The 69,270-nt window shown below is 48.2% G+C and overlaps 6 protein-coding genes and 2 long non-coding RNA genes across 9 annotated transcripts; 2 read left to right on the top strand and 6 right to left on the bottom strand.

Annotated features, from left to right (window-relative positions):
• Positions 1-25,234: 25,234 nt before the first annotated feature.
• LOC100833807 (protein ECERIFERUM 1) lies at positions 25,235-30,468 on the top strand. The gene is made up of 9 exons (XM_003573991.4): positions 25,235-25,395; positions 25,503-25,959; positions 27,787-28,006; positions 28,280-28,655; positions 28,759-28,866; positions 29,281-29,481; positions 29,567-29,665; positions 29,749-29,925; positions 30,002-30,468. The coding sequence occupies exons 1-9, from the start codon at positions 25,252-25,254 to the stop codon at positions 30,161-30,163; spliced, it is 1,944 nt and encodes a 647-aa protein (XP_003574039.2). The 5' UTR covers positions 25,235-25,251; the 3' UTR covers positions 30,164-30,468.
• Positions 26,477-27,788, bottom strand: LOC112271798. Its single transcript, XR_002965249.1, has 2 exons — positions 27,107-27,788; positions 26,477-26,842 (listed from the first exon to the last, which is right to left on the bottom strand). It is a non-coding gene; the product is annotated as an uncharacterized LOC112271798 (long non-coding RNA).
• LOC104583666 lies at positions 30,320-31,214 on the bottom strand. Its single transcript, XR_002965248.1, has 2 exons — positions 31,006-31,214; positions 30,320-30,859 (listed from the first exon to the last, which is right to left on the bottom strand). It is a non-coding gene; the product is annotated as an uncharacterized LOC104583666 (long non-coding RNA).
• A 1,600-nt stretch (positions 31,215-32,814) lies between these two features.
• LOC100833295 (protein ECERIFERUM 1) lies at positions 32,815-38,129 on the top strand. Its single transcript, XM_003573989.4, has 10 exons — positions 32,815-33,025; positions 33,211-33,434; positions 35,004-35,236; positions 35,770-35,989; positions 36,171-36,552; positions 36,631-36,738; positions 37,012-37,212; positions 37,289-37,387; positions 37,472-37,648; positions 37,736-38,129. Exons 1-10 carry the CDS (start codon positions 32,966-32,968, stop codon positions 37,895-37,897), a joined length of 1,866 nt encoding a protein of 621 aa, XP_003574037.1. The 5' UTR covers positions 32,815-32,965; the 3' UTR covers positions 37,898-38,129.
• LOC100832980 lies at positions 38,042-42,640 on the bottom strand. Its single transcript, XM_003573988.4, has 5 exons — positions 41,876-42,640; positions 40,929-41,801; positions 40,349-40,810; positions 40,068-40,254; positions 38,042-39,974 (listed from the first exon to the last, which is right to left on the bottom strand). The coding sequence occupies exons 1-5, from the start codon at positions 42,380-42,382 to the stop codon at positions 39,031-39,033; spliced, it is 2,973 nt and encodes a 990-aa protein (XP_003574036.1). The 5' UTR covers positions 42,383-42,640; the 3' UTR covers positions 38,042-39,030.
• Positions 42,641-42,767: 127 nt separating this feature from the next.
• LOC100832671 (heterogeneous nuclear ribonucleoprotein 1) lies at positions 42,768-48,041 on the bottom strand. 2 transcript variants are annotated; one of them, XR_731555.3, is made up of 4 exons: positions 47,685-48,041; positions 46,250-47,496; positions 45,250-45,436; positions 42,768-43,217 (listed from the first exon to the last, which is right to left on the bottom strand). XR_731555.3 is itself a non-coding variant. In XM_010236504.3 (2 exons), exons 1-2 carry the CDS (start codon positions 47,904-47,906, stop codon positions 46,369-46,371), a joined length of 1,350 nt encoding a protein of 449 aa, XP_010234806.1. In that variant the 5' UTR covers positions 47,907-48,041; the 3' UTR covers positions 45,949-46,368. The 2 variants fall into 2 exon arrangements, 1 of the variants encoding a protein (XP_010234806.1); XM_010236504.3 differs by lacking the exons at positions 42,768-43,217; positions 45,250-45,436 and having other exon boundaries at positions 45,949-47,496.
• Positions 48,042-50,647: 2,606 nt separating this feature from the next.
• On the bottom strand, positions 50,648-54,105 carry LOC100845303 (protein NRT1/ PTR FAMILY 5.2). Its single transcript, XM_003571815.4, has 4 exons — positions 53,937-54,105; positions 53,322-53,539; positions 51,865-52,436; positions 50,648-51,709 (listed from the first exon to the last, which is right to left on the bottom strand). Exons 1-4 carry the CDS (start codon positions 54,070-54,072, stop codon positions 50,806-50,808), a joined length of 1,830 nt encoding a protein of 609 aa, XP_003571863.2. The 5' UTR covers positions 54,073-54,105; the 3' UTR covers positions 50,648-50,805.
• Positions 54,106-56,094: 1,989 nt separating this feature from the next.
• On the bottom strand, positions 56,095-60,163 carry LOC100844994 (protein NRT1/ PTR FAMILY 5.2). The gene is made up of 4 exons (XM_003571814.3): positions 59,901-60,163; positions 58,453-58,670; positions 57,189-57,760; positions 56,095-57,086 (listed from the first exon to the last, which is right to left on the bottom strand). The coding sequence occupies exons 1-4, from the start codon at positions 60,028-60,030 to the stop codon at positions 56,186-56,188; spliced, it is 1,821 nt and encodes a 606-aa protein (XP_003571862.1). The 5' UTR covers positions 60,031-60,163; the 3' UTR covers positions 56,095-56,185.
• Between the last annotated feature and the right edge of the window lie 9,107 nt (positions 60,164-69,270).

The following is a 69,270-nucleotide window of genomic DNA, read 5'->3' as shown; positions in this document are numbered from 1 at the left end:
ATGGTCTTTTGTCATGGACCCCTAGGCTATAAATACCCCCCATGGGGGCATGTACCATTCACTCTCACTTGAATAAACTCAAGGGGAGAGGGCTAGAGTGCTCACTCTAAGGTTCGCTCTCGGCTGAAAGTCGATCGGCCTCGAGGAAGCCTTCTAGGGGACTCTAGTTTCGAGGCTCCGAGCTAACCTTGGTTGGCACGGGCTCGAAGGAGAAGGGGTTGGGTTAGAGTTCCGAGGGTATTCTAACCTCGATACTTCGAAAGACGCGTTCGTCCCAAGTACGAGGCGGCCCCGACGAACCTCTCGCCAAAAGGTGTCTTGGGTAGATCCGCTTGGCCCAAGCCCTTGGCTAACAACCCCCTCGAAACCTTTCCTAACATAGGATTAAGTCGCACCCGCAGGGTCGATCGAACCTATTAAAAAAATATCGACGTGTCAACTTGTCCAAGTGTACGGCGACTTTCGCTATAAGGCCGGCGTACACGCTCTACTTTTATACCCGCACTTGTGTCATCGAGCATTGGCACCCCTTACTCTAATTGTTGTCGAGAACAACAACAGTGGCGCCGACAATGGGGAACCCTCGCCGCAATTGAAGATCTAATGGCCCCGAAAAAGCATACTTCATCGGGTTCTCAACTTGCCGCGAAGTCTACACGGTTGCAAATGAAGAAAGCAATGTGTCTCGGGGGCTCCCGAGGAAGAAGGAACCCTCACCAATCCGGACATCGCCGCAAGCATGGTCACTCCGACGGAAGTCACGGTCGCCCCTCCACTACTGGCCGTCCCGGAAGGAATCGAGGTGCTCGAAACCGTTGTAGGCGTTCCCTCGACACTCACCAACGTAATGGCAAGGATCGGCGAGCTGCCTACGGTTGCCGCCCCCGCAGGGGATACGGAACTCGGCAAATCTCGCTCGATGGGCTTCGTGCCACCTTCCCTACAACCGGTGGTGACCCTGCCCTCGGAATCTACGAGAGGAAACAATGTGGCGTCGGGCGGATCCGCGCCAGAAAACCAAGGAGTCCCGGCCTACGACCCCTCCTACCCGGGATTACCTCCACTGGCGCTCGCCGCGATCGCCCGAGGAGCTCCTTGGTATCATCCTTATTGGGGGCTTCCGTCGCAAGGCGCTCTCCAAGTCGCACACACTCAACATCAACCTCGCTTTGCGAGTGCCCCGCAAGCGCCCCTTGCTTCCCCCATCGGGGTCGAACAAGGAGGCCACCAGGTACCACCTCAAGCTGCGCCTCGCGAGGAACGAGATCCCAGCGTGCATGGAAACGAGCAAGTGGCGGAATCCGGAGCCCGTGCCGGCGGTGAAAGGAATTCCCGTCGACGCTCCGACCCTCCAAGAAAACGCCGAGATCATTCTCCAAGCGACCCCTCTAGCGACGAAAGCGACGAGGGAGGACCTCGCCACCGAAGGAACCAAAAGAATCGGCCGACTTGCAACCCGCTCACGCGGGAGATCCAAGACGCGCCTTTTCCGCCAAGGTTCAAGCCACCCACAATACGGCCATACGACGGGGAATCGAATCCTCTTCAATTCTTGGATGTCTACTCCACCGCCATACGGGCCGCCGGGGGAGGTCCCGTCGAGATGTGCAACCTCTTTCCGCTCGCGCTCGCCGGAATGACGCAAACTTGGTTTTATAACCCGCGGAAGAACTCCGTGCACTCATGGGAGCGCCTCCAAGAGGTCTTCATCGCCAACTTTCAAGGAAACTTCAAAGCACCCGTGCAGGCTCACGAGCTATACGCCGTAAAACAAAAGCCAGGAGAATCCCTCCGAAGCTTCTTCCATCGCTTTGCAAAGGTGCGAAGCCAAATCGCCAACCCGCCGTCGACCACCATGATCGACGCATGCATGCAAGGTCTTCTCGAAGGAGAAGTGAATCGGGCCCTAAGTCGTAACCCGCCGAAGACGCCGAGGAGCTCTATCGAATCTTGCAAGAATACGCCCGGGGCGAAGACGGGGACATCGCCAAAAAAGACGCGCCACGCGCCGCTCCCGAAGGAGCTCCCTCGTCCGACAAACCCCCTGGGCCTACTTCGTCTTCCAAGAAGAAGAGGAGGTGGGGGAAAAAGGCCCCCGGCGACCAAGCCCGGAAGATCTTCGCCGTCGAAGGACAAGCACCATCCCGAAAGACGTGGCAGCCCAAGAAGCCACCTCGCCCCACCGAGGGAGGAACTAGGAGATGCCTCATCCACAACTCAGCAAGCCACAACACCAAAGAGTGCAACACTCTCATCGCGGCTCGCGAAGAGTTCCAAGTACGAATGCAAGCCCAGCGCAAGGATGAGAAGACAGCCGCGGCTCCACGCCCCGCCAACGTCCTTGTTGCTGACCCAGCACCCAAGGAGGATAACCTCCCATTTTAGAAACCCGCACATCACGTCGGAGTGATACTCGGGGGCTCCGCCACAGGACGGGGATCAAAGCGACAATGCAAGGAGTATGCTCGCGAAGTCAATGTCGTGGGAACCTTCATCCCGACACCACCACCCAAGTGGGCGAGCGTGCCAATTGCCTTCACCGAAGAAGACGCCAAGGGGATACGCTTCCCACATGATGACGCCCTCTTTGTGATGGCGATCGTCGCCAATAGTGAGCTCAAGAAGATTCTTGTGGATGTCGGAAGCTCCGCCGACATCCTATATCTGAGCACATTAAAGAAGCTGATCGAGCCACAAGGGGGATACAAGAACGGCTCACTGCAGCCATCCCTTTATCCCCTCACCGGTTTCGTGCCGAGGAAGTCCATTCAGCTGCTTGGACAAATGGAGCTCCTCACGACCTTCGGAGACGCCACAAATCATCGAACCGAGCTCGTATGGTTCGACGTGGTGGATATGGAGGCCTCCTTTAACGCCATCCTCAGGAGGACAACGCTAAACCGACTTTGCGCCGCCGTCCGCCACAACTTCTTGTGCAAGAAGATCTTAGGCCCGAAGGGCGTGATAACGGTCCGTGGCGAGCAATCTTCTGATAGAAAGACACTCTACCGCCACGAGACCAAGTGCGCCGAAAAGGGAGAATCATCCAAGAGTATTAACATGCTTTCGAACGCGGAAGCATCCGAAACCAATCCCCAGGGGCGCTACATCCCTAAGCCCCTCCTCGAAGGAGAACTCAATGAAGTACGCGTCTCCCAAGATAACGCCACGCGCACGGTGAAGATCGGAGCCGACCTCCCAAGTAAACTCGAGGAGGAACTCGTCAACCTGCTTCGGAAGAATTCCGACCTCTTCGCTTGGTCACCTTCCGACATGGGAAGAGTCCCGCGCGACGTCATAGAACATCGCCTCGTCGTGAGACCCGACAAAGCTCCCGTAAAGCAGAGGCTTCAGAAACTCTCCACCGAGTGAAGCGAAGTCATCAAGCAAGAAATCACCAAACTCTCCAACGCCGGTCTCATCCGAGAAGTTTGGCACCTCGAGTGGTTAGCCAATCCGGTCTTGGTAAAAAAAGCCACCGGGAAGTGGCGAATGTGTGTCGACTTCACCGACTTGAACAAAGCGTGCCCCAAGGACGAGAAAAGGGATCAAGTCCTTGGGGCCCCAACGGGAAGTGGCGAATGTGTGTCGACTTCACCGCCGTCCAAGACTGCCGCAACCACCGATGAAACAAGTCGGGCAACCGTACTCAGGAGGCACTTTTTCACGGTAGGCTCAATGAGCTCCACCTGGGAAGTAAGCACCCTGCTCGCCTCATCCACCGTGCGACACGGAGGAAGATCCGGCTGGGGAACACTCCTCAAGCAAGTCATCGTCTCCCGAATCTCGGTGGCCTGGGCAAGCAAAAGCGAAACCACCTTGGGACGATGATCCGGAGGAGGACGAGCATGAAGAGCAAGCATGGGGCCATCACCCGCTGCCGCCAACTCCACCTTGAGCGAAGCAGCCTCCGCGCGGGCATACTCCCTATCAAGGTTGGCCACCACCAAGTCCTCCTCAACTCGATGGGTCCTCGCAATCTCATCCCTCTAGCACTCCTCAGCAAGTCAGGCCCTAGTCTCCGCGGCCGCGAGCTCTGCCGAAATGGGAGAAAGCTCGGCCTCCACGGCCTCGGGCCGCACCCTCTCCGAAGCCAACTCGCTCAAAGTAAGGGTAGACTTGGACATCTCCACGTCCAAAGCAGTGGAAAGCGCCCCCACCTGACTCTTAAGGGCAGGAAGGGCACCCACGGCCTCGACCAAACCCATCACCAACAAAGAAGAGGGAGTTAGCACAACATCTAACCCAAAGAACCAAGGGAGGTACGTCACGGATGCTCACCAGTTCCAGTGTCACGAAAGGGTCTCTCGCTCCATCCGCGGTCGACGAAAGCACTCCATCCCTCGCTTGAGTCGGGGGCTCGCCCTCAAGAACCCCAGGCTCCGCGGCCCTCGCACCTAAAAACAAACCAAGGAGATCATGTCAAAATCATTCGGAAAAAGAATGACGTAACCAAAAGAGAAGGGCACTCACCCGAGGTAGGAACATCCACCTCGGGACGCTCGCGACCAATGGAGAACACCTGGACACCCGCACCGCTGGCTCCGGTCGACAACTCCACAACCGAGTCGCTCCGAAGCCAAAGCCCCGTCTTGCGAGTGAAAGCCTCAACCTCGTGACTTGAAGGAGTTAGAACTGGTTCAAGTCCAATCTTCCCCTTCATGTGCAGGTCCAAGGTCACCCTCAGGGGGACCTCGACTCACCCACGACAGAATCCGCCGAATCCGCCGAGGCGTAGTCAAGAGAAGGAGAAGGAGTCGGGGTAGCCTTCCTCTTGCATCCACTCGACGGACGAGGTATCTTGGGAACCGGTGCGACAGGCACCGCCGTTCCCGCCTTCGCCTTCCCGCAAGAGTCCCGCAACTTGGACCCCACCGCCAACATCGACGGTGTGACCAAGCGGGAGTAGCGATCGCCCACTCGGAGAAGGCGACCAAGCTTCGGGTCCTGTCGCACCGGCACCATCTCCGAAGCACCTCGTGATGATGTTGTGGCATCCCCCCTCGCTGATCTTGGTCTCGTAGTCGCGGTGCTCCGGTCCGCCGTACGGACCTATTAGCTGCGCGGCCCACAACGCCGCCCTCTCCTCGGAAAACGTAGCTGAAAGAAGACAAGCCAAAATTGTTAAGTACCTTCACAAGTGAAAACAAGCAAAGCACGAAGGGGAGAGGGGCGCCACTCACGTGCGGTGACAAGCTGTGGAGGACGAAAGATCGAGGGATTCCAATCTCGGACCTCGGACAGCTCCTCATCATGAAGCGTCCCGCCATCACCAACTCCTCCATGAGGTCACGAAAGCTCCTCTCGGCGGACACCTCCTTGATCTTGGCCACTTTCCAGAGGTCGGCTGATCAAGGATCGCCGGGGTGAGACACCTCCCTGAGACCTCCGGCCCCAGAGTGCCGAGGAAGATCACCCGTGTCCCGAAGACGGGTCTTCAAAGCCCGAAGAAGAAACCACCGGGACTCCCACTTGACGAACAACTTCTCCGCACTCTTCCCCGGCATGAGCAGGAAGTCGTCCCCAAAACCGGAACGAAGCCTCAGGTTCACCAACCAAAGGCGCTCAGAGCAAAGCCGTCCAGAGTGAGCAGCTCCCTCACCTCCACGCTAAAGTAGAAGAGCAGAAGCTTCATCGAAGGCTCCTCGTGAAGCGCCGTCTCACACAGCCACCTGAAAACGTTCAACCTCACGATCATCGACGGGTGAAGCTGGGCCAACTCGATGTCGTACGTCTCCAGGAACTCCAGCAAAAAGGGGTGAACAGGCACACCCAGGCCGGCATGGAACCAAGCCGAGAATGCCACGATGCATCCCGGACGCCGTCGCTGGTCGAGCCTCACCTCCTCACCATCGGGGCAGGATACCGTCCCCCTTGGAAAAGTATCCCGCCTCCTCCAGCTGGGCAAGATCTTCGGGGCTCATCGACGAAGGGAGAAGGTGGTCGTGTGCCCAACCTCCGCCGTCCACTGGCACTGTCATAACCAAGAGAGGGCCACCACGAGGGCGGAAGGAGACCTTCTTCTTCCGCGACAATCGATTCACCGTAAGCTATCCCGCCATCTCACCTGCAAAAAAAGATCCGCCAAGGATTAGCCAAATAAGGTCAGGTTCCGAAAAGAATCGGCAGAAGAAGCGAAGCTACGGGCCTGGAGACAAAGCCCCCGTCCCGCGCCGCAAAAACAAAAAAGAAGAGGCTGCAGCTCCACGGCCGCAGGCCCGCTCGCTCCTCGGCCCACTCACACTCGCGCCCGCTCTCGCACGCCCCGACCCGCTGGACCCAGGCCGCGCCCGCTCTCGCGCGCCGTCTAGCCGCACCACGTCCTCGTACCCGCGTCCCCGCACACGCTTCGCCGCGCCCTCGAGCCCACGTCCGCGTGCGTGCCGCGCTCGCGTCACGCGCTGTCTGGCCTCGCCGTCGTTGCTCCCGCAGAACCCATGCACCCGCGTCGCGCCTGGCCATGCCCGCGCTCTTGCCAAGCCATGACGCACCAAAGGTGCTCGACCGCGTGCCCGCAAGGATCGCCGGCACCTAGAAGACACAAGGAATGACGCCACAAGGCTGCCCTCACCTCCACAGGAGCAAGAAGAGCACGGCCGACGACGAGGGTCTCCCGGCTGCACTTGAAGGGACGACCGGCACCTCACCCCTAGCGGCCTCGGGCGCGCTCCACGTCCCCACGAGGACTCGATGACGAGAAGCCTCCGCGGTGGCTCCTCGGCCACCAACGCGACCTCCGTCGCGGCTAAAGAGTGGCTAGTGCCCCTGCGAGGCCCCTACAAACACCAACCTCTCAAAGAAATGTCGGGCGCCGCTGAAATCGTCTTCGACGCTGGACAAATCAAACAAGCATGGTGTGAGCCTCCTCAATGCCCTGGGGTTCCATTTTATAGGCTGCCAGAGCTCCTAGGCGTCTGGGTTGGGCCAATGGCGGGGCGACACCTCGCCGTCCTGTGCACTGTCCAAAGCAAGGAAGAGACAAGAAGCCCAACTTTGCCAAAGAAAAAGGAGGGAAGAAAAGGAGAAAGGGGGAGGGCTCCAGTGGCCGCCCTGACCGAACGGCCAGCCCCGGCGTCACCCTCGCCGGCGTCATCGCGCCCAGGACGGAGAAAAGTTGGTCGGCTCCGGCCACCTTTCCCTTTCCCGTACGGGGGAGGAAGAAGGGTACCCGACCCTTGGATCTAGGACGACCCTTCGTCCAGAGCCGTCCGATCGTGCGACTTAAGTTGCGAACCGGTATCGGGCACAACCGGGCCACGGCCCAGGAGCGGCCCAACTAACGTCCGAAATAAAAAAAATAAAAACGGTGGCGCGCCCGAAGGCAGCCCAACTCGTGCGCGAGGCCGGCCCAATCCGCGTCCGCGCCCGCGCCAGGACGGCCCGGCTAGCCCTTGTGACCAACAAGACCCGCGGGAAAGTGCAAAAAAATCCAAGATTTTGGGAGAAATTGCCAATAAGACCCCAGAAATTTCGGGGAGGCCCGCAGGGCCCCTGATTTTTACAGAAAAGTTCTTTGGGACACCGGATTTCTCGCAGAGAGGCCCCTAAGGTCCCGGTTTTTGCTAAAATACCCTCCGAAACTCGATTTCTCGCAGAAAAATTCTGCCGCGGGCATGGAATTTCCCCGCAACGCCTCCAAGGATCCTATTCTTTGCAGGAAAAACACCAAGTACCTCCGTTTCTCACAAAGGAGCCCGCCAGGGAATCCATCCAAGGTACCATCGTGAATCCAAGAACGAGAAAAGGGATCAAAGGTCTCGCATCGAAGGTTGACCCGAAGGCATTCTCAATGCTTCCAGCTCAAGAGGGCTACTGTTGTAGTAAAATAAAATCCTTATATGGGTCGGGCCGTAAATCCTACGTGGCGACGACCAAGTCAACGTTTCCCAAGCACGAGTCAAGACGTCCACGTGGCGCGGTAAATCCTACGTGGCAAAGAAAAACAAGTCAACAAGTCAAGCCTCTCATGCCATGGTCAAATGGTCAAATGAGATAGAGTAGGGGGCAAGAAAGGTATGGGATGAGGCTTTTGATCCATGGTAGACCATGGACCATCCCTCACTTCCCTCTAATGGTGCACACAAAAGCTATGGACCAAAGGAGCTAGTTTTACCATTTTGTCCCCACTTTTCTCTGTCCCTCAGGGGTAGACATGGTCTTTTGTCATGGACCCGTAGGCTATAAATACCCCCCATGAGGGCATGTATCATTCACTCTCACTTGAATAAACTCAAGTGGAGGGGGCTAAAGTGCTCCCTTTAAGGTTCGCTCTCGCGCGCCGCTTTTGACTGAAAGTTGATCGGCCTCGAGAAAGCCTTTTAGAGGACTCTAGTTTCGAGGCTCCGAGCTAACCTTGGTTGGCACGGGCTCGAAGGAGAAGGGGTTAGGTTAGAGTTCCGAGGGTATTCTAACCTCGATACTTGGAAAGACGCGTTCAGTCCAAGACCGGTGTACACGACCTACTTTTATACCCGCAATTGTGCCATCTAACATTTGGCACCCCTTATTCTAATTATTGCGGGGAACAACAGCAAATCACATTTAGCAATTCCACATTCCACAATTCACATAGGCGGCGGCAACAACAGGTGCGGGGCACGAGCGGCTAGGGATAAGGCGTTGACCCTAACTACGTGATCATGGCATCGGATGCGGGAGAATCGGAATCAGAGGTGTGGAGTACCAGGGTCAGGCAGATCCGGATCGATTGGATGAGTCGTGAGGAGGCATGCGAATCGGGGATGATTTTGGCCCGAGTACTGGACCGCCAAGGGAATGAGCCAGTCATGCACTTGTTCGGTCTATTCGGGTTTTCTAGAATTGATATCTCAGAATTAACCAAACTAATTTCAATCTATAAATTTTTCTAACCTAATTTTTTGTCGGACTTTTCGGTTTCAGTTATCGTTTTCTCGCCACCCCTGGCCAAAATTCTTCCGCATGCAGATGTGCTGCTGGTTCTAAGAATTTGATCACACATGGCTAGATCTATATGGTCATAGCATAGGCCATCCTCTCTCCGCCTTACCCGCGGGCAAACCAGATTCTGCTTTACAGCAGCAGCCATAAAAGAAGAATTTGACCTTTCCCATAGCTTTTAGATTCCAGACGTGATATGCAGTATTCACTTGAAGGTGAGTTAGCGGTTGTGTAAACCTTTTACGAGGAAGTGTGCTGTCAAAAAGAAAACTAGCTGTGAAATGAGACTCATATGCAGCACTTGAAGGTGAGTTAGCTTCGAGGAAATAACAAGTGGGAGCTGGCCATAATTGGATGTGAGTTGATCGAATTGGCTATAGATTCTGATCGAGGAGCCTAATTAAAGGTCATGCATATATATGGAGCATACTCTGGCTGCTGCACTCGTGTCAACCTCTTAATTAGCGCTGTCAAGTCGCGCTGGCCAGTTGACAAGTACACGGATCAGATCCAGTTTTTTTTTTTTTTGACCAGAACGGATCAGATCCAGTTAACTATCACACCAAACGACCGGGCAGCGGAACGGCTAATGTGTATATGATGCGCGCGCATCCGCAACAATGCCCGTGCGTGTACGTTCTTTTCGTTGCATTGTCACAAGATGAAATTGCACGTTCCATCAGTTATTAGAAGCGTTGTTGTGCGAAACATCAGTTGGACGAATCTCGGTTAAGAGGACAAACAACACATTAGGACCTAGCTGCAACTGACGGGAATGCAAGTGGGATGGGCTTGCCACTTGTCCCGTCTCCCAGCCCACCAAAAAAACCCATCTATCCCGTCTAGATATGTCCGCATATTCCATATGCAAATCCACCGGGAATCCACCTATCATGTTTTTTCCGACTACAGGCATCTAGTAAGGGCAGAACCGCTGCATCGAGGAAGGGCAGGAGTCTTCCGCCCGAGTCCCATCCGGCCTGCTCGCCGTCGCTCCCCAACTCCCCTCCTCCTTCGGTCCTCCTGCTTGAGGCGCCAACCCCCAACTCCTCCGCCTACTCGCCGGTGGCGCCCGCCAACCCCCTCCTTTCTCAACAGCACACCGCAACATTGAAGGGGGCGGAGCGGAGCTGGCAGTTGACCTGCCGGCGCGTTTGACGGCTAGTCGGCACCGGTTTCGACGGATAAATCTTCTCCCTCGATTTCTTGCCCAGCGACGGCGCCCTCGCAGCCGCCCTCGCAGCCGCCAAGACCGTCCTCACGGGATAAGCTGACAAACACCTATTGCCTTGGTTGCGGGTTCTCACGGGATAAACGGGCTAAAGCTGACGAGCCCACTTATCCCAGCGGCACGACGTTTCGCAGGATGCGGTGGGACACAGGCGAGATGAGCCCGTCACAGCTGCACTCCTAGCAACTGATTAGCCGAACAACCGATGAAAAACAAAACAAAAAATCATCAAACTGGTGTTTTGTTCCGAAAGACCCTGGAATGTGCAATTTCCTCTTATGACGAAGGAAACGAGTGCACGCCCATCCCTCTCGGCCCGGTACGGTACGGTGTCATGAATCGATCTCCCTGCTCTCAACAGTCTACAGTCAAATCATGCCAGGTTTGCCAGCGTAGCCGGCGGCTACAGCAGCTTTCTGTGCTCCGGCCAAGCTACGCAGCCAAAATAAATTTGTAGTACACACCACCCTTTTTTATAGAAAATACGGAGTACAGTAGGAGAAGAATATTAAATTGCCGGCATATGTCGATCTGCACTAGGAAGGTGGCCGCCTCTTTGCTTCTGGCACGCCGTGACTGCCTCTGGTAAGGCACTGGATCCCGGTCCGTCGATTTCTGGTAGGTTGACCAGCGACTCGATGCATGCACGCCGGCCGGTCTGGCGGCTATATATCTAGGCGCTGATCTCGGGAGACATGCATGGGCTCGCTTTATGTTTGAACAAAGGTGGTAACAGTGCATGATAACAACTTAGAGTAGTAACATGTCTCTGTTGCTATTCTAAGTTACTACCTTCATAGTGAGTAGTAACATATATGTACTGTCATGCATTATGTCATTTATTACCTTGTAGACTCATGTTGCTTTTATTTGTGTGATATTATGATAACATATCTAGTCATCACAAACATCTCTCTCATCATTAATAACATGCCAAATCACCAAATTTGCTTAGTTGGCACTTATGTTACTGTCTATATTACTCACACTATCAATATTCTAAAGGATAATAATGAGTGATGGACAACCTTAGTTCAAGGGGATATTATTTGCATCCGCACGGCCGGCCAAAGCCGCATATCTGATACCTCCACGTAAAAACGCTACTCACGTTCCGTAAGGAAAAAAAACGCTACTCACGTACATAAAAAATACCTGTTGGGAGGTCCAGGTCACAGTAGCATGTATAGATCGGATGTAAATAAATCGCTCTAGGCTCAAGCTAGCAAGGTATGGACCGCATGGAATTGGTCGGTCGATTGATCCACTACCTCCGTTACAGGATAATATCAGATGTTCTAGTTCTGTGCTCACTCCTGTTCATAAAAAGTGTTCGCTGATTTTGTAATACAGAAGAAATATTAAATTAATTAAACTTAAGTTTTTCAAGTTTAAAAAGTGCCGATAAAAAGTCATGATATATGTTCATCGTATGCTTATTTGACATCGTAGTTATTTTCTATAAATTTAGTCAAACTTTAAAATAAATCTAAATATCTTGCATTTAAAAACAGAGGCATGTGTATGTGTACTAATTAACGTCCCGATCAATCCCGGCAGCGAAGCTTGTGAAAAGTTTACCCAATTCTATTACGATGCTCAGGGTACAATCTTATAATCTGATGATATTTTCTAGGCCATCTGTGATCCGGATCGATCCGGGACCGCACGAAGTCGCGCGCGCACTTGCTCGGGGTTTTTTACGGGGGTGGAGGGATGGATCTGTACGGGCTTTATCTGACACATGCATGCTCTGAACCTCGATCTGTAAAGTGGATGGATCTGTAAGTGGCAGTAATGCGTGCTTGAAGACGCGAGGCGTGATGTGATGACATGCTTCTTGATCCACAAAGGAAGTGGTACAAGTTAACACGTCGATGGGCACACAATTTATTTATGGTCCATGGCCTGCCTCCTTCGCCCACACTCGACACAAGAGAGGCGCGCGCGTACGTCTCCCATCCCATCAAAGCTATAGCTACTCCTCCGACTATAGCTTTGTGTGATTGTGTCAATCATGCATGCTGGATTAATGCATTTGCCTGCCAATAATAATTAACCAACCTGTCCTCTCCTAACGTACTGTTGCAACGGTAAACGCTATAGTCTCAGGCAGCAGGCGACCTGACATGCAGTACAGATCGATCCGCCGATGTGCATGGCCGACACGTAAGCACGTTGCTCGGCCTGCCGTTGCTGCACCATCCGTATGCAACGAGGATGGAAGGAATTGGTCGGGCGCGCGGGGCCCCGCTGGACGGGTTGGTTGGGACGCCACAGCCCACAGGTCTGAGGTCTTTGCCGTAAATATGTGAGCGCCCTGCCTGCGAGCGAATTAAACAGCGGTCGCCCGGCTGCAGTTGTTTACGATCAAACCGGCCCTGACGAGCAGCCGCGATCTGCTAGCCGTCCTCTCCCCGGGGCAGCCATCCCTGCCCTTTGCGCTCAGCACGCCCTGACTTTCCTCGACGTTTTTAGACCGTACTTGCGATATGATTGGGGGTTTTAAAATGCCCGATCCGTCGAGGGCTCGAGGCAGACTGCACGCCGTCCTACGAGCAAAGCAGCCGCCTCCGATCAAACATACATGTACAGATACAGTGATACATTGGCTATCGTGTCTGTCTAGTTTTTATAGTAGGTTCAGATTGTATAATTATTAAATTCAAAGTATTTATACATGAACCATAATATCTCGAATTCACTGGACACATAATGAGTTAGGTATGTTAATTATACAAGTGTCCGTGCGTTCCCACGGCCTCTTAATTTTTTTCGTTTTCACGTCTAAACATAATGCGCGTGGAGATTCATGTCTACAAAAAAGACAACATAATTTGGCTCAATCAAGATGGGATTCCATCAAATCAGATTCACGTCTCGCAAAATCGCATCACCTCGCTCCACACACCCATACACGTGAATTTATCTCAGGAATAGCAAAGCCGTAAAAAAAAATACTTCCTCCGACCCATATTCCTTGTCGAAGTATTACATTTATGTAGACGTTTTTTAAATATAGATACATTTATCTGTACCTAATAATAAAAGCAATAGTGTTTCCGTCGTTGGCGAGAACCCATGATGGACATTAGCAACACAAACTCCAGCAGAGCAATGTTTTTACTTATGTGGTCAGCCCGTAAAGCCTCCTGTACTCATGAGAAGGTGCTATAAAAGCCCACTGTTTCTTGTATCCAATTATATCTATAAAGTGTTTGAAATAACATAAAATTTTATATTGCATATATGCATATTGAGGACTCTGAATTTGCTAAGGAGTGGACCTTCTGAATCTAGGCGTCTAGATAGCAGTCTGAAGAATGAGATACGATAGCATATCTGCAACAATGTTTCAAAAGGATAATACAGAGTAGCCTTTCTATTCAGAAATGAGACTTTCCTTTTGAACAAAGCAAGAATGGAACATTCTTCTTCTCTAGTTTTATTCAAAATAATAGTCATGCATGCCATTCCAAGTACAGAATCATCAGGAGACTTAATGCCAACAGTTGCCAGTTCAAGATAAACTTCCAGGATCAACACATACAAGATCAAGTCTAAAAGTGAATTCAGTACAGCACTCATTTGAAACTGAGCTTTCAAAGTGACGAAACACGCAAGACACACAACGTTTACATCAAAACTTGAGTTGACATAGTAGAACATTAAGCTTCTGACACAAAATTTGTGTTGGGCAGATAGAAACAGCCTATAATATGTGAATCCCCTATTACAGTAACTTGCTACTGATCACACCAAATTTACTCATAATAACTATTCAACAATCTATTTCACTCATACAAAAATTGTGATATCCATCCATTCTCTACCTTCCTCATCCACTACTACAGAAAGGCTTATCAGTAACGATCAAAAAGTGCATCAATAACGGTCGGGGCCGCCGTTTAACTTCCTGCCAGTAATGATGGGTATCATCAGTAACGGTCGCAGGGACCGTTACTGATGTACCACATCGATGATTGGTACATCAGTAACGGTCGCTTTGCCACATCAGTGTCGGACGAGCGACCGACACTCATACATTTTCAGTAATTAAAAAAATGATTAAAACCACAGAAAATTCACAGCATTTATACACAGAAAAATACACAGCACGTATATATTTAGAATACACAGCACATCACATATATTTCGAATTAAAACCACAGCCACATCATTTAAAGCATATAAATGTATATAAAGCCGCATCATTTAAAGCATATAAAGAATACAAATGTATCTCACTTCACGACATTGATTACAAAGTGTCAAAATTTCATAGCAAAATCAAGTTTGAACCTATTGTTGTGGGTGAACCCTAGTAACTACTTGTTCCACATGTTCGTAGAAGTCATCACTAGGCTTGATGACCTCATTGTTGATGAGATGGGCGAACTCCCTTTGAATGTTATACACGACCCATTTAGGTCGGTGTGCCATTGTCATTCGAGGCTACCAGTACTCTTCCACAGCCGAGATTGACCCCTTCCACTCAGCCTTAAACATGTTGGCATTCTCCATAAGGATGTGACAACAGTAGTAGCCATAGTACACACTGTCGGCCGGCTGTTGCTATCAAGGGAACCTGTGGTTATGGTGAGGCTCGTCTTTATAGCCTTTACCAGCTAGTTTTCCCTTGCTCGCAACTTTGCAGGCAGTGTTAATGAGTGATCCATGGGTTTCCAGTAGCGACCTCGAACACCCTTCTTCGGAAGTAGTGAATCGAAATAGTACACCGCGGACCAAGGCAAACAAATGAGTAGTGTCACCCAACGGTCTCTGTTTTCAAAAGAAACAAACTTTAGTAACTAAGGGTGTACAAGAAAGACTGAATTAGAAAAAACAAACGGTTTCATATATAAAGTTCAACTTACTCCAAATTAAGGAAGAAGAGCATAAGATCGTGGTCCGCGTATTTCTCCAGACATGCCACCAAGTATTTAGACACCAGGGTTCTTGAAGGATCCTTTTCTGGCTAAAGACCGATGTCACCGTAGTTGAACACCGCGGGGTCTAGAATGGCTACTTTTTTGACCTCCATTCGCCGCATTTCCCTTATTTGGTAGGCAGACCACAGCCTTAAGAGGTTGATATCAAGTTTTTGGCGGTTGAAGAGGTGGAAGAGTTCGTTGAACTCCACATCAAAGGTGATAGGACGTTCCCGAATGCTCCCAGTTTCTTGGTCAAAGAAGCCATAGTCTCGTGGGATTCGAACATTGATTTGTTGGGCATGCTGTTGAGAATCAGCTGATGCTTGCATGTAGAACTGATGAAGCTCTTGCATCTCTCTGCACGCGGCACGCAGGGAAGCTTCGGTGAGCATTGGTTTTCCAGGATAGTAAATAAGCACCCGGTCAAACTCCCTAGCCACGAAATAGGATCCGTCTTCGAATCTCTGGCCTTGTCGGGGGTTCTTCATGAGAATGTCAGGCCTATTGTCTTCCCACACTCCAGTTATGTCAGGCACATAGTGCATCTCATCTTGCTTGACATTCGAGGAGTCCTTGCTGGTCTTGCCGCCGCGCCCCCTCTTTTTATGCCTCCTCTTATTGTCCCAATCCTTTTGCTCCTCTGCCTTATATTTGTCATCGATCTTGCGGCCACCCATGGACTCAGCGGCACCCAAGAGAGAGAAGGTGGGAGGGACGCTTCCAGCCTGTGCCGACCCTGTGGTCTGGCTATCTTTAAGCTGTGGAGGTATCGACATTGCCCGCTCTTCATCTCCGCCGGAATCGATAGGAGGCAGTATCCTAGGGGAAAGGCTGAGTGGCGATTGAGAAGTACCTTTGTGGGCGGAGGGAGATGGAGTCAAAGAGGGCCGGCGCTGGTTGTAGAGAGATACCAAGCTCCTAGGCCACATTATGCGGTAGTTTGGACAACCACCTAGGATATCCACGCCTTCCTCCGGAGGTAGCGGGATAACATAATCACGATGCTCCTTGACGACGGACTCCACCATCACACTCACTTGTGTGTCGTTCATAAGAATGCATCAGGCGGCCAATGGCGTCTACAGGCTTCCCAGGCTTGTCTACGTGAATACGACACTTCACCGGTGCCTGCGCGTAACAAAAAGAAGGCATATGTGTGTAAGATCTTTATTCATGAAGGTAAGGATTGAAAAAGAGTTTGAAAAGTATGCTTACAAGGATGTTGTCATTCGGACGCGGATCGTTATCCCGGATGTGCTCGCTTGGGTCCGGTTGGCTAGCGGGGGGGTTGTCCATGCTAGGAGCCGGGCCGTAACCTGGGGTGTAGGTGTCATCGTCTTCCATACGTGTGTCGGAGGCGGCGCTGCTCTTCAACGGGGTGCTCTTTCGCGGGGAAGAGGAGGAAGGAGGTTCCTCAAACCGTCCACTCCTCCCCCGAGTATGGCGTCAAGGGCGGGGTGGTCTTTGGCCAATGCCGACATCAAATGATGGACGGCTTGCACTTCATATTCTCTTGACACCTCTTGACACACCATAGATGCCTACTCTCGCGCCTCCGCCTTAGCTTGTTCTATTATTTCAGAAGAAGCGGGGAGCTTTTTCTGGACCCTGCTTCGCTTCGGAGCAGGCGGGAAATAATCATCCCAGCAGGCCCCTTCGCTTTCCCCTAGTACACGGCCCGTGTGCTCCACCTTTTGCAAGCCGGCGGTCACAGCCGACTCCAACCTCTTGCTCTGCACGGAGTCGGCGGATGTTTCTGACCTCTTGCTCTCCTCCCATTTGTGGGCATTTTCCCTGTTATCATATAAGACAGGACCAACGTGAGTATATATGGATCATGAGTGTCATAATTAATGCCGAAAACAAATTAATGCACGAGAACCCTTACCGTAAAAATTTTAACAGGCGGCTGCATTGGCTCAATGCCCGCCCACTCCTCTGGTGCCATGTGCTTACATGCATATTCTCTAGCACGTTTATCCTCCAGAATGTTATGCACTAGAGGCACCCTGCCTGCCGCCTCGAGAATTCGGTCCTGCTTGCGCCAGACCTTTCTCTTCCCCTCTTTCCCTGCACTCCCTAGCCTGTGGTTCAACGGCTTCCTCGCGCGCAACGCCCTCATACGTTCACTCTTCGCAATGAAGGCAGGGTTAGATGATTCCTTCTTAAATTTTTCCCATTCAGCCTCATCAGTTATCGATGGCCATTTCTTCTTGATGATCTCATAGGGTTTGTCCATCCACTTTCTAGCGGTGGTTTTCCAAGTAGCAAGACCATTCTGCACTGCTATGTTGATGGACACTCGGAATCGCTCGCGCCACTCGTCAGTGACTTAGAACCTCCTTTCAACGTACGCCATGCACGTGTTTCTAACAACTTCGGAGATGTCTTCCACTCGTCGGTGATCTTGCAATATTTACGTGCAACGGCTCCACAGGTGGTTGCGAAGGCCTTCTGTGCCCTCTTAGGCGACTCCGGGCGGCCTCTGTCAGAGTGTCGGATGACCACGTAGCAAAACACCTTCAAGTTGTGGCTCCCCCTCGGCGTCTTCCTCCTTGGCTTCTTAGCCGTAGAAGCAGTTGTCGGGTTACTCTCTTCCACACGTCGCTCATTGTCTTGCTCTTCTGAACGAGAGCTACCTTCGCCAAAGCTAGGATCGCCGCCAGAGCTGGCAATTTGCTCTCCCGATGAAGACTCTTCATCGACACGATACACCTCCTCAGGAGCTACGTCCTCAAGAACTGATTTCTGGCTACACTTGCCCATTTCGTACCTATGCCATCAAAACCATCAAATATATATTGGCCGAAAATTTCGACATGACCTATGCTATAAAACTAGCAAATTTTGTCTACTAGGAGGTCGAAACCTGCATAAAAAACCCACCTGCATATGTACCCCCTCGGCACGATGGCCGGCCCCTTCTCCAATGACCCGACACGATGGTCAGGCCCACTATTCATTACTCAATTCTCCAAAATAGCATATAAAACCCCGTGTATAGCATTTAAAACACCTAAAATAGCATGTAAAACAGCATGTATATAGCATATAAAAAATCATATTCTGAGCAAGATCAACTTTACTTATCTAAAGTAATTAGATTTTCATAACCTATAGATGTTGCACTCTCAATTTAACCAAAAATTCAGCGGCAACAGTAGCAGTTAACGAGAAATTCATTTAAGCATCAACAGCAGCAGTTAAGCAGCAACATCAACAGTTAACTAGAAATTCAGTTAAGCAGCAGCAGCAGTTAACCAGAAATTCAGTTAAGCAGCAACAGCAGCAGTTAAGCAGCAGCAGTATTCAGCAACAACAACCTTATTTAGTTAACCCTAACCCTAAATTACTCTAACACTAACCCTAACCCTAACAGTATGTAGCATGAACCCTAACCCTAAAGTACTCTAACACTAACCCTAACCATAACAGCAGCGAGAGCGAGGCAGAGGGAGCGTGCACCGGTGGGTTGAGGAGGGCCGGAGGCGAAGGAGGAAGACGACGCGGGGTCGGGTCGTCACGGAGGAAGACGACGCGGGGTCGGGTCGTCGCGGAGGAAGACGGCGCGGGGTCGGGCGGCACGGAGGAAGACGACGCGGGGTCGAGCGGCACGGAGGAAGACGACGCAGGGTCGAGCGGTGGCGTCGGGCTCAGGGTTGGGCGGCGTCGGGCTCAGACGGCGCGGAGGAAGACGGCGCGTACGAAGACGGTGCGGGGTCGGGCGGCGTCAGGCTCGGACAGCGCGGAGGAAGACGGCACACAGGCGGTTGACAGCGGCGGCGGCAGCGCGGAGATCCGGCAAGGCTTCGCCCGCGCTAGGGTTCCGATACCCCTGCTGGTCGCTTTGAGGACGCGTGGGCGAGAATGAACCGGTAATTTTCTCAAGTCATGGTTATATACGCTATAAACATCAGTAACGGGCGCTTAACAGGGCGATCGTTACTGATGTTCCTTCAATCTTCAGTAACGGTCGGGATACGACGCGACCGCCACTGATGTGCTCCTGTGAGCAATGCCCAAAAACACATCAGTAACGGTCGCCTTGTTACCCGACCGTTATTGATGTCTGCCTATACTCATTAGTAACGGGCGTGTAACCAAGGGACCGTTACTGATGTGTTCCAATACTTGTTGAGCTTTGTACCAGTTTAAATTATAGGAACGTTTAAAAAATTCATCACATGCATACACAAAAGTACATCGATCACACATAATTTTACTTAGTACAAAGTTTGCATTCAAATTCAGTACAAGTACATTACAATGTGACTACTAGGCCTTCTCCTTCCTTTGGTAAGTCATAACTTGACTCCTCGCAGTAGTGCTTCTGAGGTAGGGTTTTTGTGGTATTTTCTCGCTCTCGCTCCCATCACTTCTTCTTTTCCCTCTCCTTTTCCTCGTTAATATCTTGCGTTCCGCTTCTTCGTCATCTGCGGCGGTCGTCGGATCATGGAAACATTCGTAGTCTTCTTGTGAAGTAACTCCATCCACTCCAACAATGCTTCTTTTCCCTCTTCTTACTACGACGCGGCCTTTATTGTCGAGTCGTTTATGTAGAATACCTGCTTGCATTGTTTAGCAAAGACCCATGGTTCCTCTCTTGCCAGGATTTTTCTCACGTCAACTTGTTCACGAGGGATCTTAGGAGGTAGCACCATCGTCGTGAACCTGTGACTTTCTTCTTTGTCACCTTTGGTCCATCTTACGCGGAACATTGGGATCTTTGTGATCAAGTACTCCAATTCTCAGATCTCCTCGATAACGTCAAAGAACGCTTTGGTTTTGCTGTTGTCGTCGGTTGCGGTCTCAGAAGTCATGACTACACCACTATTTTGATATGTGCTTTTACGGTCCTGAGACGCGGTGTAGAAGTTATACCGTTGATTGCATATGATTGCCAAGTAGAGATGTGGTAAGCAGGTTCCCGTGACAAACATGCAACCGTCTCTTCAGATTCATTGGTCGTCTCCCTGCCGTACCAATAATTCTTCAGCCACGCTACGAAGGTTTTATTGTGCTCCCAGTGGATCCAGACTTCTCCTCTTTTAGGGTTTTCATTTCGCAGTTGTTCCATGTGCATTTCCTGATAAGGTCGGCAGCAATCGGCAGTTTACAACACAACCAAATGTGCACTTTCAAAGTCAGCTTCCCTTCCTCTTCCATAGACATTAAGGAATGTATGTCCAAGGCCACCTTCGCCTTCGAGCTTGCTCGTGTGCCGTGATTCGGGAACACCTATTGATTTCTGATCGGCCAACCAATCCGTGCAGAACTCGATGCACTCTTCTGCCCTAAAGCCTTCCATGATGCTACCTTCCGGACGCAATCTCTTACGAACCTAGCGCTTCAGAACCCCGTTGTATCGTTTAGGGCCATACATGTTATGCAGGAACGAGGGCCCTAGGGACAAGATCTCATCGCATATGTGGATAATTAGATGGACCATGATATCGAAGAATATGGAGGGAAGAACATCTCGAGTTCGCACAGAATCTGTATCATACTATCCTGTAGTATCTGGCATCGTCTAACGGTGATTGACTTCTGCGAGATGATGTCAAAGAAGTCAAAAATCTTCATGATTGTCTCCCTTACGTGCGGCTCCATGATACCTCTAATTGCGACTGGAAGTAACTCAGTGAGTATGACATGGTTGTCGTGAGACTTCATGCCAGATAGCTTGTGACTCTTCGTGTCAACTAGATGCTTGATGCTCGACGAGTAGTTCGATGGGACTTTAATGCCCTGCAGGCACTGGCACATCCTATGCAACTCGTCTTTGTACAGGTTGTAACATGCAAGACGACAGCGCGTGGTCACCATCGCGAAACCATTCTTGTCGGCTGCCGATACTTGATCTTTGCCCCACAATTCTTTTCTGATAGACATGAGTTCCAGGTCCTTCCGTGCATTGGGTTCATCTTTCGTCTTCTCTGGAATGTTCATCAGCAACCCCAACACGTTGTCGCATACATTTTTCTCCACGTGCATGACATCTATGCTGTGGCGGCATTCTAAATGTGCCCAGTTTTCCAGGTCCCAGAATACGGACCTCCTTTTCCACACGACGCCTTCAGGTTCCTTATATTTCTTGGCAGCAATCTTTTCGGGGACAACTTCAAGATCATTCACAATTTCAAGGATTTGCATACCAGACTTCTTCTTCGACGCTGTCCCGTGCTCCGTCTTCCCATTGAACGTTTCCTTGTCATCCCTCCAAGGGTTTTTAGCATCCAACCATTTTCGGTGGCCATGCAAACAATTTTGGATGAAGCGGGCAACTTCTCTGATGTCGTGTTTTCCCCCGCACTTTGTACAGGCCTTGTAGCCATGTGTCACCTGGCATGAAGTATTTCCATTCGCGGGGTAGTCATGCACGCAGGTCAGAAGCGCTGCTCTCATATTGAAGTACTCCCTCTTGTTTGCGTCTCAAACCACTCTGCCAGGGTTTCAAAACTGCTTCAGCTCATCCTTCACTAGCTGCAGATACACATTTAGGTCAGCTCCCGGCTGCTTTGGACTCTGTATGAGCATGCACATGTGGATGTATTTTCTCTTCATGATTAACCATGGAGGAAGGTTGTAGACAAACAAGATCACTGGCCATGTGTTGTGCTTGTTGTTCATGTTTTCGAAAGTATTTATCCCGTCAGTGCTGAGACCGAGCCTCAGGTTTGTGGGCTCTCCCCCAAAATCTGGAAATGCCGTGTCGAAGTTTCTCCACTGAGTCCCATCGGCAGGGTGTATTAGGACCCCAGCTTCCTCCACACGGTAGTGCCCTTCAGGATCGAATGCTGCCTGCGCCGGATCGTGATGGACGAGATACCTCGTGTCCTTAATGTTCTGCATCCAACGCTCAACTCGGCCACCTGGCGTAAGATACCAGACAGTGTTTGCCGGCCTACCCTTCATCTCTTCTTCCCCATCGTCTTCGTCAGCTCTGGCGGTTTTCTTCTTGTATCTCGATGCACCGCATATGTGGCAGTTCTCATGGTTCTCGTACTCTCCAATGTATACCATGCAGTCGTTTGGACATTAATGAAGTTTCACGCAATCTAATCCAAGCGGGCATGTAATCTTTTTCGCCTTGTATGTGCTCTTCGGCAACTTGTTTGGTTGTGGAAAAACCGAAGCAAGGTAACTAAACAAGTCCGTGAAGCCCTTGTCTGACTAGCATGATGCTACCTTCAGCCTCAAAATTTTGAGCGTTACTTCGAGCACGTTGTTTTCTTCGCCATCTCCATCATACAAGGGTGTGTTTGCGTCCTCCAACAATTTTTTGAACTGAGCACACACTGCCTCATCTTCGGGGTCCTCTAGCTAGTCCCGTAGGTACGAGTCATCTAGCATTTCAGCAATCCTGCCACATGGAGCTCCTTCACCTTCCACATTAGCCTCCTCATCGACCATTGTTTCTTCCTCGGAATCATTCGCTAGATCATACCACAGGACATCATCATCTTCGCTACCGCTACCGACATCAACCGCATCCTCCCCGTGACAAGTCCGGCGTGAATACCTTCCACAAAACCCGATGCCAGCACGTGCATCTGAACATCTGCAGGCTTCATCATGCATATGTTTCCACATTTGCGACATGGACAACACATCATCACAAGTCCTTTTCGTTCCATATCACCTTTCGCGACTCCAAAAAAGACCGTCCATTCGGTTATCCATCAAGCATTGATTCTTTCCGTGGCGTACATCCAAGAACGGTCCTTCGATCTACAACACAATACACAAGAAAACACAAAGCAAAATAGTTAGCCTAATAATTAATAAGGGGATTAAGGTGTTAATTAACCGGGGTTAAGGGTCTAACTAAAAATTTGAAAGGGACATTCAGAGAGAAATTGGACGCCGGCGAGAAAGATCGGGAGGGGGAGAGAGCTCGCAAGGAAGAGGGAAGCTTCGGGCGACAACGAGGAGGCCGCATTTTGGCCGGCGGCCGGAGCTCAAAAATTTGAAATGGAGGAACTTTGGAGAGAAATTGGAGGCCGGCGAGAAAGATCGGGAGGGAGAGAGAGCTCGCAAGGGAGAGGGAAGCTTCGGGCTCGAAGATTGGAGCTCATCGGCCGCCGGAGCTCCAAAAATGGAGATCGCCAGAGATGGGGGCGCCGCCGGCCATGGAGATGGGGGGCGCCGCCGGGGGGAGAGAGGAGGAAGGGAGAGGGAGGAGAAGGGGCTACCTGCTGGGCTCGCCAGCGGCCATGGAGGATTTGGGCAGCGCTCCGCCGTAGCGGGAGAAGAAGAGGCCGCAGCTGGTCCGTTACAACGCGCAACGCGACCAGCTGCGGCTCTACCCCGCGTACTTAAACCGCGACGATTATCAGTGGCCGTCGGGACTTGGGCAACCTTTACTGATAGTAGGGGATACATCAGTAACGGTCGCTTTATACCGGCCCGTTACTGATGCACCAAACATCAGTAACGGTCGGTCTGCGGGCGACCGTTACTGATATGTACCACACATCAGTGGCGGGCATGTTAGGACGACCGTTACTGATGTATCACTCATCAGTAACGGTCGTCTCTTAATCGACCGCCACTGATGTATCTCGCGAGGAATGATGGTACATCGACGCGGCCGCCACTGATGTATGGCTGGGCAGGGACGGGCAGACCCCGCTCTGTTCATCAGTAACGGTCACGGCCGCGACCGACACTGACGCTTTTCATCAGTAACGGTCGCGCCGGACCCGTTACTGATGTGCCATGAGATATAGACCGTTTTGTAGTAGTGATCTATACAGCAACACAGAGAAACCAGCGAATGTTCTAAACAACAAAAATTAACCTCAGGTATAATCAATCATCTTAATCAAGGGCTCATAACCAGCTCCAGGAACAGCCCAACACGGCCATGGCTCTGCCTGCCCTTTCGCAGAAGCGTTGGACCGACCTTCAGTTGGCTTCCACTCGGCCAGACGCATGTTGGGCCTGGGCGGCGTCAAACTCAGCCTTGGCTCGGCGTTTGGGGTGGAGGTCGCCAGCGTGGTGCCGTGCGCGACAGTGACGCCGACAAGGCTGAGGAATAAGCGAGTCGGCAGAGAGGACCGGCGGTGGCAGGTGTGGCAGCCAGGGGAGCGCCGCCGCGCTCGGCCATGGCAGCGTGCTGCTCACGCTGGAGCCTTGCGGTGACGATGACCAACGACTCCTCGTCGTTGGACATGGAACACAGCGCGCTGGAGGAGACAGGGAACACGAGCTTCTGTGGTAGCGGCGGAGGAAGTTGAGGGATACGGATCGGAGAGTCAAGGGTCTAAGACGGTGATTGCGAATGGGGGAAGCCGGCAGCGGCGTCGGGGGAGGGGCGGGACGACGGTGGAGGAGGAGGTGCGTGGGCGCCTGGAAGCGGAGGAGGGTGAGGGGGAGATAGGAGGGGGCCGGCGGCCATGGAAGGAGGAGAGGAGTGGATCAGGTGAGGCAGGGAGAATTGCAAAAAGAACCTCGAGTTTTGCAGAAAAACGTGGTTCCGTCCTCAAATTGGACTGCACGTTGATTTCTAAAAAAAGGACTAAAACACAAAATTGACGGACAAAAACCAACGACGAAAATACTATTGCTTTTATTCTTAGGTACAGATTCATAAGAAAAGTATGAATTAATTAAATTTTGAATTAATTATACAGCATACGTAAAAACAGTACGTAATTCATTAAGAATTTGATTTTTTATCGATACTGGACTACTCCATTGATTTTTTATCGATACTGGACTACTCCATCCGTTCCGTAATTCTTGTCGAAAAATATTACATGTGTCTAGACATTTTTTAGTAATATATACATCCATTTTTGGACAAATTTGAGACAAGAATTATGGAACGGAGGTAGTAGATCAGTACATAGAGTCACAACCATCACACACGGTCGGTGTTTCATGGTGTGCAATTGGGATGTTTGTTGCACAACATCGATTTCTCGACATACCCGATGTGCACGACATCACACAGGCGGTGTGGTATTTCCTAATGATGTGTGCACATTCGAACATCGCATACGGTTGCACACTGTTTGCGATTAGGGAGTCTTAAATAGGCTGGATGTATAACAGTGAATGGTCTTGTAATATTCGCGAATTTCAGCCGCCACCTGTCCCATGCATATGTGTACACTCGAACCCACACCAGCCGAGTCTATATAAAGACGGTAGTACCACATGGAACAGAAGCCAGTGTTCTTCCTCATCTCTGTAAACACAGTGAGCGCGCGGAGCAGCCCCAAGGGCCAGCACAAGGCAGACATGGCCACAAACCCCGGATTCTTGAGCGAGTGGCCATGGAAGAGGCTTGGCAGCTTCAAGGTACGTACTATAACCTAGCTCACCAGACCACAGTACTGTAGTACCACTAGTGAGAAAGACGAACGGATTAACGTGGTGATCGACCAAACATAATATTCAACATGCAGTACCTGGTGCTGGCGCCGTGGGTAGCGCACGGATTCCATCAACTGGCGACCAAGGGGTGGCGCGAGACGGACCTGGGCTACATCGCCATCCTGCCGTCGATGCTGCTCCGGGCGCTCCACAACCAGGCGTGGATCACCGTGTCCCGGCTCCAGAACGCGCGCGGCAGGAAGCAGATCGTGGACCGCGGGATCGAGTTCGAGCAGGTCGACCGGGAGCGCAACTGGGACGACCAGATCATCCTCAGCGCCATCCTCTTCTACCTGGGCGCGCTGCACCTGCCGGGCGGGCAGCACCTGCCGCTGTGGAGGACGGACGGCGCCGTGCTGGTCGCGCTGCTGCACGCGGGGCCCGTGGAGCTCCTCTACTACTGGTTTCACCGCGCGCTGCACCACCACTTCCTCTACACCCGCTACCACTCGCACCACCACGCCTCCATCGTCACGGAGCCCATCACCTGTACGTAAAATTTAACCTGGATCGAGTTTTACTTCGTTCATCTGTCTTCTCTTCACAGCAAACTGACATCGACTTTCTGATAGAGGGGAGAGTTATACGTGACTTTCTGATCTAGAGGACATGGAACATGACATGTTTCTGTCCTACAGACAACCTCACCGGTGCTCTTCACTTATCAGATCCGGGACCAAATCGGTTTTTTTTCTCTCTCCATAAATATAAACATGAAAAAGTAAATCTACTCCGTACAATGTATGAGCAACACATGGTTAATTAGTCAACTACATGATACTTTTTGTAATAACCATGCACATTCAATTAGTTCTAGAAAATGTTACGAGGATATATGTTGGAAAGGTTTAAAAAAAGTACTCCTCCGTCCGTAATATTCGGATCGGAGGAAGTAGTACTAATTTCTTGGTCAATCGAGTTGCACATCATAAAACACACAAAAAGTTTGCGCGATCTCAAGTCTAAAAAACAATATGCAACTGCAAGTTAAACAACTTCTAAAGTATGAACTGCTCAATTAACAATTAAATAAAAACCATCCAAATCACAACTTAGAATGAACAATTTCTCAGGTGACAACCCACAGTATGAACTAATTGTTGTAAAAATAAATAAACTATGCATGCATGTGACCTCGTCCTTGAGCGCATGTTTGAGGTTTGAGTTTGAATACCTTGATAGCGACTTATGATGCAATTAATTAGGAACACTGAGAGGACGTCTGTGCGAGATATATTCCGGGCCCATTCAATAGAAAGTTGAGTCGATCGTTTGCTGCTTCCGCATGCTTCCTTCGTGAGCAAACATCAAACAGAATCAAGCACCGTCACGTACCTGGCACGCACACCAGTCACAACCTTCGCATGGACCCCTACAGAGATAGCACGTAGTGTCAAACTCAGGACGTAGAATAGTTCAGAGATAGCACGTAGCGTCAGACTCAGGACGTAACATAGTTCTTGCAGAAGTATACTGAAAACTTCTCTAATACTCCCTTTGTCCCATATTAAATGACTCAAATTTGTCCAAATATGAATATATCTACACCCAAAAAACGTCTACATACATGTAATATTTCATCACTTAATATGGGACAGAGAGAGTAGAAAAAAAGAACTCATAATAGGGCAATTACCGATGGCAAGGGAGGCTTGTAGGCCTGTGTTGGAGCACGACTGCTCTCTGTATCCTGAAAGTTCTATGGTATTACAAAATTTTGTGGGAAAACGTTCTGTGGCTTGCACAAAAACAACAAGAAAAAGGGGCTAATATAGCAAATTGTGGTGGTTCGAATTTGTTATTTTTATGCAGATCACAAACATGTGTACAAGAAATTGCGGATCCACCCAATATACAATGTTTGCCCACACAGCTTTTTGCAGAAATTTTCATTTTTCCGTTGCAATTTGCAGTAATTCTACACATAGTGTTTCACTTGGCTGCTGTTTTTGGATTTCGTAAGCCGTGAATGACTTGATTTGATGTTTAACATTTAAGACTACCAATGTTTTTTTTAAGTCAACCTGAGCACACTCCCAGGAAAACAGAAATAGATGTCATGGAAACAGAAAGTTAGGCGATGCATGTGGCAATAAATTCACAGTATTAACATACATACTAGAGATCAACCAAACGAATCAAGTGCATATTGGTTCCTGACCCTATTTTCCTGCAAGATGGCAAGACATACAATTTACTGACTATAATTTCTTGACTACAGTAAGCAGGTCAATTTATTAAATCCGTTTCAGCTTCTTCTTTTACATTTCGCTAAAGCAGACATGTGATGTTCATGATGTTGTTATGTTCATGCAGCTGTCATCCATCCATTTGCTGAGCTCGTGGCCTACGAACTGCTCTTCTCAATCCCGATGATCGCAAGCGCCCTGACTGGAACTGCTTCGATCGTTGCATTTGAGATGTATATGCTCTACATCGACTTCATGAACAACATGGGCCACTGCAACTTCGAGTTGGTGCCCACCTGGCTCTTCAGATGGTTCCCTCCTCTCAAGTATTTCATGTACACGCCATCGTAAGTATTCCCCATCTACCCAACCCCACAGCTCAAAAGTAACATTCTTCTCTAACCAAGGAAAAGAATGTCTTCAGCCCGTTTTCCCATAATAAACTGGGTCTTTTCTACTTAATTGGGCAGCGGTTCTGCCAGATCTAAAAAAGACAATGCAAACGATGTTCAACCAATTTATAATTCACCTTGTAAAACCAAGCTGTTCTTTTCTCTCTTTTTTCCCACCATGATAGTGTCTGATATTCTTTGTGGATCTGAACTGTTTCAATATCTTAGGTTTCATTCGCTTCACCACACTCAGTTCCGGACAAACTACTCGCTTTTCATGCCATTCTATGACTACATATACAATACAATGGACAAGTCATCCGACAAGCTGCATGAGAACTCACTCAAGAACAAGGAGGAAGCAGTAGATGTGGTACACCTTACCCATCTTACCAGTCTGCAGTCCATCTACCACATGAGGCCCGGGTTCGCTGAGTATGCCTCCAAGCCGTACACCTCCAAGTGGTACATGCGGATCATGTGGCCTCTATCGTGGCTCTCCATGGTCCTGACATGGGTGTATGGTTCTTGGTTCACTGTTGAGAGGAATGTGATGAAGAAACTAAGGATCCAGTCATGGGCTATACCAAGATACAATTTCCATGTAAGAGTCATGCTAAATACAAAAGACCTGGTCAAAACAAAAGGAACCAAGGAGATGATTTTTAACAATTATAACGAAATAACGGACCTTTTCATTTTGGCAGTATGGACTGAACTGGGAGAAGGAAGCAATTAATAGCCTGATTATAAAGGCGATACACGAAGCTGACAAGAATGGAGCTAAAGTTGTTAGTCTTGGACTCCTGAACCAGGTACATCATTTCTTCAGCTATTCAAACTTCAAATTATATCATTTCTGTACCTCAACTGGAATTGAAGTGTATGCAAACTTCAAACTGAAACTCAGAAAGAAAAGTTATTAGTAAACAATGATGTATAGAGATGCAATAGCACGGAAGATAGGAAGTTAGTGGAAAGGTGACAGATGTATGACCTTACAGGCAGCTTAACTATAAACAGTAATTGGTTGATCGAGTCACATGATCAATTCATCATCAGTTTCACTTGCTCATAATTTAGAAGTACCCATGCAGTTAGCTACGTAGCTACAGTCGATCAAACTATATTTATCTACAGTCGATCGAACTACATGTATGTACGGATAATTTAGAGATACGATAATGATATACACATTCACAATGATACGATATATTTCAACACAACAGGCACAGAGCCTCAATGGAAGTGGGGAACTCTATCTGCAAAAGTACCCAAAGTTGGGAGTAAAACTGGTGGATGGCTCTAGCCTAGCTGCTGCAGTGGTTGCCAATAGTATTCCCCAAGGCACAGATCAAGTTGTTCTTGCAGGAAATATTTCGAAGGTGGCCCGTGCTGTGGCCACAGCATTGTGCAAGAACAATATCAAGGTCACCTAAATATTCATGACTGCTTCACTTTTAACCAAATGAAGAGACGATTTTCTTATACTATCAAGCAACTCGTCCTGTGCAGGTCATAATGTCAAATAAGCAAGATTATCATTTCCTTAAGCCCAAAATACCAGAAGATGCAGCTGACAATCTTATATTATCAAAAACCAGCATTGCAAAGGTAAGAAGGAAGTTATGCATGTCTGAATAGGGGGGCATCACATAATTGAAACTCATGAATAATCAGCTCATCAAATTTTGTAGGTTTGGGTAATTGGAGAAGGTCTGGATACTGCTGAACAGTTCAGGGCGCCAAAAGGAACACACTTTATCCCCTACTCGCCATTCCCACCAAGAGCTGTACGCAAGGACTGCTGCACCTACTCCACGACTCCGGCAATGGGTGTACCTAAAACTCTGCAGAATGTTCATTCGTGTGAGGTAATACGGCCCCCATGAACTGCAACTTATGGAAGAACTGCAGTACATAATCTTATCCGATTCCAAAATGTTTCAGAATTGGCTGCCAAGGAGGGTGATGAGTGCATGGCGCATCGCTGGAATTATTCATGCATTGGAAGGATGGAACGAGCACGAGTGCGGAGACACAGTACTTGACATGGACAAAATATGGTCTGCTGCAATTCTGCATGGGTTCTGCCCTGTTGCACAAGCTTGATGATCCTTTTGCAAGTCAATGGAATAAGTGTTGCATGGATATATGACATGTTCTCGCTGGAGCCATGATAAGGAAGAAGAAGCAGGCACATTTGTTAGCAGAGGAGCGAAGCCTCTGAGCAGTCCTGCCTCTGAGTAGTATGATTTCCATGGATGCTTTGTTAGCTATTATCGCATTATTGTCTTCTATGCTCTTTCATCGTAATGAATTAATGACTTGGTTCTAATCGTACCATTATCTGTCCTCGCATCGATAATGTGATGCAACAAATAAACAAGAATGGGCGGTTGGGCATTGTTTCAGTAGACTTGGAGCTAATGTGCAGTACAACTTTTTTTTTTGCGGGTAGTACAACTTAATCACAATCCACAATTAAAGAAGTAGAGGTGCGGTTGTGTGCGGTTTGACAAATCAACACATAATTTGGTCGTAGCAGTGAACCAATGTTGTGGCAGATGAATGGACTAAGAAGGCTTGACCGATTTATGATGATGCTCTACCGACAGAGCACTACAGTAAGTCCCTGGCTGTTTAACATATAGTACTGCTACTAATGATGGTATAGGATGGTAGTAGTGATTACCGATATGATGGACTTCTAGTTCTCGGTACTGTTGGGTGGTGAGTATTACTATGCAGTTTTGTTTGCCAGTATATCCATCTGAAATGCCCAAGTTTGGGGAAGTTTTGTCCGCACTGCATAGTAAATTAGTCAAACAGTATACTCCTAGGTGGGTAGTGTTTCCACATCACAGAAATCATCAAGCTTGTACGGTGAAAACATTGACCCGAGAACACATTAACAGGCGAAAGGAAATCGCAGGGCGGAGAAAAGATCTCACAGTGGACGGCGGCGGCGGCGGGTGGGGTGGGCAAGGCCGCACAGATGGCCGGACGCCGGAGTGATCCCAGTGGACCATGCCGGCCGAGGGTGGCGTGCGGGACCGCGCGACGCAACCCTTCTCGCCGGCGGCAGAGCAGAGACGAGAGACGTCTCGTGCGGGTTGGTGTAGCAGGCCAGCAGCGGGCGACCAGGGAGAAAGTTGTGAGACAGTATCGCGGCCCACTGGTTGCTTCCCGTTCGCGGCCTTGGATTTTGTCAGGGCAGAACTTATTTTTCTTTTTTTGAGCGACAAAACTTGTGATGTTAAATACATGTGTTTATATAAATATTATGCAAAAGAAAAAAACTGATCTAAAAAAGGATAATGAATCAATTTAAAACTTTTGTTTGGTGCAAATCTTAAACTTTAAAGACAGTCCAACACAATTAGTGTCCATCAAAATTTGATTGAGACCGGATGTGCTGAAGGTTCTTCATTTGATTGAGACGGAAGGTAGACTACGGTGGAATGCAGGGCTCTTTAAGGGTCATGGGTTAGATAGTTTAGAGGCTAATATGTGGAGTGGCGTGAGTAATAGTTTTGTATTCACGCCTCTTGGCATTGAGTAATCGTTTTGTATTCACGCCATGTAACTGTTTTGTAGTCTTCTTTTTCTTTAATATACCCCCTCCGTACCATAATATAAGGTGCACACGCATTTTGAGGTCTAACTTTGACCATCAATTAGACTAACAAAATGTGAATTATGTGTTATAAAAGTTATGCCACTAAATTCATATCCGAAAGAAGTTTCTGACGGTATAATTTTTATAATACATAATTTATATTTTGTTGATCTAATTGGTGGTCAAAATAAAATCTTGAAATGCGTGCGTGCCTAGAGAAAAATTGTCCATCTTTTGTCCTGCAAGATAAGGCATGTCCGATGCACTTTTCCTAATATATGTGTAGGGAGTTAGGGACAAAAGATTCGAACCAGCGGCGGTGCCAGGATTTCATCTATGTGATGTCAATCGAAACTTGTTATGTTAAATACATGGGTTTATATAAATATTGTACTGCCTTTGCATAATGTTTACTCGCATAAGTTAGTTTTGTCAAAAAAAAATTGTGCAGTCACTTGACCACACAGCTTATGTGTGGTTTCACCATTGATTTGAACCACTTTTACCATGAAAAGGGCGGTGACCAGACGCCATATTTGAGCGGTAAAATTGTACCAGACTACCAGTGCGTAGCATCTCGTCGTCAAAGAGAAGACCGGTCGATTCTAACTAAACAGTACACATGGATTATGGATAGGTGATACAACTCCACAAATTTTTATGGTGGCATCTATGGCTGAGTTTGCTATTGAGAGGGATCATGATAATCCAAAAAAAATTCAAGCACTTTTTGTCTATTTTCTTTGTTCTGCTAACTGATATTTCCGCAAACTGAGCCTATAGCATCGGTGTAACAAAGTCACTGCGTGGCGACAGCGTGCAACATTTCTTAGTACGACTTGCAGCATTGTGTGTTTGGGCTTTGAATGCCGGGCCAAATGCAGTAAAAAAGTCGACCTAAATACAACAAAACAGAATTGATCGTAAAGATTTGTCGTACGCAGAGTGTTTCGGTTAGAAAAGTACAGCTAGCTCTCATCTCATTTAAACGGGGCCCTTGATTTGGGACCAATATGGACAGCTGTCGCCGACCTAATGAAGTGCAGTTATGCTGACAATTTGACACCCAATTGAGTACTTGGGCGGTTGGGCCCGCTCTATCTCTTGCACCCCACATAACGACTCTATAAAATCGAGTGGATACAGGTTCTGCTCGTTGCCACAGCCCACAGAGCGAGCTAGCAGGCAGCTTAGCGCCTTAGCAACATAGCAGCTAGCGCGCGGACACAGGCACACGCGTACGTCGTCTCTTCGCGGCTAGCTACTCCCTCTCCGAGCTGGAGTAGTTTGCAATGGCTACGAACCCCGGCATCCTCAGCGAGTGGCCATGGAAGAGGCTCGGTAGCTTCAAGGTAATACCTCCATTTTGCATCACCAGTACGCTAGCTTGTATATCCTCCTCTGCTACGTACCTTTTCAATTCTTGTTCTTCAAAACGAAAATAAAATAAAAAAGAAAGCTTAACCGTATATATACGTGCATATGTGAAGTTGCGCGGAGGAGTAACATAATTTTGTGCGTATATATATATATGCAGTACCTTGTGCTGGCGCCATGGGTGGTGCACGGGTGTCACCTGGCGGCGACCAAAGGGTGGCGGGAGCTGGACCTGGGGTACGTGGCCATCCTGCCGTCGATGCTGCTCCGGGCGCTCCACGACCAGGCCTGGATCACCGTGTCCCGCCTCTACAACGCGCGCGGCAAGCGCCAGATCGTCCGCCGTGGCATCGAGTTCGACCAGGTCGACCGCGAACGCAACTGGTACGTCCACCTACCATCATCTTAACGGCGTCATTGATAAAACCACATTCTCTCGTGTATTTTACGTCATTTAAAAAAACATGATTTATAATACTAAGTCATATCTTACGATTAACGTTTAATGAATAAAATCAATTAAATAAATATTAAGAGAAGGCGAAATCCAATACAATGAGAAATTTGCATTTTCTTTGCCTTATCCTTTTGGTGACGAGACCATCTTTTAGCTAAGAGAAGACTCATGCCTTTTTCTTCACTCATCTCTCTTCCACATCAGCAATTATCCTACGTAACAACGTTAAGAAAATGTTGAAGTCATCTCGATGTACACGCCATAAGGGATCCCCAAAATTTTGGCCCCAAATTTATTTTACTTCCCGAACATGTTCTCTTTTTCTCCATTTGGTCGGCAAGTGGACATGTGCCCGTTCGGTGTTCGCACCCATCACCAAACAACGTCTCCCAAATTTCTCACCCATTTTTTTCGCTCCTTCATCCTCATCTCCATCGATCTCCTCCCCATCCCCATCTCCCTCTCCCTCTCCAGAAAGCCACCTCCGCGCCTGACCCTTTCGTTACCACTTCCGCGCCCAAAGCCGCATGCCGCTCCGGGCGCTCCCGCTCCTCTCCCCCACGCCCACAGCCGCACGCCGCTCCTGCTCCACAACGACCACGAATAGGATCGGCGACACCGCCGCCGTGAGGACGGGGTCAACATGCTGCTGCAGCTCGCCTAGAATCCCCCTGCCTCGCCTCCGTCCGCACCCCCGCCTCTGACCGTAGTAATGCCCAGAGAGTAGGTACTACCGCCTGCGAGGGTGGTGTCCAGGGCTATGTGGCTGCGCGGCCCGGGCCGGACATGGACAGACATCCGGATAACGTCCGGACACCCCAAACTTCCTCCAAATTTGGGTCCAATTTGGAGAGCTAGCCAGACAAACATTTTGTCCGTTTGGACGTCATTAGGGGGCTGATTTTAAGGCCAAAATGTTCACATCCCAAAACTTTGAGATAATTTTGAGAGATACCATTGGAGATGCTCTAAGCAAACACAGATGCTATAAGTGGAGCACAATACCAGCAATAATGATTTTGGTACAATAATGAGAGTCATGTGCACGTACCGGTAATCCAATAAAACAAGCTGGCTTGTTTGTTTGGCCGCAGGGACACGAGAGAACCGCACGGCCGGTCCCGCAGAAATAATGGAATGGTTCTAGAATAGATCCATGCACGAGACAAGATGTATTAGATTGGTCCTATCTCGATGTATGGTTTGGAGAAGCCGTGCATGCGTGTACCCGTGCTTCAACACGTACGCTAGCCTGCATGCCGTGTGTAGGATGAAAAAGCCAGCGGTGCTTAGTTAAAGTAATTCGAGTATCAACGTTTTTTTATTTATTTTTCTTCAAGAATGAGTATCAATATTGAATCAGACGGTTAGCATCGATTTAGAAATAATTATTTTTCAATCAATTTAGAAATAATTAGTTTTCATTCGATTTAGAAATTAATAGCAAAACCGATACATGTATAATGTGTACCTTTTTTTTACGCATATATTTGCAGGGACGACCAGATCATCCTGAGCGCCATCCTGCTGCTTCTGGGCGCGGTTTACCTGCCGGGCGGGCAGCACCTGCCGCTGTGGAGGACGGACGGCGCGGTGCTGCTCGCGCTGCTGCACGCGGGCCCCGTGGAGTTCCTCTACTACTGGTTCCACCGTGCGCTGCACCACCACGTCCTCTACACCCGCTACCACTCGCACCACCACGCCTCCATCGTCACGGAGCCCATCACATGTGCGTAACTACAATCTTGGTCAAAAAAGAAATAACTTCTTCCTTTTTGTTGGTAAATTGCGTTTTTTGCTTCAATATTACCCTTCTTCTTCCACATGCACAGCCGGCCTAGCTCCTACCTAGCTAACGGCTGAGCATCAAGTGCCTTCCCATCCACTGGTTGCATGTCTACTCTTGTTCATGGACTTTTTGGAATCAGTAATCAAAGGTCCCCAAAAGTAGAGAAATAGGGATTGACGACCAAGTACAAGGAATTATGAGCAGAGAAAACGGTGGAGCCAGCCCTGTCACGCTCGGAAAATCAATTGCCCACACAAGACAAAGCTGTATTATACTAAAAGGATGCATTCATTACGTACTACTATATAACGACACAACATCATAAGAATCAGCAATTAATAGCTAATTAAATTTCTCTGCTGGGTAGCTTGAAAGCTTTCTCAGGCGAACAACAACCATGTTGGGTGCATCGGATGATTTTTCTTTCATTCTTGTACATCTTAATGGACCATCATGTTGTTATGTTCATGCAGCCGTTATCCATCCATTTGCTGAGCTCTTGGCCTATCAACTGTTGTTCTCAATCCCAATGATCACCTGCGCCTTGACTGGAACTGCTTCAATTATCACGTTCGAGATCTATGTGATCTACATTGACTTCATGAACAACATGGGCCACTGCAACTTCGAATTGGTACCTAATTGGCTCTTCGAATGGATCCCCCCTCTCAAGTATCTCATGTACACACCATCGTAAGTGTTTCCCCTCTATTTCTCTAAAGAATTCAGCTCTGCTTTACCCACTACTCTAACCAAGGCAGAGCAGACAAGGCTCGGTTATTCTAAGATTTAAATTAAGCTATCTGATGTTCTTCATGATTCTATATTTGTATCTGATGTTCTCAGTGAGTAATCTGAAATTTTTGCTTCTTAGATTTCATTCTCTACACCACACCCAGTTCCGGACGAACTACTCTCTTTTTATGCCATTCTATGACTACATATACAACACCATGGACAAGTCATCGGAGACGCTGTATCAAGACTCACTCAAGGACAAGAACGAGGAGAAAGAAGTAGATGTGGTTCACCTTACCCATCTTACCAGCCTGCAGTCCATTTATCATATAAGGCCCGGGTTCGCGCAATACGCTTCCAGGCCATACACTTCCATGTGGCACCTGCGGATCATGTGGCCTGTGTCATGGTTGTCCATGGTGCTGACATGGTCGTATGGTTCTTGGTTCACTGTTGAGAGAAATGTCATGGGCAAACTCAGGATGCAGTCTTGGGCTATACCAAGATACAGGTTCCATGTAAGAATCATGGCCGAGTTGAATTCAAGAGAACTGGTATAGATGCCAAGCAAATTGCTAATGTTTTCCTTTCTGTAGTATGGATTGAAACAGGAAAAGGAAGCAATCAACGACCTGATTGAGAAGGCGATATCCGAAGCTGACAAGAAGGGAACTAAAGTTGTTAGTCTCGGACTGCTGAATCAGGTATGCCATTTCTTTCGTTGTTTTCTTTTTCTAGAATACACCCGATCGGGTATATCATATATATTGAAGAAGAGGTCTGCAGAGCAGGTACAACGCCTTAAGGGTGCACACACAAACCGACTACTCACGCCTAAGCCACGCCGTTATTTGGAATATAGAACGTTCACAAAACATCTATATTTCACATATTAGGAAGAGGAAACACCAAGTTACTTAATACATGGCCTCTTGCATAGTCGAAACTGTAACCGACAACAACATATTGAACATCAGGCACATAACCTCAATCGAAGTGGAGAACTATATCTGCAGAAATACCCAAAGTTGGGGGTAAGGATCGTGGATGGCACCAGCTTAGCCGCTGCTGTGGTTGTCAATAGCATCCCCAAGGGCACAAATCAAGTTATCCTTGCAGGAAATATTTCAAAGGTGGCCCTTGCTGTTGCTTCAGCATTGTGCAAAAAAAATGTCAAGGTAAGAACTGAATACTCACATCTGATCCACTTTAATCACACATATAAATGATTGTTTTTGCCCTGAAATGTGGCAGGTCATACTGACAAACAAGCAGGATTACCATTCCCTTAAGCCCAATATACCACAAAATTCAGCCAGCAATCTTGTACTATCAAACACTGACAGCGCAAAGGTAAGGGAAAAAAAGGATTTCTGCATTTCATCCATTCTCTCAAGAGATGAACAGGTGATCACAAGTTGGCATCAAATTTTCCAGGTGTGGGTGATTGGAGAAGGTCTGGATGCTGCTGAACAGCTCAAGGCAGAGAAAGGCACACAGTTTATCCCATACTCGCAGTTCCCACCAAGAATGGTACGCAAGGACTGCTGCACTTATTTGACTACTCCTGCGATGAGTGTACCTAAAACAATGCAAAACCTGCATTCATGCGAGGTAATAAGGCTTGAATGAACTGCAGCCGTGGAGGAACTTATTATTGTATGTACCCAAATATTTACTTATTTGGGTTATCGTTTTCAGAATTGGCTGCCAAGGAGGGTCATGAGTGCATGGCGCATCGCTGGAATTGTTCATGCGTTGGAGGGATGGAAGGAAGACGAGTGCGGAGACACGGTGCTAGACATGGAGAAAGTATGGTCTGCTGCAGTTATGCATGGGTTCAGCCCCGTTGCTCATGCTTGATGCTCTCTGGTTGTGGTCAGTAAGTCAGTTGTATGAATTTAACGTAGCGATGCCCATGATTATATTGTAAGGACAACTGTAATGTCTAAGTAGTTTGATCTGCCATGGTTGGCTATTTACTACACTATGGTACTACTAAATTTCTATGATCAAAAACAAACTATGGGTTAATTATGTATACTGCTGTTCAGTTTGTTGCACGAATAATGTAATTGAGGTATCAAAGAAAAAAGTATGGGTGACTTTTGTGCATTCTCTAAACGTACTTCGAGTTGTGAACTTGTGATACGGTTCAACTTGATCGCAATCCATAAAGAAAAATGTAGACACATAACTTGCTTGGTAGCAAACAGTGTTTCCATATGCAATTGTCAGCGTGATCATTTTATGACCTCCTAAAAAGAAGACTGCATTAACTTTTGGAAAGCTCTTCTAAAACTACTTAGGCAATCGTATTAAGAAGAAAATATATCTACACACCGTACTACCTGTACCATTCATTTGCCAATATATTTGGAAAAAATCGGTCCTCATTTCATAATACAGAGTGCATAAACAGCTACTATTACTGATGAGTGATTTCACATTCCTACCATGGAATATTCGAGCATGTACGCAGCTGCGGCCTGCAGCGACGCCCACTTTAATCGAAGCAAGAGTAAGAAAACTTATCAAGCAATCTGAATAGGAACAGCTAAAAGGAAACCCCAGAACGAAAGTACTCACAGACACAGAGGAAGGTGGCACGGCGGGCAGCGCTGGGTGGTGTCACCAGGGGCAGGTTGGGCCGGAGATGCCATGGCCAGGGGGCGGTCGACGGCGGTGCTTCCAGCTTTCTCTCTCTGGCGGCGGGAATGCGGCCGGCGTGCACCGAAATAGATAGCTCGTGGTGGTCACGACGGCAGTGGGGAGAAATAGGGCCAGAGAGAACTTCCACGAATGTTTGGACCCGAAGCCCAAGTACCGTGTTTATGGCAAAAGCTCGAGCCTCAGTACTGGACTCTGTTTTACATGGGCTGACTTACAGGTACTGTACGTGGAGACGACGACGCGTTCGAACTGCAGAAACAATCACGGGACTAAACGTAGCAGCTGCTAAATCCCCTTTCCATCGAGCACTTGTCCGGCCTGCTTCACCGCCGCTTGGCGAGCTGGAAGGTGCGCTTGAGGAACTGGTTGGCGACCTCGTCGTCGCGGTGGCACAGCACGCGGAGGATCGTGTTGGGGTCGGCGGGGTCCCACCGCCTCGACGCCGTCTCCAGCACGGGGGCGGCGGCGGTCTCCTCCCTGCCGCCGCCGCCGGCGGCGATGGAGCGCGACGTGGCGGCGCCGAAAGCGTCGATGAGTTGCTCCGTGGCCTTTGCCATGAGCTCGACGACGCCCTCGGCGACCTCGGCCTCACGGGCCACCACCTCCTCGGGCACCAGCCCTTCCCCGCACGTGCAGAAGGCGCGCTTCAGGCTCCGGAAGTCCTCCTCCACCATGGCGTGGTCTCCCCTGCCGAAGCTCCGGTCGTTTCCCCCCGCCAGGAGCACCATGAGGAACGCCTGGAACGCGGCCTTCATCACCTCCCGCACCGCCACGGGCTGCGCGCGGTCGGCCAGCACGGAGACCAGGAACGACAGGTTCTGCTTCAGCGACCGCAGCGCCGGCCGGATGCGGGCGTCGGCCACGCTGCTGCGCGCGTAGAGACCGTGGTACAGGGAGTGGCGCGAGTCGAGGAAGATGAGCCGGTACGCGGCCACCTCGGCCACGTGGGTGACCGCGCTCTGGGCCGCGGCCAGGGTGCGGTCGAAGGCCGACTGAGGCGGCGAAGAGGACGAGGAGGAGAGGGACTTGTCGATGGCGTGGACGTGGGTGAGGACGTAGTGGAGGGTGTTGAGGCGGACGTAGAGGCGCTGCGTGCCGCGGCTGATGGACGGGCGCGGGGCGTGGTGCGAGCCGCCGCGCGGGCTGCCGCCCTGGTCCGGCGCCTGGCACGACGGGAGCACCGCCTTCTTCCATAGCCTGAAGAAGCCCGAGTCCTGGTTGCACCTCGTCAGGGGCGGCAGGGGAGGCAGGTAGCTCTGCTTCGACCCTGCAGAGATCAACATTGATCATCAAACAAACATGTACACGAGTGTTAAAAATTTGACTTTGTATTATCGGAACAAGTTGTTGTGTTTGTTACCGCACGCCGCGACGAAGGTGATGTACTCTTGGAAGATGGACTCGAGCCCGCCCACGAGCTCCGGAACCACGTCGTCTTTCGCGGTCGCCGGGATCTGGGAGAACTCCTCCATGGTCGCCCTTGCCAGCTTCATCAGCTCCATTGCCGACCCAGGGTAGGGCTCCTCTTTGGATTTGGGTATCCAGCTCTACCGTGTCAGTCAGATGCAGACCAATGGCAAGTTTGATGTTAGACGACGACAAAAAATTCGATCATTCGAGCTTGGCATCAAACATGAGTACCTCGGTTTCTTTGGCTCTGAGGAGGCAGTTCCTGGCGCTCCGAAGTCTATCGTCCATCCAAGCCTTGAGCAAGCCCACGACCACGGTCTCCACCTCGTAGGGCTCCATGTCACCGACGACTGCCTTGGCCCGGCCGTCGACGCAGTCCGCCGCGTCCTCGGCGGTCATCTGCGCCAGGGCCTTCTCCAGCCGATTCGCCGCGTGGAGCACCCGGACGAGCTCCTCCGTCAGGATGGTAATCCTGCCCAGGTACCGCCTCAGCACCACGCCGAAGCACCCGTGCAGGGTGACCGCGGCCACCGCCACTGGGGCCGGGTGCCACCGCCTCAGCAGCGGGCTGAAGCTCCTGCGCTCTGACACGGCCAGCTGCTCCGTGTCACTCGCAAGCCTCTCCATGACCACGCCGGGGTCGCTGTCGCGGCCGCTCATCCAGCCGTCCTCGCCAGTCCCGCTCTCAAGTATCTGAAAATTATGCACATCGTATCAGAAACTTATTTGTCCATGTCAAATAAATTGCATGTTTGTGTTTCCTAGCCTAGCCTAGCTAGCTAGCTTGTTGGATCGTGCACGAGGAGCTCACTTTGGTGAAGGAGTGTTTCATCGAACACCTGATGTAGCAATCGACGCGGTCGGTGGCGAAGTTGTTCTTGGTGGCCGTGTATTCCCGGTCTGCGACGATCTTGCCGGCGGAAAGCGCCAACGAGAGCAAGATCTCCATGCTCTCCACGGCGACACCGCGACCGACGCCTGCTTTCTCGTGGTACCTGTCGTGGTATTCCAGCAGCCGTTTCTCCGACCACTCCTGCATCTTGCCGAGCGCACCGAGAAGCACCTTCCCGTACACCAGGTCACGTGTCCCAGCATGCTTCGCGTCGGCCGCCACGTCAGCGAGCACGGTGAGCGCCGCGGCGGCGAGGTCCGGCTCGGACTGCCCGGTGGCCACGTACTGCCGGAACAGCACCCACGCGAAGCACACGTTGTGGACCGCCCTGCTGACTCCCAGGATCGGCCAAGTCTTCCTGATGAGCTCCAGCAGCTCGTCCACCTCGTCCAGCACCACGGTGGGCTCCCGCAGGTCGAAGACGGTGTGTAGGAGGCAGACGTAGAGGATCGCGTTGAGCGGGTAGCCGTCGGCCCAGTGGCAGGCCTCGGTGCCGGTGTTTGGGCGCCAGGCCAGGGCGTGCACGGCGTTGGTGAGGGCGCGCATCGCGCCGGAGCTCTTGCTCGTGTCGATGGCGCGGATCCCGGTGGCGCGCATGACCTCGCGGAACCGGAGCACGGCGGCGTGGAGGCGGTCGAGGGGCATGGAAGGGTACAGGATGAGGCCGGCCTCCAGGAGCTTGATCTGACGGAACTGCCACTGGTGGTACTCCTCGCCGTTGGCGAACTCGGACGGCTTCAGCTGCCGGAGGAGCTCTAGTGGGAGGACGATCGTATCTGGCCTCCTGCCAACCTATACGTGCAGTAACAACCAATCATAAGGAAAGGAACAAAAATTATCGATCAATGCGCCGGTGAACCACCGACCTGGCCGACGACGGCGCGCATGAGCGTCCGGCGCAGCCGCGCGTCGCTCTGCTCGGTGACTCGCATCTGCTGCCGCATGATCTCGGCCGACGTCATCGGCCGCCGCGCGCGGCCAGGGGAGGCCGGGCCAGAAGTCTGGCTCAGCGTACGCACCATTGTCGGCGTGGACCGCCTCATCTTCAGGCCCAGGGCCTTCTTGATCCGGCTGCACATGAGGCCACCTCCGCCCCTCGCCCCAGCCACCGGCGACGACACCGGGGACGACACCTCCCCCTCCAATGTGCCCCGCGTGCACGACGCCGTGGTGCTGCCAGACGAGCGGCAGGACATGAAGAAGATCTCGTACGCTGTTTCGCGGAGCTCCACCGGGCCGAGCGCAACGACGCTGCCGAAGGGGCAGTCCAGGTCAGCTGCGGCGAAGTCGAGCTCGGCGGTGTCCGTCGAACGTGTCGCCGAGGAGTTCATGGAGACGGAGCGCAACCGCAGGTGACGCCCCATGGAACCCATGGTCACGTCACCCGTATGTACGGAAGGCCGGCCGAGCTCACAGCGCTGGCTGGCGACGTCGCCCTAGCTACCCGGCAGCGCGTTCAGGAGTCGGGAGATGGCTGGCGACGTCGCCCTACCGGCCGCGCGTTGGAGTCGGGAGACGCGCGATGACTGGGCAAGAATTGGAAGGAGGCAGCCAGCGCATGGCGTGTGCAATTGGAGGGGGACTATTTTTGTGCCGTAGTTCCAGGATAACCCCACCAAGTTTCTTCGGACGGTTGAACCCATTTCTTTTTCGAACCATGCATGTTAAACATATTAAGCGAAGCAAAAAAGACGAGGGATCAATCCCAGAGTTACACAGCCACTTAGAACGACTACAGCCGAGTACGCACAGCTGCCATAAACAAACGTGCAGGTCCTTTATTTCTTCAGAAAACTTAAAACTCGAGTATTTCAATTCAACCACTGCAACAGTCAGATTAGAGACGACAACAAGTGTTCAACTACATCGAGAACTTTGTAGAGAGTTTAATGCCCAGTATAATAGATCTTTCTGATGATAACAGGCCGAGCACCAATAATTCTTGGAAACATTTCTTCATATAGATTTCACTGATGGTACGGAGAGCCTGTTTGTTTGCCAAGTATTGAATTATCCTGCAATTGACTTCCCATGGGATCCCAGAAGGGTCGACATACCTCCAACTCCAATGTCCCACGGAAGTGAACTTGCCAGGAAATCGTCTGTCAGGTGGCATCCACAAGAAAGAAAACTGGCCTCCTCATGTAGATGAACTCTAGGGAAATTGCACCAAACATCTCCAGCTTAATATACCTTGGATAACTGCATCTGTGCAGCAAGGACATGTCAAACACGAACCACTGACAGTGAACTTCAAACACTAATTTATCCCTCAACATTTGACAAGCCTAGCCTTTTCATGGATTTCCAGCAAGTAAAATATGCAGAAATGAATATCAGAAAGATGAGCTCAAGTCAATCTGGTTATACTAACATAGAAAAGAGGGTACTGTATCTTGATTCTGGAGGTACTTGACCATCATGTGATGCATCAAGTCCTGGAGGCTAACAAGCAAACCCAAGATATTTGGAAAAGTTAAAAACCCAGAATACCTCAAGATGTGCAAGTTGGTGACTCATTTTTTAACACTGGAGAAAGAACATATCAAAGAAGTTTGAGCAAGGTTATTTGCTAATAAAGACTTGTGTTTTAATATAGCGAGAAACGGCACACATTATGGCGTATAAATTCTCTACTTAATAACTCCCATGATGGACTAAATATTCTTTTATGTAAGAAAAAAAATCAGTCATATTTGGAAATATTATATTTATCTAGACGCTTTTTGGGCATAGATACATCCATATTTGGAAAAAATTAAGTCACTTAATATGGGACGGAGGGAGCATGTGATTCATAAATTAGTTACTTTCGGTTAAAACAAAATGGATATTGCGCTTAATTCTGAGAATGCAGTGATCTACATTTACTGTCATAGTAATAACACTAAAATTAGGTGATACATCACACATACTCAGCACTTGTATAGTTGTATTATGATGCGATAGAAGTGTTCAACTGTTCATACTTGGCTTCAAATTCAAGTTCATGTGCAACAACCATACTGGATTACCGGTGTATGTTTTACTTCAAATAACTTGGTATCTCCCAACAAGACGCCATGCAACTCTATTATTCTGTAATACCGCTTACGGTTATGTGTTATGTAGTCTAGCTATCACAATCAGACCATTCCACGTGTAATGAATAGAATATATTCTAAGCAAATAAAGCAACAAAGCTTCCATATCGAGTCAAATGAGTACAGCACTAGGTCTTATAAAGGTAGCCTATAGGCACTAACAAACTAGTCTATACATGGGATATTGTCATATTGAGATTACATGCAAGAATGTACCAACTATGTTTTTAAACTATAAATTCATGGTTGCCTCAACTCCAATACAACAACAAGTATTATCTAGATTATCCCAAAAGGCAGAGCAGTAAATACTGCTGATATTTATGTGGGCAGAAAAGCAATTGTGCTACTCCCTCCGATCCATATTAATTGTCTCAAATTTGCCGAAATATGGATGTATCTATGCCTAAAAATCATCTAGATACATGTAATATTTCAACAATTAATATGGATCAGAGTATTTATTTACTGACTCTATCAGAAACTTAAATCATGGATAGACATCCATCACATCGAAGTAAACAAATAGAGAAGTGCAAGAGTGAATCAACAAAGCTGCAATTTTCGTACAAGGCTGGTCTTGCACCCAGAATTCGATGGTGCAGTGAGTTCAATAGTGCAAAGCTGATTAAGCCAAAACCATTGCAATCAGTGGCCACAAATTGATGCTTATTCATACCTTTTGGTGGCACAGCTTTCACTCCTAGTTTTACTATTCCCTCCGATCCAAATTAATCGTCACAACTTTGTCTAGATAGCATGTACCTACACACTGAAACGCATCTAGATACATGTGTATCTAGACAAAGCTGCAACTACCTTATTTGCATTTAAAAGGTACTCCCTCTGTTTCATATTTAGTACAACTTCTACAAAAATCCGTGCCAACTAATATAGAACGGAGGGAGTAAGTCTAAGATTGTAATTTTGAAAAATCTACCTGATGCTATTTATTATGATGTCAATCTATATATTTGTTACGATATTTCTGACGGAAACTGACAAGGGTTGATTTGAGTGCATTCGATCACAGTCAATTGACGACACTTTTTTTGGGGACAGCAGTATGTCAGTATCAGCTCTCGCTACAAAAACAACATTGAAATTGTTTAATTTTTTACAAAATGTAAAGATAGTGAATCTTTGTTTCCACATACCACCATCTTGTAGCACAGCACAAGATCCTTGAGAAAATGAAGCACTTAAAAAGATAGTAGCATGGATTCGGTACCAATGCTTCAAACTGCGACTTCTCGTCGGCTCATCAAGCAAAATTAGCAGATTTCCCAGGCTATTTTCAACCCCGCTTGGACATGCTTTAAAAAGGAATAGCATCCCAGCAACCTGTACATAAAGGAAACGAAGGAGGAAGGACAATTATTTTACTTGCCAAATGCCTCACTACTTTACTCTATCGTTTCTACCTGTATATCATTCATCAAGTAGCATCAATGATTCCTCTGCATCTACACTACCTTAAAATTTGCTGCTACCATCTTGCTGTTAATAAGCTCTTATTGCCGCTTAGGTAATATCGGAATTAAGGCCAAAAAGCTGGAAGGGCTAATCAGTTCCCTCTATTATGCCTGTTTTTCCATCTACATAATAAATATCAGAACTCATAGCTTCATCATATACACAAAGGATGCAACATTCAGTTACATGAAGAAGTCCATTACACTTGAACATAGACCGAAGCAGCTATAGTATCAAACCTCTATCACTGCACGGTTTCAGGATTTGCATCCGTTGCAAACCATCAATGTTAAAGAAAAAATACGGCATAACTTAACTCCAAGGTGAGCTAGAGCAAATGAACAAGCACAGCACATCACCACAGATAAACAATCACCAAAGATAAACATTTCAGATTTAGCACAATAGGGAGAGGGAGCATCCAGCATAAATACTACTGTCAAACACAAATATATGATTCTGTAGAATAGAGATACAACTAGATAATTTGGTCCATAAGCAGTGAAGCTACTCTAGCTTTAAACTAGAGATGAAGCAACCTGAAACTCCACTCATGACAAGCACACCGAAGGATAAGCTAAACTTAAATAAAGCATTATGAAGATACAGCTACTCGACATAATAGCTACTTATTGACTAGAAGTTCTAGTAGTAAGCCACAAAAGGATCAAGCATTCCAACCAGGAGTACTGATTTAACCAGCAAAATGGGGATCTTCAGGAGGCCAGGAGCAATTGGAGAAAATAATACATATGCTGCCCACTTTTGCTAGTTCACTTCATTGATAATAATGGCTTTCCTTACTGTGCAACTCTAGGTTGCATACCACCATAACCACCGCCATAATTTGATTGACCTTCAGAAGCTCCATTGACTGAACCACCAAATCCTCCACCCTGTGAAGGATCAGTCCATGCATTTGGATATCCAGAGTTGCCATTCCCACTTCCATATCCAGCACCATACCCAGATGCTCCACCAGCAGCAGGATTGCCAGCACCATCTCCCCGCCCTCCATAAGCACCATATCCTCCCTGATTACCATAAGATGCATCCCCTCCATATCCACCATATCCATAGCCCTGGTTTCCATAACCTGCAGCTGCACCAGGTGCCTGACTACTGGGTGCATTGCCACCAGCAGAAGAGCTGTTCCATGCACCATAGCCTGCATTGCCAGCATAACTTCCAGTGCCATAACCAGATGGAGCTTGACTACCCCAGGGCCCTCTATTAGCACCTGGGGGCCCCCCCTGGTAACCAGAGGCAGCAGGACTTGGATTACCATAAGCCCCAGCATACCCAGCAGGAACACCTCCATATCCTGCAGAACCATAATTTCCATATGTAGATGCAGGGTTAGCATGTCCATATCCATATCCAGTTGCAGCACTACCATAACCTCCAGCACCATAACCCGGATAGCCACCACTGCCCTGCTGCGCCTGCCCATATCTGCTAGCATCAGCTCTGCCATCATAGCTGCCAGCATTGGAGTTAGGGCCATTATTACTATGAAAACCCCCACCTCCCATAGAACGCCCGCCGCCACCAGAGCCAGGGTTTGCCTCCCGAGGCAGTGCACGCTTAACCTCTACCATCTTTCCACCCAAATCATGGAAGGTCTTGTGCAGTACACGGTCAACTGCATCCTCAGAGTCAAAGGTGATGAACCCAAACCCCCTGGGGCGCTGGGTGGTCTGGTCATACATCACCACAACATCAGTGACAGCCCCAAAAGTCTGGAAGTACTGCCGGAACTCATCATCTGTCAGGCTTGAGGGCAGTCCACCAACAAAGATCTTCTTCGTCCGAGTACCACTGGCATCATTGCCACCGCCGCCACCTCCAGTGTTCCTTCCGGTGCTAGGGTTCACCGCCTTAGAAGCCTGCTGCTCCTCCCGCGAAAGCGCCCGCTTCACATCGACCTGAGACAACAAAAGCACAACAGAGACGCCCACGCTTGAGCACTTGAGAGATAATCCTCACCGCATACACGTACACCCCAAGGCCGCAGCATCGGGATAGATCAGAACGCGTCCGAAGCGAATATTCCACGCGAATATCCGGCTAGGGTTTGGGGTAGGGGGGAGAACAAGGCAGGGAGGATACGTACCGTGCGGCCGTCGAGGGTATGTGGCTCTAGGAGAGCGGCATCGACGGCGGCCGGGTCGGCGTAGACGACGAAGCCGAAGCCCCGGGGGCGGCCGGTGAGCTTGTCGCGCATGACGGCGGCCTGGGAGACCTCGCCGAAGGTGGAGAAGTGCTCGTGCAGCTTCTCCTCCGTCGTTTCCCACGAGATGCCGCCGATGAAGAGCTTCCCTTGGTCCGACTCCATCTCCGCCTCTTCGCTCCGCCGCTCCTCGGGTTTTCACGCGCTCGGGTGCGGGAGAGGGGGGAGAGGGGAGGGGAGGCGAGAAGGGAATTGGGGATTTCTGCTTCTGGGTTGCAGATTTGGGAGGGGGCACAGGGGGTTTGGGGATATTTTAGGCCGCGTGCGGGACTGCGGGGTGGGGTACTGGGCCGGGGTGCCTGAAGGGAAAGTAGGGTTTCTTGATTGCTTCTATCCCCGGGCCGAACTTTGAAGGGTCTCTAGTTTTAAAATCTGGAAATCTGAAATTTGGAGTCCTTAAGGTAGCTATCTAAATTTATCATCAGGGATAAATTGATGTAAAGTTTTGAAATTTCGATCTCTTCGAGGATGTACTTTCATGAATAGAGACAAAACTAAATAAATAATCGATAAGCTCAGACAAATTATTCGAGTGGGTTACTTTCGGCACAAATTCAAAACACAAGTAATTTATCCTAAAAACTCAAATTTATTTTATTTAAAAAAAATGTATTGGGTCTGTTTATTGAATATAAGAGCAGACTAAGAAAATACGGAGTAATTGGGGAGGCTTGTAGAGGAATAATAAGTCGCTTATATAGGTTGGGCAACAAGGCTTGTTTGAGAAAAGTCTCAACAAAAATTGATTAGGCCACCTAAGCAAGTCAACTAGCCAAGCTATTAACCAATCACGAAAATGGTTTATTCCTATGCGGGAGAAAAGAACCCAAGCAATAAGGGTATCCGCAATGGGTGACTCTTAATCGATTCTTATTTAAAATTTGTTTGTGTTAATGAAAAAGAAATTGGAGAGAGAAGAAAACTGACTCTTCATGAAAAGTTAGACTCTTAAGAAAATAATCGACTAATAGTCAGCTAAAAGTTAGCTAAGAATCGAGCTTTCAACGATTGTGCAACATCGTATTTAATGTTAACAAATCATCTAGAATCGATTTAAATACACAATCCGTTACACATGTTATTTTACCGTTGACTCTAAATTACGGGAAGAGTCAGTATTGACTCTACCATTGCGGATGTCCTAAGAAGAAGAGTCCCAAAGTAATTTAGGAAACTTTTAACTTCAATCATCTAACGAAAGGACACATCCATTGTCATCTGTCATGGATCTTGTAAACTATAAATATCCCTTTTAAATAGCAAGGATATTTATAGTATACAGTATCTTCAATGGGTGTGTAACTCATTTCATCCTGACAAGAATGAACTCGAGGGAGGAGCATAGGGAGTGACATTCAACTAATGGGTTATTTGGTTGCCCACGGTGGTCTTGCCCACACCTAAACCGCAAAAATAGGCCTGTTTGGTTGTCTCGGCTGCATCGACGAGTTGCATGGCAGATGCAAAAAAAAATGCCTTATGAAGGGATCGGCCTTTGTCGTTGCAGCATGGTTCTCTCCTCCGTCGTTATCGCTCCTCTCACCTCCATCTCTCTCCCAGCTCCATCTCATTCCTCCACCGCCTGCCGGCCTCCACTCCTCTGTCGCTCCCCCTGCCTTCTCTCCAAACGCTTGTTGGCATCCTCAAATCCCTGGGTCTGGGCCGCCATTGATTCGGACGGTTCCGGCTGCGCCGACGACCACTGTGCGACGTCCCCCCGTCAAGATAGCTATGCCACTTTCTCTCCCAACGCTATACCACCGTCAGGTTGTGCAGGCCTTGTTGGCGATCACCAAACATTGGGTTGCAGCTCCGGCTTGCATCTCCCATGCTTGTACCCTAGCTGCTGCATCGTCAGTGCGATGCGAGCCGCGGTGATCTGGGCATCCAAACACGCCATATGGCTGAGAAAGTTTCCCTTTCAATTCATCAATGTCCTTGGTGCTTGCCAAATTTGTGGTTGGCTTCACCATTATATTGTCTGCAACTTTTTCTGGTTGTTGTTTCGTTCTTGTCATTGTGTCATGTTTACATGTATTTCACAACCCTCGACTTCGTCTCAAGTCTCAGGGTTTTCTAGGGCAGTCCCAATGCTCCAGCATGGAGCGTATCTTATCTTAATCATGCCAACTAGGACTAAGTATGACGTGGAGAGGTAATTAAAGAAGAGTGAGGGATGAACCGTATCCTATTAACGATACGGCGATACAGCTCTTGGTGGTGTAACCGATGAACATTAATCACGGGATCGATCTGGTGTGCAAAACCGCTTCCCCCTTTCTTTGATCTCTTCCAACTCTGCCTCCTGGAGCGGACGAGCAAGGCAAAGCTACTCGTTATGCGCAACGACGTGGTGATCGCTTTCGAGTGGCGAGCTAGGAGGACGGTACGCCGCCGTTATGAGCAGCGGCGTTGATGTGGGCGTGCAGCCATGCCGTCGTCTCGCTCGCTGATGATCAGTCCGTGCAGCCAAAACGACGACACATGAAGCCCCACCGGTGCGCTCGCGTGCTCTGCCGTAGGCCACTGGGCATCCAGAGTTGAAATTGGTGGCAGCTGGCATCTGAAACGTCTCTTGATTCAAATTTGGGCTTGACGGGTGCCCGACCAATCGTGTCCTGATTAGCAACATTGATCTGGATTTGAACTCTATACTGAAGTATGCATCTGAATTCCAGTTTTTCTTTTCCGGCTTGGATGTGATACAGGTATGATTATACGTGTTCTTGAAGAGAAACTACATTGTAAACACTTTACTATGAACAATGTTGTCCGATTACATGCCATCGGAAACTCGAAACACAAGATGATCAATCGTTAGTACATACAATAGTACATGCCACAAATAGACCACAATGTTAATTTACTAGTATAGATCACACAAATTATTAAACAAGATTTGTTTAGATACAACACTTAGATACAATCCATCGAGAGGGGTGTATCTATATGCACATTTAATGTGATTAATTACACCTTAAGATACAATGAATTCTAAGTGCCCTTACATATCAGATGCACCTACAACAGCGAATGGCCGTATCACAACTAATTCCCTTTGTTGCTTCTCCCCGCCACCATCATCGTCGTGGGCAATCTCAATGTTGTACACGTACATCCGGCACACGACAAAGAATAGAACAAGGTTGGCGCAGTTGAGCACGACGAAGAAGGCATAATAGAGGTCGAGCCGCGAGGCGTTGAGGTTGTTCTGGATCCACCCTCCACTACCATGTCGCCGCGTCAGATGCGACACAGTTGACAGCAGCGCGCTGCTGAGGAAGTTGCCGATGCCGAGGCTGGTCATGGAGTAGGACGTGCCGAGGCTCTTCATTCCCTCGGGCGCCTGGTCGTAGAAGAACTCGATCTTGGCAACCTCCAAGAAGGCGTCGGCCACGCCCATGAGCACAAACTGCGGGAGCAGCACGAAGATGGAGAGCGGGATCGTCGTCCCCTTGCTCTCAAAGATGCCGTTCGCCCGCGCCACGTCCAGCCTGCGCCGCTCCGTGACGGACGCGATGGCCATGATCACGATGTGGGAGACGAGCCCGACGCCCATCCGCTGGAGCAGCGAGATGCCCCGCGGGTTCTTGGTCAGCCGCCGCATGAAAGGCACGAAGAGGCGGTCGTAGAGCACCACGGAGACGAGCATGGAGATGGTCACAAACCCTTGCAGGCTTGCCGGCGGGATCTCGAAGCCGTCTTGGGAACCCACGTGCCGTTCCAGCGTCGTGCCCTGCTTCACGAACAGCGTGTTGATCTGTGCCAGCATCGCGCTCGGCACAAACGTTATGGCCAGCACGGGCAGCATCTTGAGCATCTGCTTAGTCTCCTCCACCTGCGTCACCGTGCTTAGAGACCACCGTGAAGCTCTCCCTCCTGTCCTCACCGCCGCTTTGCTCAGAATGCTGCAACCAACAATGGAAAAGACGAACCAAATTCGTGAGACCACAACCACATATCTGCATATTCTAGAAAACAACCACATATGTGCACATGTGTGTGTCAATTCAGGCACACCGCACGCGCGATCATCGTCAAAATGTAGTTTAGACATGAGCACCTCAAGTTGGGCGTGTACGGCAGCGGGGTGGTCTTCTTCTTGGCATAGTGCTCGGGGTCGAGCTCGTGCAGGTCGCTCGGATCGACGGGCGCGGCGAGGGTGCACTTGCGGACAGTGGAGACAATGACCCCGGCCATCTTTGCGAAGGAACTCTCAGAGGTGGGCTTGTGGCGGTAGAAGGGCGTGCCGGCGGTGAAGATGGCGATTGAGACGGCGAGCCCGACGGTGGGCAGAGCGTAGCCCACGGTCCAGCCAATCTTGTCCTGGATGTAGACGAGGACGGTGTTGCCGAAGAGCGCGCCGACGAAGATGCTGAACATCCACCAATTGAAGAAGGAGAGCCTGTGCCGGCGCTCCCGCGGCTCGTTCTTGTCGAACTGATCAGCGCCGATGGTAGAGATATTGGGCTTGGTGCCGCCCGTTCCCATGGCGAGGATGTACAGGGCCAGGAAGAAGACGCCCAGTTGCAGGCTCGATGCCTTGTGCTCGCAGCTCAGGTCCGGCGTGCCAAGGCCACACTTCGGCGGTTTCAGCGACGGCAGCGACACAACCATCGTCAGCAGGCTCATTCCCTGCATGATTAATAGCGGGTGGTAAATACACGCCTTTTGGTAATTCCTACTTCTTTGAAAATTTTAAAATTTTATACGCCTAAAGTTGCACATGGTTATTGCATTATTTGGAGTTGCCGGAGCAACTTTTAGTTTGTCAAAAAGGGAGTCAAAATATTAAATGGGGTAAAATCTGGTACAACTTTCACTAAATGGGGTAAAATTATAGAATTTTCACTAAATGGGGTAATTGTTGTCCAAAACTTGAAAGTAGGGGGTAAAAACTGGAATTTACTCTAATAATTAATGGAGTGACTTAAGTATGAAAATGCGCGTATGCCGATCTAAAAGCTTTCAAATTAAGACTGATATTCAGGAAAATTTCATAGCTGATTCCATAAATATATGCAACCACGAATACACATTCTTGGACAAACTGATGGTTCGGATCTCCTGCATTAGAAGATGCTGAACGCCTAAACAGAACAATTTAAACAACATCCCTGCAACCATGTTGTTTTGTTCTTTCCTGCAATGGTAATTGAACTATGCTTTAGGAACTATGTTGCAAATTTTGTAATTGATGAATGCTTTGTGTGAAGACCCAGGTCATAAACCATGCACAGTTGCTTATATATACTACCATGGGTCATGGTATAAATTTTTGAGAGTGTCTATATCTCAGTCGTTTAGAAAATAGTTATTTCTCAGTCGACGACAATCGTAACCAATGTATGTCTATTTAGGTGAATTCCCTTTATTTGGTCTCTAGAAAGATGCATGTAATTTATCATTTATGTTTGTGGCTTAGGTTGGCATCTAATTAGTAGCAAGCTTGTTTTGATCTCATTACTTATATATCAGGAGGACAAAACGATAGGAAAATAGACAGTCACGTTGACTCACGATAAGGTAGATCACGGAGAAGACCATGAAGGTGCGGTAGCGGCCAAGGTGGGCATCAGCGATGTACGCGCCGACGATGGGCGTCAACATGGCAGTGCCGGCCCAGTTGGTGACGTTGTTGGCCGACTGCACCGTGCCTTGGTGTAGCTCCTTCGTCAGGTAAAGCACCAGGTTAGACGAAATACCGTAGTGGGCCATCCGCTCGAACACCTCGTACACTGCAAGCGGCACACGCCCAACAAAAGCACGCGCATCGTTAACACTTTGCTTCTCAAAAATATTTTAAAATATATTGCACCTATATGCGATGTAGCATTTGTAAACATGATCATGTTTTTCTTCTAATCAGCGATGGAAATCGACCTTCTTGGAATAAATAAATAAAAACATAGCACTTGTAATCATCCTGTAGAGTATTAACATATAAAAAAATTCTATCACTAACAATTGTATAATTGACAAACATGTATACATGGGAAGAGAATTTGGACCATATGCATGAGCAGCATTTGTTTAGTACAGGTAAGCTTGGGAGTTCGCTGGCCATCGAACTTGGGACTTTGGGAGTAATCACCATCCATGCGACCTTAAATTAGTTGAGATGGGCTTGCTCACCTAGCACGAAGGAGCAGGCTCGCCAGCCTCCTCGCTTGGAGCGGAGGATGGGGCCACCGCAAAGGTCCGTCGTGCCGTCCTGCGTGTACGCGTCGCCGGAGGCGGCCTCCAGCAGCGACGACGTCCTGCCCGCCATGGACGCCCCTCTCAGCCTCTCTATGTGCGTGTCGCTGCGCTGGTGCCTGCATTTGTTCTTGTAGTTGCCCATTTATAAGACCGGTCTTCGCGGCCAGCAGGCAGCGATGGGTTGGTACGTGCACATCTTTCAGAAGATACTAAGTATAATTGAGGGAAGAATTAACTAACGCAGCTGCGCTAGCTGATGTGTTAATGTGTTATCTCTTTCAAAGAGAGCATCGGAATCATATCAGCATGGGCCACGATGTTTCTCGTAAAGAAACATTCAAGATAATCAGAAGATATATTGTACTCCTATAACATTTCAGTTGACTATATGTATTTTTAGGAGGCAGGAACTCTGCCAAATCAATTAAGAAGAATAGATCAAGATATATAACATCTCACTTGAATATATGTTTTCCTGGGAGGCAGATATATAACATCTCAGTTGACTATATGTATTTCTAGGAGGCAGTTAGATCAAGATATATAACATCTTAGTTGAATATATGTTTTCTTGGAGAGCTCTTCTACAGTGCCCCGAGATTAATGTGAACCGTCCATTTTTTCAATCTAAAGGCCTAGATTTGTTGTTACTCCCTGATACTCCAACTGAGATGTATGAAGTATTCGGATGGGGTATCAAGAAACAAGGGTAAAATTGTAATCAAAGCCGCTCAAAATCCATTCTTGAAATTAAAGGAAAAAAAATTACACAGACAGAGCTCTCAACAGCGGCCGCTGCGACGATGGCGCCAGCGAGTTATGTGGAAAGCAGCAGCGGCCGCGGCGAGGACGGCGCATGCGTGGAAGAGGGCGGCGGCGCGTTGTGCAAAGGGCTGTGGGGGCCGCTGCGAGACGGGCGGCGGTGCGCTGCGAGGCGGTGGTGAGGGTGGCGGCTCCGGCGTGAATCTACAAGCATGTGGTCACTCTTACGTTTACAGCCATGGTCATGATTTTTGTTTACAACAACAATTTGACTTTATTGATCTATAAAAGAAAGTACAATATATCGAAACAATGAAAATGAACATAAAACCGAACATCCTTGAAAAAAATTAAGAGTTCCACGATAAGATCTTTCGAAACCAACGCTTCTAGATTCCTCCTTCGTATATTGATGTTTCTCCAAGTATTCAGTGATGAAATTCCAGAACACCGTGCTTGCGCAAGCCAGACAAATCTCATAGGTTTTGAAAATATGCATGAAATGCTCACCTCAAACAGCGAGAACCTAAGATCGTTGAACGCACCATGAGCAGGACCCACCGCTTGCAAGGCAAGTTATGGAATTGCTGCTATATCGACGAATCAATAAAGAAGAAAAAAAAAACCAAAAGACGAGCCGCGAGAAATACTGACTCCATGGAGCAGGCCACGGCGACGAGGACGAAGCTAGAACACCAATCTTCTAAACAACATCATCTCAATCATTAAGATGCCACACCAAGAACACACAAACCTAACATAAGAGAACAAAACTAGGTGTCAGACGTTGATCCGTGGTTTCCCATATCTGAACACCAGATTGCCTACCAAAGATGGGGGAAACCACCCAAGATTGAACTTTTCTTCGGAGACGGTGGCTAGGGTTTCTGTGCTCTCTACAGACAGGATCAATTTGGTGTCCGAGATTTAATGAAGGGCTCTGGCAAATGAGTGCCTGTCCACGAAGCCAAGGCCTGAACCACTGATGACAGTTTCCCGTGATGCTTGATCATCTGTCAATTTGTTTTAGCAGAACACCTCTTTATTTCTCAATTATCATAGGAGTCAATCATCAACTAAAAGAAGTAAAATGCTAGGGGGTATCAAACCAATAAGAGGGTCGGGCTCCCCTTCACTAATTGTGCAAGTTGTAGCCTCACTGATATGAAGTAGTCGAGTCTTTTTTACCTTTGCTAATAAACCTCACAAGCACGCAAATGTGTGAGTTCGTTTGGACCCGAGCCGCGGCCAATCATCCATGGTGTGACCTGTTTCCTGGTACTAATTGTTGAAGACGAGCGACGTGGATTTTCGGAGGGAGGCCGATAAATTTTCTGCATCTTTTTGTGGTTGCTGTTTCATCACTGTAATTGTGCCATTCTGTGTGTATTTCACAACCCTCGATTCGACTCCGGTTTTTTTTACATGTCCAATGCACCTACAACAGCGGATGGTTGTATCACAACTAATTCTCCTTTCTTCTCCCCGTCACCATCAACGCCATGGGTGACCTCAACGTTGTACACGTACATCCGGCACACGGCAAAGAAGAGAACGAGGTTGGCACAGTTGAGCATGGTGAAGAAGGCATAATAGAGGTCAAGCCGCGAGGCATTGAGGTTGTTTTGGATCCACCCTCCGCTGCCATGCCGCCGTGTCAAATGTGACACCGTGGACAGCAGCGCGCTGCTGAGGAAGTTGCCGATGCCGAGGCTAGTCATGGAGTAGGACGTGCCGAGGCTCTTCATGCCCTCAGGAGCCTGGTCATAGAAGAACTCGATCTTGGCAACCTCCAGGAAGGCGTCGGCCACACCCATGAGCACAAACTGCGGGAGCAGCACGAAGATGGAGAGCGGGATCGTCGTCCCCTTGCTCTCAAAGATGCCGTTCGCCCGCGCCACGTCCAGCCGGTGATGCTCCGTCACAGATGCAATGGCCATGATCACGATGTGGAAGACGAGCCCGACGCCCATCCGCTGGAGCAGCGAGATGCCCCGCGGGTTCTTGGTCAGCCGCCGCATGAAAGGCACGAAGAGGCGGTCGTAGAGCACCACGGAGACGAGCATGGAGATGGTCACAAACCCTTGCAGGCTTGCCGGTGGGATCTCGAAGCCGTCTTGGGAACCCACATGCCGTTCCAGCGTCGTGCCCTGCTTCACGAACAGCGTGTTGATCTGTGCCAGCATCGCGCTCGGCACGAACGTTATGGCCAGCACGGGCAGCATCTTGAGCATCTGCTTAGTCTCCTCCACCTGTGTCACCGTGCTGAGCGACCACCGTGACGTGCTCCCTCCTGTCCTCACCGCCGCTTTGCTCAGCATGCTGCAACCAACAACAGAAAACAAGAACCAAATTCGTTAGACCACAACCACATATGACATATGCGCATACCTGCGTGTCAATTCAAATGTAGTTTATGAGCACCTAAAGTTGGGCGTGTAGGGCAGCTGGGTGGTCTTCTTCTTGGCGTAGTGCTCGGGATCCAGCTCGTGCAGGTCGCGCGGGTCGACGGGCGCTGCGATGGTGCACTTCCGGACGGCGGCGACAATGACCCCGGCCATCTTTGCGAAGGAGCTCTCGGAGGTGGGCTTGTGGCGGTAGAAGGGCGTGCCGGCAGTGAAGATGGCGATAGAGACGGCGAGGCCGGCAGTGGGCAGAGCGTAGCCAACGGTCCAGCCAATCTTGTCCTGGATGTAGACGAGGACGGTGTTGGCAAAGAGCGTGCCGAAGAAAATGCTGAACATCCACCAGTTGAAGAAGGAGAGCTTGTGCCGGCGCTCCCGCGGCTCGTGCTCGTCGAACTGGTCGGCGCCGATGGTGGAGATATTGGGCTTGGTGCCGCCCGTGCCCACCGCGAGGATGTACAGGGCCAGGAAGAAGACGCCCAGCTGCACGCCCGACGCCTTGTGATCGCAGGCTACGTCCGGCGTGCCAAGGCCACACTTGGGCGGCTTCAGCGACGGCAACGACACGGCCATCGTCAACAAGCTCATTCCCTGCACGATCATGAGTGGTGAGTAGCAGTTGATAGACCTGAACGAGTTATATGTCGTTCATGGCTCGCTCATTTTTAAATACTGATTTGAATGCCTGAATAGAACGATAAGCCAACAAACTGTACAAGCTCAGGTCTGTGGTTGTTGTTCGTGGGCTTGGATAGTTTCCTTGACTTAATTTGTGGGCTTTGTACCACGGCCTATCTACACTTTCTCTCACAACATCCTAGAAAACTTGTTTTTTCTACTAATAAAAAAGGAACACTTGCAAGAATGTATGTTTTTAAGTTTTAGTCAATCATGCTGCCAAAAAAAAAAGTTTTAGTCAATCGTCGGAGATCTCGGATTTGCTTTCAGGTTAGAGATAAGGCAAAACCGTAGAGATAAAGCCATACTGTGGAGATTTGGAAATACTAGTACTAGTAAAGAACATCTGGAACATAAAAGTGTCAAGCTTGTCCCTGGTATGGTATTATAGATTGGGCACCCCGAGTCCTGACAAAGGACACTCTGACTTGTTCTAATAAAGCTTTCCACTTGCACATCGCAAACTGGACATATGGAGCAGCCAACACACAGGACGAACGATGGGACAAAAGGCCGCCGCAGGCATCAGATATCGAGATATACTCTGTGCAGTGCTGTCTCAAGGACAAAACTTATAGCAAGACCAAGTAAGGAGAGAGACTTACGAGGAGGTAGATGACGGAGGCGATCATGAAAGTGCGGTAGCGTCCCAGGTGGGCGTCGGCGATGTAAGCGCCGATGACGGGCGTCATCCAGACGGTGCCGACCCAGTTGGTGACGTTGTTGGCCGACAGCACCGTGCCTTGGTGTAGCTCCTTCGTCAGGTACAGCACCAGGTTCGACGAGATCCCGTAGTACGCCAAACGCTCGAACACCTCGTACACTGCACCAACGAACACACAAGAAAGAACTCGATCGATCAGTACTCCATTTACCTTGTTCGATTCCCCCTTGGAAAACTAACCGGATAATACACTAGTTTTGTCAATGCATGATTTCTTAGAAAATGTAGAGATTTAGATGCAAAAAGCGTATCATTGTGCAAGAAAGAGATGGCTCGCATGACGTTTTGACTAGTTCTGGCTTACAAGAAAGATGTGGCAGCTGGGGGCCAGCCTTTCAGATCTTGTAGCTCCTGTGGATCTCAGACCCATGAGGTTGGCATTTCTCACCAAAAACACCCATCACACAATCATCAGGGCAATCATTTTTGTATTCTTGGTGGGGACAAATGAAAACCCAGTAACAAGTTGATCGTGTGAACCAGCTGCTGGTTCAGGAACGAAACAAAAGAAAACAAGCTGTTGTCTAATGGTGACCTCTGGGAGAGACTAGGCCGTCTCTAATTGATCAGCCAATTTGGCTGGATATAGTTGTAAACAGACAACTTTCAATAGTATAGTATATGTTACTACCATCACATGTCCTTTTCATTGGCAATGGAAATACCAACTAGGGTTGAAAATCATGCGTCGTGCCACCTTCCCGGAGGATAGAAAAATCACGAGTGGTTCCGTGACTGTCGATTAGTACAAGGTTAATTCCAACACCTATGTTCCACTCCCAGCAGACAAGACATACGTATGCATAGCAGGGCAAAATTTGCTTCTGCCTTTTGCTCATCAAACTCTGTTTGTCCTATAGCACACGTACTGTTGCTTTCCTTCCTTTTTGCAGGGGACGGACGGGAACTTTGTGCCTTCCTTTTGAACTCACGTGATGCTGCTAAGATTCTCAACTATAGCTAGCTTAGGCGTATCGCCGTTGACTAGCCGACTAGCGCAGCGCCCCTCAATGCCCATTCATTGGCTCCTTCATAATCATCCTTGCAGCATGGCTAGTTCAGCAACTTGAGCTGTCTGTCACCGATCCGATCCTGATTCCCTCGATCATGCCATATCAAGTGCTCAACAACTAGTAACATGAGGCCATCCCCAGATAATTATAACTACTATAAGCTCGTAGTTATGTGTGATTTTTCAAAAAGAAAACGAAAAAAAGGAAAGGAAAATAAAACGTCCAGGGCACACGAAGACAGCTTGAGAAGCAAATGATCTCGTTACCTAGTTAACTAGGGAGTACTGCTTAAATTAGTTGAGACGTGCTTGCTCACCTACGATGAAGGAGCAGGCTCTCCAGCCTCCACGCTTGGAGCGGAGGATGGGGTTGCCGTGGAGGTCTGTCGTGCCGTCCTCCGTGTAATCGTCGCGGCTGCCGGCCTCCAGCTGCGTCGTCCCCGCCATGGACGCCCCTCCCCGAGCTCCGCTTGAAGCTCTCTGAGTGTAAGAGGGAGGGCGGAGGGAGAAATGGGTGTTGACGGGCGCTGCTAGCTAGTAGTTGCTCCAGGCCACTGCGTGAGATCCCGTTATCCTGTAGTTGTTCATTTATAAGGTCTTCGAGGGCAGCAAGTGGCGAGGTAGGACTGGGGAGTGCCAAATTGCTTGGGACCCAGTTTTTCGGGCAACGCAACCGGAAACTAAACTAAACATGTTACATGCCATTTGGTGGATTGATACTCCAACGATACGGTACCAGATTGTCTGTTGACGTATTTGTTGAGCGACTTTTTTTTAACGGAAAAAGGGATTTTATTGCAAATCAAGGAGGATTACAACAATTGCAAACCAAATACGGAGTACTGACTCCGTATATCCTCAGGTAGTACTACCAGGCCAACCATTAGTAATGTCACTTGGGTAACTACCAAGCCAACGAGCCGTGAGACCCATGGTCGTCGTTGGACAACTTTTTTTGTGAGGAAAACAGTAGATCAATCACTGCAAATATATTGATCAGAAGAGTGTATATACATGCTGATAATGAAAACTTAAGCCGTTCATACATTTACTCTCTAACAATTACTTGCTGAAGAAACAGTCGTTGTTCATAAATATATTTTTTTTCGTTAAAGGGAGGTTTTATTGAACTTAAAAGTCGCATCAAGGAGATACATCACGCAAGTTCGCACCCGGCCTCTACATAACAAGATGCAGACAGCCCAACAAATCCGTACGAAAAGGAAAACTAAAAAACTTAATCCAACCAATAAAAAAACACTACGGAGTTTGCAGCCGCAGATTACACTGCCACCCATTGTGGGTAAAGACCTCCTTGAAAGCTTGCTCCACTTGAGTACAGGCAGTCATAATCATAGGCATGTCCACTTCCCGTTGCAGTAACATCCAGGACCGAAGCCGATGAGTACACTGGAAAATAACATGCTGTTCATAAATATATGGAGATCGAGATAGGAGTATTATATTTCTCTACATAGTAATCCTACTAACCATCTGTCAGAGAAGACGCCCGGTTAGCCTCTCATGTTTGCACTTTGCAGGCACGCCTCCGATTGGTGGGAGGGTGCGCGAAGACTTTAGGACGCACGAAATCGCCCGTGATTCGCCGGGTCAAGGCGTCAACCTCGCAGTAGATAAAGAATCTTGATTTGATCCAGGTTGGACTCAAAAGAGCAAGGGGAGAGACAAGCAAAACCATTTTATATCCAGCTCCTGTTAAGACCTTTCCGGTGCTTCAATGATGCAATACTCTATCACGGAATACAATAGTCTTAACAAATGGGAGTAGGCAGCGAGTTGTAGTAATCTAAACACCGAACAAATGTGCACTAGGTTACTTAGCGGAAATTGATGTCGACGAATGAGCCTATCTATGTACGTGTACATTTTGTTGATTTGTTAATCGCCTTGTTGGTCTTCAACTCTTCGTAGGACACACAAGAAGCTTGAGATCTCCGAAGTTGCCTCCTAATTCGAGCAACTTTCTTGAATAAATAGTACTCCTACGTACTGAGAGGATCGATAAAAAAAAGCTGTCAGCTGTGAAATTAGCAACAGGCGGCTTAGAGAACATGCATCGAGGAGTACTAATTAGTAAAAAAATAGGCCTTCTGACCGGGTCCGTGAGACGGCATTTGGACAAAATCGTGGCGAAGTTTTCTAACCACGAAAGCTACATATCGTATCGTATCATACTACTGCTGCGCGAGTATTAAGCAAAGCAATGTGATTATAAGCATGACACGGAATCTTAATTATATAAACACCTTAATATGAGCTGCCGATTCGCGCTTAATTATCTGTACTAGAGTTGGTCGTTGCGCAATCATGGTGATCGGCAGCTGTTATTATATGTTTTACGAAAGGAAATCACATCACACATGCTTTCATGTGTGAAATCATAGGTGATGTATAACTTTGGCAAGTGTAATAGATGAAACATTGATGTGAATATTTTGGATAATATGGATACTTATGTGATGACATGTATCTTGTGTTGGAACTTACCCTGAGTAAAGTCGTGGACTTGTGCTCGTACTGGTTATTTGTGTGTTCGCTTTCAGTATTTGTCGGAGCTAGAGGAACGTGGTCGATGACGGGATCGAGGGAGGAAGCTTGGGAGAAGCTGAGATCGAGGATTAAGGTCATGCGGAACGTTCGTGTGAAGGAACAATGAAATTAAATGCTACGATGATCCGGGAGGGCACCGGTTTGTCGTACATTGTTTATACCGGAGATGTACGGTATTGGAGATATTCGACACATGATAGTCGAGTTTTGAAGACATTACAAGAAGAGTTGATGGCATGGAATGGCATCGACGTGAAGACATGTATTTCCAGCCGTGACTGGATGAGAGTTGTTTAAAGATTAAATAGTAACGTAATCAAGATGGCGTCCGATGAAAACGTGATCCACATGAAAGTTGTGCGCGTCGTCGAGGCGAACAACTTTTCTTTTAGAGTCATCTCAATCCGAGGTTGAATGCGGGGCCCACGGGCAAAATACCGACCGGGACAGAGGAATTAGTGTTGGATTCGGACTCGGTTTAGGGTCGCGAATTTTCCCTTATAAATAGAAGGCGTTCTAGTTAGGATTTTAGCAAAAATGTGAGGGAACTCAGAGCTTTGTATCTAGATTAATTCTTGGAGAGTTCTTGGATGCGGTGTAATCTTTGTTCTTCTCCGATCTTCGTGGATTATTCGTGCTAGATTTTTCTAACACTTTGCAGCAGATTTATCACGAGTTCATAATACTTTGCTGAAGGTTTATCACGAGATCAAGGAAAGATTGCGATTACTTCATCTTTCTTGTTATTCCTCGAAATCGATTATAGATTAATTCTCGTAACTTTCTGTCAGCTGTTACTGTTTTGATCATATCTTTTGATTGGTACGTCTGATTGAGCTGATTATTGTTGTGTTGGTTAGATAATTTTAATACGTTTCTTTTGCATACTCGTAAGTATTTTTTGGTTCATCCAATCAAAAGTTACGGCTGTTTTATTATCACGGACAGAAAGGTGATTTAGGGTTTGAACTTTCAGGAAAAGTTTTAATTTGCTTCCGAATTACGGCCAGGTTTTGTGTACCAGAAAATCCATGTCATCCACCGGATATGATTTTTGATCAATTTTGAATTTAATTTTTTAAGATAATTGCATAGCAAATCTTTCTGACCCGCAAATGTAACCATAGTATAAGGTTATCTTTTCTAATCGGATATATGGTCGCTGATTTGAAACCGTTCATCCATGGCCTAAGCGAAAAGGGTGTATATTTCTAGTAATTCCATTTACAGGAGGCACAGGGTGATTAATGGACGGTAAACAAAATGCCGTGTGGTAACCAAAACCGTAGTCTACGATAACCATAATAGGTGACTGAACTTACTATAAAATCTGGAGATCATATCTCACAAAGAAAAGTGTTGTTTTTCAAGAACAATACTAGAGTTGTTAAGGAGGGTTTGATGATCGGCGGTGTATATTGTTATTATTGTGTATGCCATCGTTATCAATGACGATCGTCATACACTCGATCAAAGTTGATCAAGTTTGGTGTTATATATATTAGCGTTCTTTTTACAAACTCGGTCAAATTTGATGATGTTTGACTTAAAACAAACCTAAATGTACAAAGACCACTCAAAACGGAAGGAGTACAAACCATTTGATGATTTGAGAAAATTGTATCTAAATACTCCTATTTAGTGCTTAAGATATAATCTTAAGATACAATACATGGAGAAGGTTACGGCTTAACATGTAATCAGGCACTACTTTTACACACTCCGCCATGACTATGCGCTCCAGTTAGCTTAGCTACGAACACTTTTTTCTCTTTGCAAAAAATACATGTGCATTAGTGAAGTAGCGGCAGTAGCTCGATTCAGCGTTTTAATTTTTGAAAACCAAGTAACTCGATTCGGAGTTTTTGGAAATCCATATGCACTGGCGGAGCCGGCGCCCGGCCACCTAGGGCACTTGTCCAGGCTCGGGCCGTGAAGTCCTTTGTATAATTAGCAGTGATCTTAAGATAAATGCTGATTAGATTGGTAATAGTTCTTGTATATGGCCGGGCTCTGATTTTAGGCTGGCTCCGCCACTGTCCATATGCGTTTTGGAAAAACAGATGAACACTTGCACTTGGATGTAAGCGTCGCCGGGCTCGCAGCGCATACTGAGGCTTCGAAACGTGTTCATCTGTTTTTCTCGCATGCGCGCTTAGCACTTCCGAAGGTCCAACGTGCAACTGATTTATTTGTCCTCGCATCGTGGCACGTGTATGTCTGAAGAGACATGCTCTTGCTTTCCCACTAGCTAGCTCTTTTAGAATGCGTGCATGCTAGCTACAGCGCCATCGTCACGACCTTTGGGCGAAGCTGTGGTGAACTTTTGGGTACCACGAAAGCTACGTAAGCGTATCTAGAAATACTAATCCAATTTTGTCTAAATATGAACGTATATATTTTTAAAAGATATTTAGATATATGTAATATTTCAACAACAATTTAGAATCGGAGCGAGAGTGAGTGCTATTTGTTAGGATGGTATTCAATTAGCTGTCATTGTCAGTAACTTGGACAGAGGCTCGATCAGAAGATGCTGATAAGTGATCACATATCCAGTCGCACGGGGAAGCGCTCCCGCTCCTCCTGGTCGCCCGCTTCTTGTGTTTTTTTTTTCGTTTACCGTTTACCGTATGTATACTCATTTATCATTTAGTTTCTGCTCCCTCCGTTCCTAAATACTTGTCGTGGTTTTAGTACAAATTAAAACCACGACAAGTATTTAGGTACTAAAACCACGACAAGTATTTAGGAACGGAGGGAGTAAATACAAACATGTGTATATGCAAAATTTTCAGACCAAATAAGTTAGATAAATAAATTGATGTTTGTTCTTCCCTTCTCATTTACATGCAATTAATCTTTTATCATCCATTCAATTTCAATCTTGCCCCAATCTCTCCTCATCTCCACGTTGTAGAATCTGTGAAAAATAAAAATAAACACAACAACTAAGCCTTTTGTCTCAAGCAAGTTGGGGTAGGCTAGATATATATGAAACCCTAACAGAAATTTGTGAAAAATAAAAATAAACAAAGAAATAATCAATGTTGAGGCACACATGGATTGCGGATTTTCATGCAGCCATGTCGGAAGCCAGATCTCTAGGCATAGTCCAGTCTTTTAGATCCCTTTTGACTGCCTCCACTTAGATGACAAAACTAAAATTGTTTGCCAGGAAAATAAACAATTTTTTTGCGAATAAATAAGCATAACTAATTATATAATGATTGATTAGGCTTTGGGAGTTTAAATATACATATATTTTGAAAAAACTTGCCGAGCTACATACATATACAGGTAGAAAAAACATGGCTATGGTAGTTCTATTTTTATAAGAGACAACTTGCCGTGTTCTATTTCGCGTGTCTGAAGAATCTACGACTAACTTTAAAAAAAAGACTAGGCAAATCCTCCAACGTGGATCCACCATGAAACAACCTGCCAAGTTTTAGGAAATAAATTTCTGAAGTCGCACCGCCTGCAGTAGATCTGCCTCAAGCCCAACCCCCCTCTCTCTCTCCCAGCAGAACCAAAATATTGATTTTCTAGCCTTCAAGAAACTTCCGGTGAGAGAGAGGGGGAGAGAGAGAGAGAGAGAGACGTATTGCCAGGAGGCTACGACGTTGGGAGGACGTGTCACCAATATCTTGTGTTGTGGGGCTAGAGGGCGCGCCACCTTACGAGAGGCAGGAGGCAACATGGCGCCACTCCATCGTGCTGGTGACACGCCGTCCACGGTTTAGCTTGCTTCTTTTGCTATATTTTGATTGATTTATTTGGATTCCTCGGTTTTTGTGATTCTGATTATCATAGAGAGCGCTTCGGGGCGCTACTTTTCGAAGTTTTTTTTGAAATTTTACTTGAAGTTCATCCCTAGCTTTAGAAAATTCAAATTCCAAATGGTCTTTGGAACTTTTGAAATGTCAAATTCATATACTCCCTCTGGCCGGAATTACTTGCCACCGAAGGTTCATTCTTAAATTTGGAAAGTTCTCTGAAAAAATTGAAAGCTCAATCTCCAAATGTTCTCAAGAAATTTTGAAAGTTAAGCTTCCAATGGTTCTTTGAAAATATTGAAAGCTCAATTTCTGAATGTTCTCTAAAATGATTAACAGCTCAAATTAAAAAAGTTCTCTGAATTTTTGAAATCAGAAAATTCTCCGGAATATTTGAAATCTCATAAAGTTCTGTGCCGGACATGAAAAAGAGACCTGTGTGAAACTGACCGTGGAAGAGTTGCTACGCGGGTGACGTAAACTAGCATCCCCACGTTTTATCCTGCCATGAAGAATCCTAGAACTGTTTAAAGATGATGGCCTTAAATTAAACAGACTAGGCAAATCCTTCGACGTGGATGCGCCAGATCCCGCAAGTCAACGCCGTCGCGGAGTGGTGATGCACACGTAGTTAAGCTGACCGGTCATCGGGTCAAAGCTGCGGACCATCTCATTCGGCGTCCCAAGAAGTCTATGTCCATGGTTCGCGGTCTTGCAGATATACTAGTCGGTAATACTGGAGTAGTTCACTCTCATAGACACGGGCCGGCGACGAATAATGGAGCGCCGCCTTTACACGCAACTTGTTTGAAACTTGGCATGACCTGACAAAAGAGTGCACTGATTTAACCCGACGAATACTGCAACGCGCGATAGATTTTTCGTCGGATCGCACGTGTGTGTCTGGAGACACGCTCTTGCTTTCCCTGATTCCCTCCCACTAGCTCTTCTACTGGAGTAGAATGCGTGCATGCTGGCTGGAATGTCATGGTCGACCTTTGGACCAAGCCGTGCTGAACTGTTGTGTACTACCACACACACACGAAAGCTACATAAACGAATCTAGAATTCAAATACCTTTGCCAAGATGGTATTCGCTGTCAGCCTGTCCCCGCAGCTCGATCAGATGCTGATCACACATCTAGCCACTTCAACGCATCTTTAATTAAGTACACTTTTCTTCCCCGGTTTGCACGAGCGTCGACAATTTGTCTCTTAACCAAAAAAAATTCCTTCTCTAGAAAACATTAAAGCTTTGCGCCTCGGTGGCAAAGAAACAGTCATCAACAAACCTAGTAAATGTGGACACCCCAAATTACATGCTACACGCTAAGTGTCAAGCACATTTGTTTTTTTTACGGAAAGCTTTAGATCATGAAACCTGTAATTTTATTAATGAAAATATGTACAGATTACAAGTAAATGAGAGCTATCTAAAGCTATCAATCCATGTTTGAAAAGCATGGTAGTTCTTTCTTTTTGTTCTATGGAAAACCAAATTGAGTTCTTTCTTAAATAGTCTTCTACATCTGTAAAGTGATGGAGTAATCCCATTGAAGATACAGTCATTGCGGATCTTTCAAATGCTCCATGCTGCAGCAGTTGTGATTTCCATGTGAAATGTCACGTGAAGTTCTTATTTGATGGCTGCAATATTTTCATGTGAAACACATTTGTTATCGGCTACACGAGCCTCACTGGGCTGCACACCCATGACTGAGCATCTGTTCCGATCATTCCGAGCAAACTAGCAATTGGCAAAAAGGAACTTATTGTTTTTGTCCCGCGGCCAGCCAAGCTGGCATCGCACCGTTGCCGGTCTGTTTTTCCCCGTTGCGGCAGGTTTCTGCTAACAATAAAACAGAAATTAATTGAGAAGGTGATTAGTAGGGGAGAAGACATAGATATGCCACGACAGCGGTTGGTGACTCCGAGGCCAATGGCATTTACGGTGGCACTTCTACGACTTCCTTTGCGACGTCTTTCTTTTTGTCCTCTCCCTCTTTCGCATCCATGATGTATTTTTCTGTTTTATTTTTCCAACGAAAACTCAGTGTTGATCGGGGCTTCGTTTGAACGGGCTCAGTTTGCGATGATTCTCCGTTCTTCGTCCGCACACTCGAGGTCAGATCAGAGACCAAAACTCGTGTTGGCGGCGCAGTCCCACTCCCACGCAATACAATAATTGCCGAAGAGAGCGATGCAATTCGGCGTGATGCAGCTCCTTTCGTCGCACGTACCGCAGTGTGCTTGTCGTCATTAGCTGCCGCTCAAGTCTCAACCGTATAGTCGCACGCTAGCTCATGTCATCACACATCGATCCGATCGATCATGGTGAGTCAAAACTCGAAACGTCTATCTCAGTCAGTCAGCGGCACATTTTGTTGCAAAGCTGGTTCCCCGGGGTTCAATTCAGGCCTCGCACTGGCCCTCTTGGACCGATCTCACGCCATATGCCCGTAGATACATGGATTTGATTCATACATGCGGCTAAAGTCTCGAAGAAGAGTGTCGGGGGTGCGATAAACAATGGCACTTAAGCTTCCCTCAAAGATACTAACAAAAACAATCCCTTAAAAAAAGAAAAAACAATCCAGTGACACTAGCTTGCGTGTGCACATTGCAATCTAGCTAGGAGCGAGTTTCCAAAAAAAAAGAAGAAGCTAGGAGTGTATATTAGCACGAGGGTGCTCGTATGCTCAGTGTCAGTACTCTGAACTTGATTGCTACTGTTGCCACGCCAACACTTGCTTTGAAGTTCGATTAACACAACAAGGCCCAAGCAGATCGACCTTTTTAGGTTATCTAGTACTGTCTTCGAAAAAAGAAACTGTTTCTATAGTTACCTTTGAGGTTTACACGTTGTCTTAAGCCATTGTACCATCATTTGACTGCCTTTTAATTAGGGGTGCATCTTCCTTCGGCGTCAGCCTTCAAGAGGAAAGGTGGTCACCGGGCCTTGCTCGTCATTCTCAAAGTACTTTTCTTTTCTAAAAAAAGAGCCCGGCCTATTCTCAAAGAACTAAAATAATCATTGTTTTATTTATTTTTATTTATTTGGTGTTGGAGGCCATTTTAGATTCAACGTCTACTTCTACACACTGCAAGATTTGGTGATAAATATATGGAGGCAAATCATAGGTCCCAGCTTAAGCGTATTTGTCTTTACTATGGATGCTCTTGTCGTTGCAGTCTTAAATGGGTAACTTTCTTCCAAAATTTCTGTCTCATCATGTTTCTCTTTAATCTTCCCTCGTCCACCACATTCAGACTCCGTCTATTATTGATTTAACGTACTTGAAACATAATTGATAGTAATGCAATATTATCTTCAGAT

The sequence above is a fragment of the Brachypodium distachyon genome, chromosome 3 (genome assembly GCF_000005505.3).
Source record: "Brachypodium distachyon strain Bd21 chromosome 3, Brachypodium_distachyon_v3.0, whole genome shotgun sequence".
NCBI classification, from domain to species: domain Eukaryota; kingdom Viridiplantae; phylum Streptophyta; class Magnoliopsida; order Poales; family Poaceae; genus Brachypodium; species Brachypodium distachyon.
Note: the sequence above shows the minus strand (reverse complement) of the source record. Positions and strands in the feature narration are given on the sequence as shown.

Excerpts from the sequence above, each read along its gene's own strand:
- LOC100833807 (XM_003573991.4), top strand. The coding sequence starts at position 25,252 with ATGGAACAGAAGCCAGTGTTCTTCCTCATCTCTGTAAACACAGTGAGC. Across the intron at positions 28,007-28,279 it reads TATTTCATGTACACGCCATC|GTTTCATTCGCTTCACCACA; the intron begins GTAAGTATTCCC and ends TCAATATCTTAG. Across the intron at positions 29,926-30,001 it reads AGAATGTTCATTCGTGTGAG|AATTGGCTGCCAAGGAGGGT; the intron begins GTAATACGGCCC and ends AAAATGTTTCAG.
- LOC100833295 (XM_003573989.4), top strand. The coding sequence starts at position 32,966 with ATGGCTACGAACCCCGGCATCCTCAGCGAGTGGCCATGGAAGAGGCTC. Across the intron at positions 33,026-33,210 it reads AGAGGCTCGGTAGCTTCAAG|TACCTTGTGCTGGCGCCATG; the intron begins GTAATACCTCCA and ends ATATATATGCAG. Across the intron at positions 37,213-37,288 it reads TGTGCAAAAAAAATGTCAAG|GTCATACTGACAAACAAGCA; the intron begins GTAAGAACTGAA and ends GAAATGTGGCAG.
- LOC100832980 (XM_003573988.4), bottom strand. The coding sequence starts at position 42,382 with ATGGGTTCCATGGGGCGTCACCTGCGGTTGCGCTCCGTCTCCATGAAC. Across the intron at positions 41,802-41,875 it reads TGCGCGCCGTCGTCGGCCAG|GTTGGCAGGAGGCCAGATAC; the intron begins GTCGGTGGTTCA and ends CTGCACGTATAG. Across the intron at positions 39,975-40,067 it reads CACCTTCGTCGCGGCGTGCG|GGTCGAAGCAGAGCTACCTG; the intron begins GTAACAAACACA and ends TGATCTCTGCAG.
- LOC100832671 (XM_010236504.3), bottom strand. The coding sequence starts at position 47,906 with ATGGAGTCGGACCAAGGGAAGCTCTTCATCGGCGGCATCTCGTGGGAA. Across the intron at positions 47,497-47,684 it reads ATACCCTCGACGGCCGCACG|GTCGATGTGAAGCGGGCGCT; the intron begins GTACGTATCCTC and ends TTGTTGTCTCAG.
- LOC100845303 (XM_003571815.4), bottom strand. The coding sequence starts at position 54,072 with ATGGCGGGCAGGACGTCGTCGCTGCTGGAGGCCGCCTCCGGCGACGCG. Across the intron at positions 53,540-53,936 it reads AGCCTGCTCCTTCGTGCTAG|TGTACGAGGTGTTCGAGCGG; the intron begins GTGAGCAAGCCC and ends TGCCGCTTGCAG. Across the intron at positions 51,710-51,864 it reads CCGTACACGCCCAACTTGAG|CATTCTGAGCAAAGCGGCGG; the intron begins GTGCTCATGTCT and ends TGTTGGTTGCAG.
- LOC100844994 (XM_003571814.3), bottom strand. The coding sequence starts at position 60,030 with ATGGCGGGGACGACGCAGCTGGAGGCCGGCAGCCGCGACGATTACACG. Across the intron at positions 57,761-58,452 it reads CCTCCGTCATCTACCTCCTC|GGAATGAGCTTGTTGACGAT; the intron begins GTAAGTCTCTCT and ends ATGATCGTGCAG. Across the intron at positions 57,087-57,188 it reads CCCTACACGCCCAACTTTAG|CATGCTGAGCAAAGCGGCGG; the intron begins GTGCTCATAAAC and ends TGTTGGTTGCAG.